This window comes from Amphibalanus amphitrite, unplaced genomic scaffold (genome assembly GCF_019059575.1).
Source record: "Amphibalanus amphitrite isolate SeventyFive unplaced genomic scaffold, NRLGWU_Aamphi_draft 000104F_arrow, whole genome shotgun sequence".
Taxonomy (NCBI): Eukaryota; Metazoa; Arthropoda; class Thecostraca; order Balanomorpha; family Balanidae; genus Amphibalanus; species Amphibalanus amphitrite.
In genome coordinates this window covers 373,852-445,784 of record NW_024881599.1, presented here as the reverse complement: position 1 = coordinate 445,784, position 71,933 = coordinate 373,852, and the positions used below count along the sequence as shown (strand labels likewise).

The 71,933-nt window shown below is 48.3% G+C and overlaps 2 protein-coding genes across 2 annotated transcripts; both read left to right on the top strand.

The window, feature by feature from the left end:
* Positions 1-8,167: 8,167 nt before the first annotated feature.
* Positions 8,168-27,259, top strand: LOC122380681 (fasciculation and elongation protein zeta-2-like). The gene is made up of 9 exons (XM_043364056.1): positions 8,168-8,868; positions 10,316-10,424; positions 10,638-10,796; positions 21,987-22,077; positions 22,475-22,608; positions 22,988-23,089; positions 23,739-23,814; positions 24,482-24,547; positions 26,104-27,259. Exons 1-9 carry the CDS (start codon positions 8,534-8,536, stop codon positions 26,118-26,120), a joined length of 1,089 nt encoding a protein of 362 aa, XP_043219991.1. The 5' UTR covers positions 8,168-8,533; the 3' UTR covers positions 26,121-27,259.
* A 25,493-nt stretch (positions 27,260-52,752) lies between these two features.
* On the top strand, positions 52,753-71,151 carry LOC122380680. Its single transcript, XM_043364054.1, has 4 exons — positions 52,753-52,891; positions 67,496-67,699; positions 70,328-70,412; positions 70,726-71,151. Exons 1-3 carry the CDS (start codon positions 52,865-52,867, stop codon positions 70,397-70,399), a joined length of 303 nt encoding a protein of 100 aa, XP_043219989.1. The 5' UTR covers positions 52,753-52,864; the 3' UTR covers positions 70,400-70,412; positions 70,726-71,151.
* Positions 71,152-71,933: the final 782 nt, after the last annotated feature.

Sequence of the window (71,933 nt, the reverse complement as noted above, 5' to 3'; positions counted from 1 at the left end):
TTCTGCTAAGCTCTACGACCTTCCGTTTCGAAACGCCAGGGGGGGGGTCGTAACAACCCCCCCCCCCCTGGTCGTTCGTGTTATGAGAAATGGCCTGGTCGTGCGAGGGTTAACCCGGCAGGCGGTGGGCCTCCCAGCCACCTTCCGCGCGGTGGGGGGTGGCATTTTTTTGCCCCCCCCCCTCGTATCTCCGAAACTACTGGACGGATCCGGAAAATTAAAACGGCGTTCGATAGCCCTGTCAAATTTGTCGACAGAAACCAAAATTCATTGACCTCGGGGTCACCGATGACGTCACAGGTCAGTCAGGTCAAAGATAAAATGTTTCACCGTTCACGGGGCTTCTAGGGAAAGCGCTTATAACACCGAGTAAAACGCATTTTGTCGAAAATCAGCGATAAGGCGTCAGTTGTCTAATACATATGTTGCTATTAGAGGTCACTGGTCATACCAGGTCAGGTCACAGGTCAGGTCACCAAAGGTCACCAAGGGTCACCATATGAACCCAACTTTACTAAGGTTGTGCGATGCATGTTTTATGGCCAGTTTTTCATTTCCAGCTCAATGGTATTGGTTATAGGACCATCAGGTACGATTTAGGTCACTTTCTGGTGGAGGTCAGGTCAAGGTCAGGTCAAAAAAGGTCAAATTTCAAAGTTGATATTTTGCATAAAATGGATATTGATTCGATGCAGCTCGTCACGGGGAGTCTAATGGTGGTCTTTGTTTTGCGCTACGAGGTCTAGAATTGCTAAAAATTGAATTGAAAATTTGACGTCATCAATTTTGAACAGTTTTTTCGCTATAACTTGGCCAAAAAAGAGGTATTGATCTCAAATTTGGTATGTAGATAGAAGGCGGTAGGGACTATCACATATATTCGTTTTTTTCGAAATTCAAAAACTTTTTGGAATTTTCGGCTATTATTTTCAAAAAATATATTTTTTGATTTTTGGGGGTCAAAATCCAAAACAAAAATCGAAAAAACCGAAATAGCAGTTTTGTAGCCCTCTGGATTCCACACCTTTTATGTCGGAACATTTTTCTGTATCTCTAAAGCTGTAGGCCTGACAGCTCTTCCCGCGAAACTTTTTTTTGGGTCGAAAATGGCAAAAATGACGTCACTCTGACGTCATTAGCGGCCAACCTATCATAGCCTTTGAAATAATTTTTGGTCACCATGTGCGCTAGCTACTCTCGGGAGGGTACTGAAAGTTTGGTGACGAATGACGATCGGCGCAGCGGTTCTCGAGATATATCGAAAAAACTAAAAGGGGGGGCAAAGAATGCCCCCCTCCCCACCGCCTGGAAGGTTAAGAGTAAATGTAGCGTTTTCAGCTTTCCTTCTCAAAACAGCTACAAAAAGACCACAGCTTACCTCGTAGGAGCTTTACAGAGAAAATTGAACATTCGAATCAAATCACTAAACTGAGACTAGTAGGCTGAGTTACAACCGGCGCAAATGATTTCTCGAAGCGACTGGGAACAACATAAGGCCAGAGAAGTAAATAAGCTATGGTCAAAAAAGGGACAAAAAAATGCAGAAAAAAGTTGAACTATTTAAGGTAGAAAAATCATGTTTTTAGTTAAAGGGCGACAATTAACTAGACAATGGAGTGTTCTGTTGTGATGTGAACGATGATACAAGGGCTAACGTCCATTTAAGTGTCAGCATGCAAGCTAACGCTGGATGCCGTAGTGTATGTGTTATTTCAGAGAATATCATCACAGTTCGACTTTATTCCTCCAGACTGGTCCTTTACAATATGATACTTTTTGAGCCAAGTGTATTATTAAGCACTAGAGGTTCATGCAGAACAACATATGTAACCAGAAGGTGATTTTCTGGTCCGACCTCGCGCCAGCACACTAACCAAGGGGCGCCTTGAGGGCCCCGGCCGATGTAAAAATTCCCAATGGAACGAGACCCGATAAGCCATTTTCCACGCCTGAAATTTAACAAATGAGTATCTAATGTGATTTGCCTAAAGCTATAACGTATGTTGGTGTCTTTCGATTTCATACAAAATATCAACTGGTTGCTCATTACCACTATCAACTGGCCAACATCACGGTCCACTGGTGCCAGAGCTTGTGACAACACTTCCAAGGAAATGTAAAAAAATGACCTACAGGGATCAGGCAAATCTGTTGACGCTGTACGGCTTGCAGCAGATGCAATGTGCATTACAACAATGCCTCGTTTGTTTAAATCGGTACATTACCGAAGATACAGCCTGCTAAACTTTGTCTCAATTTTTAGTGAACACATGGTATGCATTACAAAGTATGTAATGCATAGACCTGAAAATGTACGGTAGCTAACTTTTGGGTTTTTAGTCAGCCAATCCGTCCCCCCCCCCCAGTCAAAAATCCGTGGCGACGCCCCTGTGTGGAGAGTATAGGAGCTGTACCTATAGCGTCATTGGAAAAAAACAAACAACTTGAATTACGTAAACCAGGACAAATAACTGTATTCTCCACACCACACTGATAATGCTCTATAAATATATCATTACACAAATGGTTCTGTCCGGCCTGTAGCGGAGTGCAGATAAGTGAGATGCGCTGTTGTTACGCGTCCTATCGGTAAAACCGAGCCTGTGTCAAACATCCAGCAATCACGTCACTATTCACTATGCAATCAGTCATTGACACAGTCCCTAACCACATACCGTGTTGGCTTAACCCTATTCCGGGCGGGCCCCCAGGTTTTGGGTCATAAGAGTTTTTTTTTCGTTTTTCGCTTCAGGTTTTTCTTGTGCCATTGTCAAACGCCGCAAGACTGAAAGCTCATACTCGGTGACTTTTTCTAAACATTCATTGCGCACATTTTGACAAAAAAAAATGCCGGGTCCGGTCAGGTCAGGTCACCAGAGGCGGTTTGTTGACCCCATCTCAGAAAAGTTTGCAATCACGCCAGAGCTAGAGTTTTTGACTTATCAATTTCTTCTCTTCAGGTTTTAGTAAGGGTATCAGTATGTGCAATTTGTATATCTCAGAATTTTATATCTGTGACCTGAGGTCAGGCCAGACTCGTGACCTTTAGATTGCAAGCCTATGGGAAAATATTGATACGCCTCCTGCTTCGTGTAAACGAATCAAAACCACCCAATTATTTCAGTATTATGGGAGATTATCTCATCGGTGATTATTCCGATGCCGCTTATTGACAGGGGCACCGGGAAAGGTCATCTGAGGTCATGTGACGTCATAAATCGTTTTCTGTCAATAAATCACGACATGATGGTGCTAAAGACTTGTAAGCGGTACCAAACTGCTCGCCTGGTCAAGGCGCGTCGTTTGGTATGCAGCATGACCATAGCCCACAACCTCATTGGTGAATGACCTGACCTTGACCTCAGGTCAACTTTCAAGTTGACCTGTGAAGGTCACCGCATACTCGTACTTCTTTCGCATCGCCTCGACGAGAGCAACAAAAGTAACTAATTCCAAAACATTTTATCGTTGATGACCTCTGCTGACCTCAATATTGACCTGAACCGAAAATGTTTTACGTAAAAGTTGTAGATCTTTAACCCTATTCCTGGCGGGGGGAGCCTCAGGAGCCCCCCCCCCCCCTGAGGTTTTTTGGTTATTTCTCCCAAACGCGTTGAGCTAGGAAGCTCAAATTTTCTGACTTTTCCTAAAAGGCTTCTACGCAACATGTCTGAAAATTTTGAGTTGATCTGACCTGAGGTCAGGTCACCAGAGGCGGTTTGGTGACCCTACCTCAGAAAAGTTTGCAATCACGCCAGAGCTAGAGTTTTTGACCGATCAATTTCTTCTCTTCAGGCTTTAGTTAGGGTACCAGTATGTGCAATTTGTATATCTCGGAGTTTTGATATCGGTGACCTAAGGTCAGGTCAGTTTCGCGACCTCCCCATTATAAGTCAATGGGGGAAAAATCAACTCCCTGTTTTTACCACTAAAACGGGTCGGAATGGCCCCATATACCATACATGACTTCATATACGATCAACCTTCACTACCTTGAGGTCTGTTTTGCTGTTGGGCAGCTGTGAGGTCATGTGACGTCATCAAAGGTCACCAAAAGATTTTGGCCAATAACTCCGTACAGGAACAAGATACAGACACGTGGATGGTCTCATTGTGTTCAGCTCGTCAAGACGCATCGAATGATATACATGATGACCTCGAGGTCACGTGACCTGAGGTCAACCTTTGACCTTGACCTTTCGAGGTCAACATATATATCATTCGATGCGGATTGACGAGAGGATCACGATGATGCCCTTAGTTTGTTCCTATCTTGACTAATTCGAAAGTTATTCGAGAAAAACTCTCTCCATATCTAGCGTCGCCATTTTGACTTTTTCGACCCCTGTGACGTCATCTTTGACCTGACCTGAAAATGACCTTTGTAAAAATTGTAGATCTTGGCCGTGCGTATCCGATGCCGTTTACCGCTTGTCGCTATCTTGCTTCGTTCTCGAGATCTCAGGGGGGGGGCCGAATCGGCCCCCCCCGCCAGTTTCTTGTCCCGGCGGAGCCCGCCAGGAATAGGGTTAACCCGCGCCCTGCTGGGGGGGGGGGGTGTTTGAACACCCCCCCCTGTGGTTTTTCGCGAATATCTCAAAAACGGCGGCGCGGAGCGCCGCCGTTTTTGGTACACCTTATCATACATCAATTCTACACATGTTGTGAAAATTTCAGACCAAGGTCATTCAAGGTCAGGTCACCAGGTCACTCGAAGTGACCTCACCTCATAAAAAGTTTCAATGTCTGTCATAGCTACACCGAGTGACCGATCGCTTTGAAACTTTCAGCGATTGCTAAGAGCATTAGCATGTACAAAATGTATATCTCAGAATTTTGATATCGATGACCTAAGGTCAGGTCAATTTTGCGACCTCACCATTATAAGTCAATGGGAGAAAATTGAAATGCGCCTGTTTTGGACGAAAGACATTATAAACACTCCCAAACACTGAATTACAAGTGGTTTAGACACACTGAACATGAAAATGGTGTCTGTGACCCCTGGTAATGCCCTGAGGTCATCTTAGGTCACGAATGGTATCTAACAGTTTTTCGCAAATAACTTTTGATAGAGGCATGCTAGAGCGATGAAAACGCCTTAGATGTGTTCAGCTCGACGATACGGATCGACTGATATGCAACATGACCCTTTCCGGTCAGGTCATGACCTTGACCTGAGGTCAAATTTTCAAATTGACCTTTCAAGGTCAAATTATAGTTCGTTCGATGCGTCTTGACGAGAGGAACACGATGCCGGTAAAAGTAAGCTCGTACAATGCTTGGGTCAAAAGTTATTGCAGAAAAACTGTTTCCGAAAAAATCGGCTATTTTTGCAGTTTTTGCCCCCTGCAGGCAAAACCGTTGACGTTAGGTCAAATCTGAGAAAATTACTCAGAAAGGGCGTTAATAGGGCTATCGAATGCGCTTTTCCGCGGCGCTGTAGCTCTATTGGTTCCCGAGTTATGCGTTGGCTTCTTGGAAATTTTCGACATTCGACCTGGAAATCGGCGAAAATTTGCCTTCAATGACCTCTGGTGACCTGACCTTTGACCTGACCAAAAAATTGACCGAAGTGATTTCCTCATTATTTTTGACGCTCTTTCGAACGCCGCCTTCCGCGTATCGCTACGTGGCCCAGGAGCCGAGTTAGAAGGGGGGGTGTTCAAACACCCCCCCCCAGCAGGGCGTGGAAATCCAGGACCCCCAGCCGGGCGCGGGTTAAACGACCTATCAAACGCCGTTTGCCGTTTGTCACTCCGATGTGTTGTTTTTTAAGATCTGAAGGGGGGCCGAAAAGGCCCCCCGCCCAGAATCGAACCTTTGAGAGCCCACCCGGAATAGGGTTAAATACAGGCAGTACATAGGTATGTAGGTAATATTTAAAACCGCCAAGCATGCAACATAAATGCTTCTAGTGGCAAGGGGCGTAATGTCTTCTGAATGCTCCTATTGGTCATGGTAAGGGTCTCATAGGTAGACAAGAGTTGCAAAATTTCCCTACCGCACTACCGGCATGCCGGTAATTATTCACTACCGCAGGTTTTTCGTGGTATTTGGCATTTATTGCCGGTAGCATGCCGATATTTTTAGTTTTGCAAAAAAAAATCAGCAATGACTCAAACTCAAACTTAACGCCGTTCCCGTAGCTCAGTTGGTAGAGCGTTGGACTACGCGTGGTGAGAGGACGCGTTCCCGGTTATAACAGTCCGGGTTCGAAGCGCGACGGGCGCTTGACGTTTATGGGCCTCCTGACAGGCATGGTTGCGGTTGGTGGCAGGCCGTAGCCAGGCGAAGTCAGTGAGGGGACCGGCCGTGCGCGGCTACGTGCGCATGTTACCCTCGCCCGTATTGGTGCTTTTCCAGCCGCGAACGTATACCTAAGGGGGGGGGGGGGGGTCCAACAAGGGGGGTCCGTTGAACTTCCCCCTGGCCGTTGGGCCCCTGTTCGAGCTAGAGCTTCGCGGAAAGAACGAGCGTGTTGTCCGTCACGAGGGGAAGCCGATGATACTCAATTTTAAGGTCCGAGTTACAAGGGGGGTGTTCAAACACCCCCCCCCCCTCCAGCAGGGCGTGGAAATCCAGGACCCCCAGCCGGGCGCGGGTTAACCCGCGCGGGGCTGGGGGGGGTAAATTTTACCCCCCCTCGCGAATTTTTGCGATATCTCAAAAACGGCGGCGCGCAGCGCCGCCAAACTTTCAGTACCTTTTCTTACATCAATTTGACACGTTCCCTGAAAATTTGAGCGAAATCCGTCGGAAAATTTTTGAGAAATTGACGTTTTAGTGACGTCATGTTCGTCATTTTCGCCTCAAAAACGGCAAAAGTTCAAACGCCGCTAACATCTTCATTTTTAAAGGAATCAAGACGTAACAAAAAAGGTTATACGTAATTTTACTTTGTCTATCAAATGGCTATCTCGGTTTTTTGAAAATTTTGGATTTTGGCCTAAATTTTTCAAAAAAACTGACTTTTTTGGGAAAATCATTATAAAATCCAAAATTTTGAGTCTATCAAAAAAACCGGAATATATGTCAGAGAAGTGGTCTATGTGCATCTACATACCAAATTTTAGAAGAATCGGTTCAAAAATGTGGGAGTTATTCAAAATTTTATGACGTCACGACACAAAATTTTTTTGAAAAATGACTTTTTTGGAAGTTCTAGACCTCGTACGGAAACAAAAATAGCACCATTCGATTCGCCGTGAAAAACTGCATCAGATAGACACCTTTTTAGGCCTTAACAACCAACTTCAAAATTTGACCTCACTTGACCTAACCTTGACCTGACCTCGACCTGAAATTCATCCAGAGGTGGTCCATATCACTTATTGAGTGTGCCTATTGAATTCTATGAGTAAAATGACCCATAAAACATGTGTCGCACATGCCCTTTTCTATATTTTGTTTTTTGGTGACCTGACCTGACCTGACCTGACCTTGACCTTGACCTCTGAATGATACTGTATGCAACGAATATTGTCTTGGTAGCCTAAGAACACGTTTTGGGCGATCAGTCTCAGTCCATGACTCCATTCCTCGGCAACTACGGTGCAAGGCCGATACTGTAGAAACTTGCAATTTGTACCCTTGACCTGACCTGACCTTGACCTCAAACTTTAAATTAAGTACATGTTTTTAGTAGTTCGTGATGAGTGCTTTCGATTGGCGTTTGAATTTTCCAAATCGGACCATCAGTTCGGGAGATAACAGGGGGGGTAAAATTTACCCCCCCCCCAGCCCCGCGCGTTCGGCTGGAGACCCCAGCCCCGCGCGGGTTAAAACATGTTTTTCGCCACTAGCGCGTGCATTCCGCACCCCCTGATGCCGAGCATACCATATGTTAGTGGTCGAACACTGGGACATGTGAGGTCTGTCTGTGAGTTTGGCATCTGTGCCGCCCTTCGTTTGATTTGAAGCGTCGCTTAAAGGGTTTTGCCCTTTGTAAATTTGTCGGCACGTGGCACGCGCCATGTGACACCGGGTGACATGTGACATCCATCATCGCCTGCCTCAGGGCATTACCCGTCGAGCGGTACCACCAGCATCTCGATCCGATCATCCGTTTAGACGCAGTTCTAATTGTATTGGCTCGATGACCTTTCAGAGCACGGGTTTTTGGCAACGTAAAATGGCGCCATGTCGGCTTCACCTGAATGGAGGTGGTTGCGGGCTCAGTTTATTTATGCGTCCGTGGGGATCCACTCGGCCCTCCCATCGAAAGGCTTTATAGCTATTAGCTACGCTACACTAACACTACTGCCTAGTACCTACCTAGGTGCAGAGCAAAGGCAGCTACAAGCAGTTTTCATTTGGATTGCATGGCGGCCCAAGGCCCTCAGCAAAGTGCAAATGCAGGAGGGCCGGTATTGATTATCGAGCTGTGACGGCTGCCGGCGAGCAGCGCAGGCGCCGGACCCTGCGCACGCCGCACCTCGGTCGCCGAGCTCTCTGCCCTTCCCTGCGCTGCACTAGCGACATCTGCCGAGCGCCAACGCATTGCACAGAGGACACGGCTGGGCGTAAACAAATGAAGGCTGCGGCAAAAATGGCTGAGCTCCGTGCAGAGGCCCCTTTGGCTAAATCGGAAAACGACGAAGATTTTGGTGAATTTAGTGATTTTCAGAGCTCACAAGATGTAGAAAATTCCAATGTGAAACCGTCGAAACCCAGGGAAGTGCCGAACGACAATGCAGTGGAAGGATTTTCGGAGAACTTCAATGAGACATTTTCCGGTTCCCTTGAGGACCTTGTGAACAGTTTTGATGAGAAAATAACAAAGTGTTTCAGCAATTTTGAAGAAAATGTCGAAGAAATGGCACCAGTACAGGTTCGAAGTCAAGAGGAAATAATGAATGACTGCCAGTGAGTATATAAGTTTTTACCAATGTTTCAGTGTTTCAGCTTGCCGCAGATTTAGTGGTTGTCGTAAAGCAGGCTTCATGCTTGTTTTTTGCAAACAAGAAAAGGCACTGTCTAGAGATGCTTTCTATTCAAACCAAACGAAACCTAACCTAACCTTACCCATAACCTACAACCCAAAACACACAACCTTGAACCTACCGCCTAAAACCTACAACCTAACCTACAGCACGTCTCTCCTTGGTTGCAATTAAACAAGTGTGGCACCTGCTTTACTACTACCATTTTAGTTGAGTAATAATTAAATTGTATTTGTCCTAAAATCATTGTTTTTCTCAATTTGTGATTTATCTTTTTTTTTAGTGGCCGCAACTATTTCTGAGTAGCCATTTGACTTTCTCATTGATATTATAGCAGAACTCAGAAGCATCATAAAGCAAACAACTTTGCCTATTACTGATGTTTAAGCCATTGACCAAATAATGGGAGGACATTATCATTATCAAAATTCAGCTTGGTTACCTTGCAGGTTATTTATGCTGTTGATGAAAATGTGCAAGAAAAATGGCAATTAAATGGATGCTGCCTCAATAATTGTGGCACTGGCAGTTGCATTGTGTCTATTCTTCTAATCTCTTTCCTTGCAGAAATCAACATGAATCCTTTAATTATGTCTCTTTTTACACCTTGCTCAAAACTGAAAATGTACTTGATATGAAAAATGTAAATCAGCATCAGGTTTTCTGTGCATGTTCTCCTTTTGATGCCAGTCATTTGTTATTAGGTATTGCAGTCTAAACTGGGTCACTTTCATAGGAATTGCTCCCATAAAGCAAGACAGTGAACTAAGAGGAAGTTGGAAGAAAGCTGTGTAGCTTACCACAGTAACATTTATTGTATTAAACATCCTGTTTGCACACTACATGGGTGCTGAAATGATGGGCAGTGGTTTTATGCAAGAGGGCTTTTGAAGTTATTCACTTTTATTTACTCCAGGAGACCACAATTTCTTTTGGAAAATTGTTAGGCAATGTTTGAGGTAGCATAGACTCAGGATGAGCTTTGATGAGCTTAGAACAGTCACAGCTCACAGGTCATAGCACTAAACAATAAACATACCTACTTCAAGGCTTATGTGGTATCTTGACATCTGACTTCATGACATCTTTATCCAGGGTTTTATATGCACTGCTGTGAACTACAACCTGAAACAGAGACATTTGCCCTTACCTTTTGATATTACTCTGTAAGTTTGTAATTTTGTACCTGTGTTTCTGTTTTGCATTTGTATCACATAGGTACGTAAGTTTTGCTCCCATTTATGTTTCCGCTTGTTCTGTACTTCAAAGCATAAAGGAGTTATTTATTTTCACCCACAACAGCTACTTTGTCCTATTGCTGTCACTTGCCAGTAAGTCATAATCTGATACCTCTCTTTTATGTTTCCCAGGATGTGGTGGACAATCACAGGGAACTTCGGAAACATCTTGCCCATTGACTGGGCTAAGTCTCATGCAAGGAAGTTTCACATGCCAGCTCTGAATTTGAATGACAAACAGGTAAAGCTTAAATTTTGCTTCAGCTCTAGCATTGTAGCATTTATTGAGTAATGAGGATGCGTTTTTTATTTTTACAGCAACTCAAGTTGCCAGATATCAATTGCCAGATAAGCACATTTTTCTAAACATCTTAAGTCCTCACCACCAGACAATGGTACTGAGCTGTCCCACCAGCAGCCGCTGGACGCCGCTGACTGTGCCGTGTGCCGTCAGGCGGCGCCGGCCGACGACGGCGCGCTGTCAGAGGAGGACGAGGCTGTGGCCAGCGACCTGGACATCCACTCGCTGATCCTGGCCGGCGTGCAGGCAGAGCCGCCCGACCGGCTCAAGACCGCCGACGAAGTCATCAAAGAGATCGACGACATTATGGACGTGAGTAACACACCACGGCGATGTAATGGACGTGAGTAATACACGACGACGATAGTATAGACGTAGGTAACCCTCCACGACATAATGAAAGTGAGTAACCCACCTCGACTATGATAGTGTGTGCTTCAGTAACTTACCACGACGATAGTATGGACGTGAGTGCTGAGTAACCCACCGTGGCATTACGCACGTGAGTAACCCACTGTGACTATATTATGGACGTAACCATACTACGATAGTGTGGACGTGAGTAACCCTCCCCGACGGCATTGTGGACGTGTGTAACACACTACGACGATAGTGTGGACGTCAGTAGACAGTAACCCTCCACAACAGCGAGAGAAACGGATAGACTGCGATTTGAGTAGAGTTTGAGAAGACTGGGGTCGAGCTCGTTACCTGTTGGGGCTTATTGATTGTTTCTTAGCATCTGCAGACTGCAACTACCCGAATCCTTAATGCCAGTTATTGCTATCTCAATCTCAGACAGTGTTTATTTATTTGAATTTCTTATGGCCTGCATTGATTTGTTATGCCTATATATATTAGAATGATTGTCCATGTTTTATTCTTGAACGTGACTTTTTCTCATACAGTAACATGTCGTCACGACAATTATGGTCGTGCGACGTCATGAAAAGATGTGTCTCATAACATAGTTTTGCATTATTGACATTTGACGTACGATATTATTGGGTATTTATTTTTCGGTCTGACGCCTCCTTGCTCGTTCCACGACCGTCACCCGACTGGGTCCCATACTGTGGGTAGGCCAGTACCGCACCCACATCAGTGTCCAAAAATTATATTTTGGCTTGGGTGTCAGAGGGGAATATTCGTCACTACAAAGAGGAATGAGAGTGGAAAATTGCCAGTCAGAGAAGCACAAGAGCGGATGACAGAGCTGAACAATTTTATTTGCGAATTTTGGAGGATGTGGGAGCTGCTTTACCTATAAGATTATTAGGTAAAAGTATAGGTAGGTAAAAGTTACGTGCAGATGCTCTTTATTGGTAGAATAGGGAGTGAAAAAAAATCTGAAAAATTGGATGTGGGAGTGGAAAATTATTTTGATTTGGATGTCCCTTCCCACCCAAACTGGCAAATTTTGGGACACTGACCCACATTGGGCTTTGTTTCATGTTCGGTGGGCCGCCTCCTGTGCGGTGTGAACGGTTGGGTTCGAGGTAACCGTAGAGTCCCTTACTAGTGGGTAAGTGGCGCACCGTTTGCCAAAAGGCAGAGAAGTTTGCCCATGCGGCGGAACAGGCGTGGCCTCAATGGAAGTTTTCCTCAATGGAATCTAAGGCGCCCGGCAGACACGTTGCGGGCTCGTGAAGGGGCGTTGGGGAGGAAGTCGCTAGGCGTTGGCGACAGGGGGAGGTAGGGGAGGGGGAGGGCAACTGCGATCGAAGGCCGAAGTCCGACTGGCGAGCGAGTGGGAACGAGACACCTGAACACAATCTTACCGACTGTAAATAGAATATGACAGCACAGACTGAAGTGCAGGTACACTTCCTGTATATTTTTTTCTACACGTTATCAAATGCCCGATTCCGTAAATAGGAAAAGTACGGCACTTCATGAGATTAGAATCTGGGTGAGCCAGTGTAAAAGCGCACCTCATTGTAGCTGGCGATATTTTCTTTCGTTTTGTTTGTTTTTTTTCTGTTGAGATAGGATTCGGAGAAGTTGGTTCTGCGATCGTGACCTCGATGGCTCATATCAGTTGGGTAACGGACACATTGGGATCCGGGCGGCGAGCGAAGTCCTTCTCACCGTGGCTGGCAAGTATCGGCCCATAGTCGGCGCACTCTGCCTAGCCGTCTGTCCACGCACCGCGGCAGTGTCGGCGGTCCGGGGTCCGGGGTCCAGTGGCGTCAGTCGCCACAGTCGCCGGGCGTCGGTCCAGCGCCGCCCCCGCGGTCCCAGCCCGACTGGGATGACTCAGCGGCCGGCGCGCGTGGACGGACGGTCCCGCTGACCGGGCACCGTGCGAGTCGGGGTGGCGCCGGGAGGGCAGAGATGGAAGCTGGAACCATAGGCGCGGGAACCGGGCCCCACAACTTTGAGACGGAATTCCGCACTTTTTTTGCCCTTTAATTGTGAAAAAGCAAAGGGATGAAAAATAAGTGGCCTAAACCGATGAGAAAACTAGATTTGGGGGTACCCTAGGTTGATCTCTATTATGGTGTGCCCCCTCCCCCCCAGTCTGAAAGTAGTTCCCGCGCCCCTGGCTGGAACGGCAATGAAACAGGGGGTGGGGTGGCGTAAGGTGGTATGTGGTGTTTTGTGCATTCTGTGCGTGATAGTGCTTGCGCAATGTTCGGGCTCAGCAGTGTACAGTTATGCTGCTGAAGCGAACTCTGTTTCGCATGTTTGATTATTTTCTTAGAGAGGCTGGCTGGAGAGCAATGAGATGTCGTAGTTATGTAGTTTTGGAGCGAGCGTGTTTCATCCGTTGTTATTTGGACAGCTGCTGGGTGCTGATGCCCCCCCCCCTTTTCGCGACACTAATCACCATCTTAGTTTTAGTCGACGGTGCAAACTTCCCAAAAAGGTACAGGGTGGGCCGAAATAAAGTACCTTGAAATTTTTGTCTCGTGCTTTTCAAGCGCACGTGCTGCATTTGTGATTTTTCGCATGCCGACTGCAAACCATATGGCAAGATAGATTATCAGAAAACTTCACTTGAAAAATGTGGTCCGACACACAAAAATCGTTTTGCGTTGAGACTTGAGACTTATGTCTTGACGAACTCTCTTGATGAGACCAGGCGGCAGTATCTAAAGAAGTTCGGTCTGGACCATCGGAGGCTCGACCTTGCACCGGGGAACAAGTCTATCCAGAAGTGGGTAGCTAAGTTTCGAAATTTCGGAACGGTGGTAAAAACCAAGCCGCCCGGGAGAGGTCGCACGGTCAGATCTGAGGCCAACATTCAACGGGTATCCGCCTCTACCCTTCAGAGCCCAAAAAGATCCACTCGGCGTCGCTCTCAGGCACTGAATATCAGCAGGACAACTCTGCGGAGAATCATGAAAGAAGATCTTGGACTGTACCCGTACCGGCTTTCAATACATCAGAAGCTATCATCATGCGACAGGGAGCGTCGGGTCGCCATGGCCGAGTGGTTGGAACACAACCCACGTGTGTTCAGCAAGCTGTGGTTCAGTGACGAGGCTCACTTCTGGCTGAACGGATATGTCAACACCCACAATGCTGTGCACTGGGGCAAGGAACCACCAGATGAGGTCCTCTGCAGGCCTCTTCACTGCGAGAAGGTTACGGCGTGGTTGGCGATGCGGCACGGCGGGGGAACTAGGTATCGGTCCCTTCTTCTTTGAAAATGAAAACGAAGTGGCGACAACGATCAACTCTGCTCGCTATGTCAGCACAGCGCTGGAGCCGTTCTGGAGAGAACTCGGGGAGAGGCCACTCAGGCGTAACCAAGAGTGGTTCCAGCAGGATGGTACCACACCCCACACTGCTTGCGCATCGATGGATTGGGTTCGAAGTCACTTCCCGGATCGACACATCAGCCTGAAGTCGGCCGTTCCATGGGCCCCTCACTCTCCTGACCTGAGTCCCCTGGACTTTTTCATGTGGGGATATCTTAAGGACCGGGTATATGCGGGAAGACCGGCAACCACTCACGAGCTCAAGACCGCCATAGTCCAGGAGGTGGACCGTATCCCCGCTGACATGGTCGACAAGGCCATCATCCATCTCAAGGAAGTTCGTCTGCCGTTGGTGAAGCAGCGCCGCGGTGCCCACCTGGAGCACATCCTGTGAGGTGTGAGCGGCTGACAGATGCGGACAATAGTGCGCAGTGAGTTTTGCCATTTCATTGTAATTCGAAATATACCTGGTTTACCATTGTACCATTGTAAATATACATGTTATCGAAAGAAAACTGAAGGTACTTCATTTTGGCCCACCCTGTATTTACTATATGTTGGCCGATATGGAATTAAATATTATATAACGGGGGCGGCTGAGATAGCGCGTCCGACCGCTCTGGGCACTCGAGTGGTTCTCACTCCCACGGTGACCTTTCGTGGACAGCTGTGCGGTCACCTCCCTCGATAGCGCTCGGCGCGGTGGCCGCCCGGGTGTGTCCGAAGTGGTCTGCTGTCGGGTAGCTGAGTCAGGACGGGTGGCAATTCGATGCCACTTTCGTGCTGCCCGGATAGGCCCGTCTGGTTTCGGTGTCACTAGGCTGGCAGTAAGATGAAGTGAAGCACATCGCCCAAGCGTGACCGACCGAGGCACCTCGTCGTCCTGTCATGCTTTATTGCCCAAATTCAGTTGGGCAAACTACGGGGAGGTAATCAAGAACTTGATTAATCAAGTTCATGATTATTTTATGCCCATATTTGGTCATGTTTGCAGCCCGTCACGAAAACGGCCGAATCTCGATTCAGGGTCTACGGGGATGCACGAAAATTTTAAGACCGATAGAGAAGAAGTCACTCTACAAGTGTAATCTTTGAATGATTCAAGTTGAAAATCGTGAGGCGGTAGATTGCAACCAAAACGTAATCAACAACTTGATTACGAGGCGTCGTCCCGGGAGTCCGATGATCAACTTCTTGATTACGCAGCCAGCTGGCTAATCATGATCTTGATTTCGCATTCAGCTGGCTAATCACGATTTTGATCGCGCTGATCGTGCTACTGGCGAGCGTTGAACAATGCAGCTAATTAGGGGAAGCGGGGGGAGCACCGCCACCTTAAGCATTTCTGCTCACCGAGCTGATATGCGTAGTAAAAACGAAGCTCTTTTGCATTCATGTGAAAGTAGGAATGTTTTCCTACATGTTGGCATAGTTTCCAGCGCTCCATTATAAAATTTCGCTACTTTACAGACGTCGCAAACAAGTCCTGCATTTTTCGTCCTCCAAAAAAAATGTGCGGGTAGCACCGTCATTGATGGCGATGTTATCCACAGATCGGCCTTACGGTGACAGCCACCCTTGGAAGCGTTACTGCTGTCTGAAATAGTAACTCAAACTCATATAAGACACACAAGAGTTGGTTGTTAGTTTGTCACAGATCAGACTGTTTGTTGCGGACAATATGCATACAAAGCATGACAAATTCACGTTTATTTCGAAACATCCAGTGAAGTCAAACGTGAGATTAAAAAACAGACGACGTTTGCGGCCTAACTAAAGCTCTTCTCCGAGCTGAGTGAATCATCATTGCGGCTTTATCCATTTTGCCACCCCTTGGGGTAGCACCGCCGAGCATGGCGGTGTTACCCCACTCACAGTCATGGACCGACAACGCCCCGACAGCAAAACAAGCCGGGACGCGATTCTTCTGTAATTCCTTTCTCAACAAAGAGCACTTCATGCCCTCAAATTTAACGTAAAAATCAAGGCATTTTGACTTGAAATGACCACTTACTTGCTGCTCAAACATGCCAAATGATTACAACGATGGTTTGAAATTCACAAAATGGGCAATTGCGATCTCAAAATCAAATAAATCTTAGCGAAACCTACCTCACGCGGCGTCCCGTTTCCGTTCGGACACCGAAATGGCGGGTGTTTACATTTACAATTCAGAGTTTTGCCGATAGAGAGGATGGCGGTGTTTCCCACATGGCGGTGCTACCCCCGCTTCCCCTAAAAGATACAATGATAATGGTGTATATAATAGACAAAATCAATCAGTTTTGGTGGGATGGAATTTATGTTGCAGTTAACGTTTCTCATGAATGACTTGACCGAGCCTGTTCAAATTTTGTGTGTGGCTGGAAGCGGATTAGCTATAAGCTTTGGACGAATCGGGGATAGGATATATTTGCACACGCGCACCTTATTTCTGTATCTCCGGAACGGCGTCACCGATTGTTTTTCAATTTTGGTGGGTGGCTAGAGACTCAATAGCTGTAAGCTTTAGACGAGTTAGGGATGTGGCACACACATGTGAACGCACGAGCACACCTCTTCTCGCGCTTGCTCGCTCACATTGCCGAACACCGAGCTGAAAAAAGACCACCCCGAGCAAGAACACCGCTGTCCGCGATAAGCGGTCTGTCTGACCATAAGTCAGCTCAAATGATAATCTGCATACGACCGTCGACCACATATATTGGACGAATAGCGTCACAACCCAGAGCCCGTGTAACCAAGCACAGATCAAAGATATATTTCAAGAAATGTGTATTTATAGTCCTGCCGGTGGAAGGATCAAAGAAGGCAAACGCTTCCGACACCCCGCAGCGGCATGCTCTACGGGGATCTCACTCCACTTGCTTCACGGTCGCAATGGCCGCCGCTGATGGCGGCACATCGGCCTTCACCCCACCAAACACTTTGGTTCTCAGAAACCAATTCAGATTGACCATGTTTTTAGGAGTTTTGATGTTAAAAATCCAAAAGGTGGCCTGCCACAGCAGGAATGCTTGGTCTGGTGGCGCCGATACCACCTCCTGGGCCTCGACGAATACCGCGTCTTCCCCGCCCAGCTCTCCATTCACGATTATGGGATGGAAAGTTTTGCGGGCCTCCGTTGGCTTCCGTCGTCTCTTGGAGAATGCGCTGCAGGTTCTCCAGCTCATCCCCTGCAAAATGTTCATAACCAACTTATAGGTACACTTAACATTGCGTGGGAGAAAATGGAGGAGAAAGAATAGGAGAGAAGGAGGGAAAGAGTAAAGGAGAGAGAGAGAGAGAGAGAGAGAGAGGGGGGGAGGGAGGGAGGGAGGGAGGGGAGGGGAGGGGAGGGGAGGGGAGGGGAGAGACGAGAGGAGACAAGAGGAGAGGAGAGGAGAGGAGAGGAGAGGGGAGGGAGTGCGGAAGGAAGCAAGGAAAGATGGAAGGAAGAAATGATGGAGGAGAGGTAGGCGGATGTAACAAGGCGAACAAGACAAGACATGAACCTGATGAGTTGGCGCAGGGCACTGATAGGTACTACATTTCGGCACATGATGTGAAAATAATGTACAATGCCTCAGACTCAGCAGTCTGGAAAATGTAGGTACAAATTACACATGCATTAGTGAAGAAGTTTCTGCATTTAGATTAGAATGAATTGTTTTGAAAACATTAGACAATGCCTGTATCTTGAAAAAGGATTAGATTGGGCTGTGTCAGGACAAAACTGGGGATGAGTCACGTGAGCTCGCAAAGTTCCAAAGTTGTGCCAGGCAACTTCATGAGATCACACTGAAGGAGCTCCAGCGAATTATTTTCAGCATGCCCAGCTTGAGTGTGCAAAATGTACACTGGACTGGACCACTGTAGCAGGGGCGTCGCCGACGGGGGGGTCGGGGGGGTCGTGACCCCCCCACTCTTGAAAACTGGGGGTGTCGACCCCCCCACTTTTTGCGATGCTGAGTATGCTTTTTTAGCTTTTATGTCAGTGAAGCAGGCGTCAGCAACACCAACAAATACATTCAGAATCGCTTCAAGAGCTCCCTAAAGCCAATTAGCCAATTACCTGAAGTTCAATTAGCTATGGGCGGGGAACACCAGCACAACAATATTTTTAAGTAGCCACCATTCTAGTACCTTTTTATCCCTCAAAAGATTGGACGCGCCAAAACTGCCCCGAGCGTTCGTCTGATCGTTAAAAAAAAAATGGTCGCAGTCGATTCGTCGGATCAGTACCTAACTACAAAACTATACAAACTATAGCCTCAGCCCCATGGCTACCGTCACAACTAGCTGTACAGTGCACATGTAGGGGAAAGGGAGTCAGATGAAACCGTCTCGGGCTTTCGCAAAGAAGTCGCGCAAAAAGGAGCCGATTGCAACGAAACTTCCGGTGTGCTCGAGTTAATCACCTACTAAAAAATAAATCGATATCCCTGATTCAAATAAAGATGACCTTGGTTCACTTTTTCATAACATGCTTTTAATTTAGGTATAGGAAAGTTTTTGGAACTGATTTTGAACTTAGCGCCCATCTGAACATTTAAGAAGTAGTTGTGCTGCTTATACATATGTATCACATGTTAGGAAGCAATCGGTGGTGGTCATCCACTATTAGGTACTGGTCGATCTGACCTGACCTGATCTACCCCAAATGCATGGAGTCATCATCTTCGTTCAAAACTAAGATAACATTCGTAATCAGAACCTCGAAAAACCATCACAACTGACATTCGCAAAGTTCTAGCAGGTCCCGAGTTTCCCTACTTATTGGCGATGACCTGAGTCCTGAGATGACCCGAAACCTTGTAAATGGGTATCATCGGCTTTCTCTCGTCACGGGCAGCATGCTCTTTTTCCGCAAACCTCTAGATCGATCAGGGGTCGAAAGCATACCTCAGCGGTACTTTAGTATACGTTATACGTTAGCGACTGGGAACCCACCAATAGAAGGGCTACAGTGAAGCAGAAAACATATTCGATAGCTCTTTCAACGCTCTTTCGCTAGCTTCGCGTCAGATTTCATCTCAGGTCTATGTTTTGCCCATAGAAGGCAAACAGCTAGCTGGACAGATTCTGCCGAAACATTTGCTTTGCAATAACTTTAGATTCCGTGAATTTGTTTGGTATTTACATATGTTGTCTTGTCACCACCGTGTTTATTTCTTTGAGACGCGTCACATGAGTTAAAATTTGACCATTCAGAATTAACGTTAAAACGACCTCAGGTCAACGTTATGTCATGATCGAAAAAGGACCTCCTGCTGCATATGAATGGATCCGTGTTGTTGAGCTGAACAGTGAACACCTTCCAGGTGCTGTCATCGCTCTACCGCGTCTTCGTCAAAAGTTGTAGAAAAAATGCTGGTGGCCATCGATGGACATTTCCACTAATGACCTTTCGAGACATCACTCGCCATTAAAGTTGCACCCTGTCCCTGGCAATGATGAGCTGATTTGTCATGGCTCCAAAGATATTTTGCGTTTCTGACGAACTTTTTCAAAGCAGGAGGCATTCGTGCTTTTTCTAATTTCTCATTATTTTCTAATGATGAGGTCACGTATTTGACCTGCCTCCAGATCATAGATGCAAATCCTCAGAACAATGAATTGCTGATACGTATAACCCCATACATTAGGTATACAGTGTACCAAATTTCGAAGTTATGGGAGAAAAGCTACAAGAATGGCGAGAGGAGAAAGTTTGATAGAGGTATACCGTATAACTGAACTTGACATGGCGACCTGACCTTAAGTGACCAGTGATAATTTTTACGCAAGTGATATAGGTAGGTATACCTACCTAATAGGTTTTACCAAATTTCGCGGCGCTGCGCGCCGATTTGCTACACGCGCGCACACACACATACGCACGCACAAAACTGGGAAGTGTGGCAAAAAAAAAAAACACCCCTACCCATCGGGTGAAGACTAGAAACCCGACCCCCCCACTCAAAAATCCGTGGCGACGCCCCTGCACTGTAGTGTCTGAACGTGATGCACAAAACTGAATGTGACACACCAGCGACAAAACAAAACACTACAACCATCTATTGCAAAAACAATTCATACATACCTGCAGCTGTGTGTCCCTGCATCCTGGCCTGCTGTCTTGCATGAGCGATGCACATAACACAAATGTAGCTGTACTTAGTCCGCTTAATTCCAAAGAAGTTCATCATATCATTTTTTGATTGAGCGTTCCTCAACGTAGGACCATAGGTACCATTATCACGAGCTTCCTGAACAATACTGTGGTGACGGCGACGCCCACTGCTACAGCGAGGAGGTGGTGCTTTGATCAGATGAGCTGTGGAAAAACAGACACATTTGCAGTCACCACTTCTATTATTGTTCTATGAATCCATGACAAAGCCACTTAGAATGCAAGTATGAATAACCTAGCATAAGCCCAAATTTAACTTTTCATTAAAAACTAAAAGATATATCCTATTGGTCCCTGCTTGCACAGACAATTGACTGAATAAATGATATGGCCACACTGCAAACTTTTGCACAACCTGCCAGGCCATAACATTTCTAGCTACTGTGGGCAGTTAAATGTGCCTCTCTTATCAACAATTGCCTCAAACAACAAAATAGGCCTATTATTTACTTTAAGATAAACTAGAATCCTGTAAATAGCAATACATTTCGTAAATAATTAAAATATTATACCGCGGAAAGCATGGGCCATGATAGCCTACAAAATCATCATAAATTCTATCGCGATATTTCAACATTTATACCGACGCACATGAACGTTGAGGCTATTCAAATTTACAAACATGATCTAAATTATTTAAAAAATGCTAATTTTACCTGTAAGTACCAAATTACCAATAATTCGGCGCTAATTTCCGGCCTCACCCACACACCGGCAACACGACAAATGGCGGCGTGCTAACAGGCGACGGTGCCTTTTGGAAGAAATGTTTATTACGACCAATTTAAGACGTGTGTAAAATGAATGTTCAATTATTTATTGTTAAATTAGAAACGTAAAAAATGTGGATAAAAGAATAATATCCGCCTAAAAAGGGCTTTAAAAAATATCACTTTTCTGAAAAAGTTAGGCTAGCAGTTTATCTTTCGCCATATGAGCTAAAGTCCATATCCCACTGCTACCGGTCCATATCATTTCGGGAGAATAGAATATTGCGTTTCACCTGGTAAAAAATCGTGTCGAAATGGACATTATAACAATCGAAACGAAACACTTGAATAGTTCGGTGCACGAAAAGTAATCAAAATCTTGATTACAACTCCTTATATGGTCATGCCACGCCCCATTTTCATGACGTCATAATCATGAACTTGATTAATCAAGTTCTTGATTTCCTCCCCGTAGTTTGCCCAACTGAATTGAATTACCATGAGCGTTTTCACCGTTATTGGACAGCACTGCAGGCCGTCAAATCAAGTCTCCGTTTCACTTGCCTGCTAAACTCGTCACGTCCTACAGAGCAATACTGCGGACAACGTACGTCGTCGTTGTTAACCACATGCAGGTGCAGGTGAATGGGCAAGCGCTGGCTGCACAAGTGTCATTTACTCCGTACACAAAGTTTTACCTCAGTTAGTCAGACATACGATCACGGGCCAGTGAGGCTGCCAGAGATAGACCACACAGGCTGCAGGGCCCCGTCTGTGGGCTGCGAGTCTCCGTCTGTGGGCTGCGAGGTGCGAGTCTACATCTGTGTGCTCTGTGTCTATATCTCCTGGCTGTGTGTATCACAGACGTGGACGTGGACCGGGGGTGTCACGCGGTTGTCCTTACTGAGCTGTATGACTCCGTCCACAGGAGGCCGAGTCAGACGAGTCCCCGGAGCTGGAGTCACCCGACTCGGCCATCGGCGAGTCACGGGAACGTCCACCGCTCGCCTCCAGAGAGAGTGAGTCACACCCACACACCCCAACCCGCCCATTGACTTCGACTTGTGTGGGGTCGCATCTATGCTAGCTTTAATGAACTGCAATATAAACTCGAACATAGACCACTTCGTAGAACATGCACATTGTACACTGTGCAATTACATATGCATTTTACCCGTCGAAGTATTGTATGTTTATCCGAAAAAGGGAATTTCTACTCAGTTACTCCATGAAGCTTTTCGTTTTGCAGTGATAAGCTGAGTGTTTACGTTCTACGCGCCCTTGAGCAATTATATGCATGCTACGTTGATATTTAGAATAAAGGATGTCTCAGACAAGGTATGCAAGATCGATATGTGATCCGCCTTCAGTCCATGGCTAAGACGCTTTGTCACTCCCGTCCGGCGATGTCCACAGAACTGGAGGCCATGTCCTCGGCGGAGCTGAACGAACTGTACCTGGACCTGGAGCTGATGATCAAGGACTACTCCGAGGTTCTCATCAACGAGCTCGCCTTCAGGGACGAACTCGAGTACGAGAAGGAGCTCAAGGTTAGTCTGTCGCCACGGCCGACAGCCGTGGAAGTGATAGGAAGGTCAGAGCGTGATAGAGTGAGAGTAAGAGAAGACAGAGTGGTGAGAGAGTTGGACCTGCTGTTCAATGCGTGCCACTAGCGTGGAGTGGGGCAAGCCTGTTGCTGCGAGAGACGCTTTGCAAGGGTGTTCTCCCGCCTGGCAGGCGGGATATTTGTTTGATCTAGAAGGCCGTCTCCATGGTTGGATATTGTGTCTGGAGGGAATTATAACTCACAGAGATGTGTCCCTAGTTCTGCAATCTTTTTCGGGAGTGTATCAGTTTTGAAATATGGTCAGTGAGCCAGCAGACATTCCATGAGACTGTGTTATGACTCGAGCTGTGGTTATATTTCAGAACCAGTTCATTTCACTGCTGCTCACCATTCAGAACAAACGGAGACAGTATAATGTAGAGAAGAAGAAAAAGAACAAGAACGGCCAGACTCTGGACGCGAAGGTACGTTAAACTGTCTCCAGTGGGTCCCGGTGGACTTAATGTCTCTGCCTCCGCACAAGATAAAATCTCCGTTCTATTACCCGTTGTTGAAAGACCTCTAGTAGGAGGGTTTGTGAAACCAATAAGTCGTTGCTAATGTAAAGTGATCAGAGTTTCCTTTGTCTTATCTCGGTCACAGTACCTGGTAGCGACTGCGGTGGGTGTTGTGGAATGATACCCGGTGCTAGCTGCTCAGTGTCTGTGGCGTCGCGTCAGCTCACCGCCGTTTTACAGCCGCGGGCGGACACGCTCTGAATTGGTAATTGGACCTCGGCTCCAGGCCGTTGACTGTTCCAGGAGTTCGCCGGCCTCATTTCAGGCCCGGCAACGAGGGCGCTGGCGAGCGTCGAGTCGGTTTATGCCGTACTCGCATAATATGTTGTGTCGGTCACCGAAGAAACGTTTTATGTTTCGTGTCAGGATCAACTGTTAGCGTAATCGAACACAGCCTGTGAACATTAGCGCACAAAAGCCCGGTGACTTATGGAGCCCCTCCGCTGTTCTACCCCAACACTCGACTGAAACTTCATCACAATGAAGTTGTAGGAATTCCCGTGCACACGTGTTCCGTATGTGCGGCGCTGATCGAACTGTGTGTCTCTGATTGCAGTACCTGACGACGGTGATACCCTACACGGTGGGCACCCGCTGCCCCAACAACGCTACCCTCCAGATCCTCATCAAAAGTAAGCACAGACGACATGGGCGGAATGTTAGCGAGAAAATTAGGGATGGGGGGCCCGATCTCATGGGTTTTAGTATGGAGTCACAAAGTAACCAAGATTTCATACTGAGGTGTTTTTGCACTGCTCACTGCAGACAGTAATATGATTCACCTCACTAGGATTCTAGTATAATGCCAGCGATGAAGCACGGCTATGGACGATCACATCAGTTAATTCTTCTTGTTTAGAATCTCATGCTGACCTTGACCTTAAACTTGGTTACTGCTTGTATAGCTTTGTAATCTGACCGAAAGGTTCTTCCAAAGTTCATAATTTCCTTAGCTAGACCTGTGACGAGTCAGACACTGGGCCGGTGCTCCATCTCGCAACTTCGGCCCCATATTTCGTCTGTGTTTTATGACTACCTTCTGTGCCACGAGGGCTCCATAGCCCCCACTGGCGGTAGTCTGTTTATCATTCCCAGTCTGCTTCGCATTGCCACGCCGTTTGATATTGCCTCTTACCTCTGAACATGCGTCGTAGATGTAGGCAAGCGCTAAATTCCAATAGTTTTCGTCTCCACCCTCCCCATTCCATTGGATCTAGTCGGTATCTGATCCTGTGACGCCATGTTCCAAGTCTCACTCCCGTGTTCGCAGGTGTATGACCCCGCCCCGGTGCGTTTCAGTTTTGCGCGCCATTGACGAGGACAGTCCGACGGTACCCACCCTGCTGACCGACTACATTCTGAAGGGTAGGTGCCTCCTGGCCGGCCTGGTGCGCCGCGTGCGGGCCGCCCTGGCCTCGGCCCGGCCAGCGGACGGCCGCGCCGCGACGGAGACCCAACCTCGTCCCACTCCCGAGTAACGGGAAATGACTGACCTCCATCCTGTCCTGGAGATGGTCCCTTACGGCAGCGTGACATGGATCTTATAAGTTGAACTTAGTCACCGGACGGAGGGCTCTAAATTGAATTTTTAATTTGTGATGTTGGTAGAAGGCAATCACGTCAGCTCCTTTGGCACGGTGGGTGATTTTGACCGGGTCGGGTCGGTAGGCCCTGCATTAATCAATGCGCCCGAACCTAATAGCACGCCCTAATCTTCATCAGTCCATCGAGCTGCGGCCTCTCCGCTCCTGACATTTGGCTGGCTCTTTGGGGCATACTAACTGGGAATAAATGTATTCGGGGTAGAGTCGCGGTCCTGTCCGACTAACGCCCTAAGGCCTCGCTCGCGACTGCTGTCCAATCCTTCACATCGACCCAGGGAGCAAACAGACCCTGTTTGACCGTGTCTGCGCGATCCTCGCTGTGCCGATCGGATTATCTGTCTGGGTGGCGAACTCTTCCACGAGATATCAGTGCCCGTGCCGATGTACCGCCACTCGGCAGGGAGATGGAGGGATTCCTTTGTGCATCTTGTCCAAAGTTTTTACTACCCATCGATCCACTAATCCAGTCGACCTACTAGTGGTACCCGCTGTTCCTTTGTCCGCGTCGGTCGCCCGGCTGCGTGGCTTGGAGAGCGCGAAATGCGCGTAAGGGCTATATTTGGTGTGCTATTTTCCAGCCTTGCGATGAACTTGAACACATATCCATTTCTTGATGATAGTCATAAAAGAATATGAACTTATGTTTGCAGTCTCACCCCAGAAGCAAACTATTATTGTTCAGTAGATCATCAATACTTAATTATATGCAAGCTTTTCTTTAATTTCTTAAGTTTAATTATAATTAAAGCATGTTTATTGTTTGGGCATCGGTTCATCAGATGTCTTAACGCCTTGCCTCTCTGTCAGCCTGATCTCCAATGATAACGATATACATATCAATTTGAACGTAAAACTTGATGTGCTTGTTTGGTGCCATTGCCTGCATGTCCCATATTTCCAGCTGTCTGTGTGCGTAATTGATGCTAAATGGGTTATGGACGTGACAGCAAGTGAGGTTCTCTTGCCCTGCTGCTGTTCGCAGCAACTTGACCCAAATATCTCCCTATGAACAGGTGGAGGCTAAGCTATGTTCAAATAAGAACCGTTTTACTCGTACCGAGCCTCTGACTGAGCCAGTGAGACAGACTATCGAATGGGGTGCGTATACATCGTCTTACCACGGACAGTTTTTAAGGGACTCAGTTTGGAGCGTTTTCTCGCTGAGATGGCTCAGTCCGAGGCTCGGCTGCGGTAAGACCCGCTCCACATGTACCGAACGGCGCCAGTGGCGAGCCGTGCCATCGCTGCCTGCCCGGTGCGAGCCATGACGGCGCTGTGACGGCCGCTCCACCCCTGCCCTCTCTGTGCCGCCGACAGTGCTCTGTCCGACGTAGAGCGCGCGCCGCCGCCTCCACCGCCGCCGCCAGCACCGCCCACCGGCCGAGACGGGCTGTCCTCGCGCCGTCTATATTTTTGTGTGCGGGCGTGCCGGCGGCGGGCCGATTCTGGGCGCCCGCCGTCGACCCGGACCTGTGCAATATTGAGCCGGTGCCGCGACCGCCGGCCGGCCGGCCGTGGCTGCTGATCTGACCGCGTGGCGGCGCCACCGGAGCGACTGTCCAAATACACAGGTCACACACCGGCCCCGAGCGGGCGATGCATGCCGCTTCGTGGCTGAAGAGCACTGTCCGAGGCTAATCTCTGATGATATTCTCTTTGTAGTTATTTATTGGTTGTAGGATAGGTCAATTATCCCTAGGCGCCCACGCCTGGAGCTTGCACGAGTCACTAAGTAGACTCTGGGAGCGAGTGAGTCGATTGTGTTGGCGTCGTGAGTACCGGTCTGAGGTGAGGTCGGACGGTACGCGGCTGCGACTGTGCGCTTGGTTGGTTGGTTCCGTTTCTGTGATGACTGTGTTGCTGCCGGTGCGTGATACCAAAGAGATTCGCTGCGCGGCGGGACAGTCGGCCGGTGTCGGCCTGTGGAGCTCGCGGAGGTGTCCGCGGTACCGCGACCGCCCGCCTGCTCGGTGCTCTGCTGAGATTGTCTGACCGGCCCGGCCCGCTGGAAGGAGAGATTATGTGAACGCGTCTGAGTTATGTCTGTTGTACTCGCGTCGGTCTGTCGCCGCGGTCTGTGCGTTTGTGTTTAGATCTGGGTCGGGACGGACCGAGTCCTCCCGTGCTGCCTCTCTTGTCCCCCACCGGCCAGCCTGTCGGTCCTCCGCCACCCGCCGCGGCCGTCGCTCCTACACTGAGCAGCGGCGGTGTCTGAAGCTAGCCGAACCCGCGCACACCGCGGGCCTCGTGCGGCGTTTCTGGTGTCTACAGCCAGTCCGTGCCGGAGTGAGATGTAGACGGCCATTGAGTAACGTCTCCGCCGCTGCTGTCTGTCTCAGCGCCAAGAGGGGGCGCTGTGCCCTCGCCGTGGTGGCCGGCCGCGGGGAGGGTGGAAGCGTCGCACCCCACCCGCTATCCGGACCACTGACTGTCGCTGTCACTCCGCTGACAAATACACTCCCCGCTTCTGAAACTTTGTGTGTAACGTGTGTCTTCAGGTGAAGGGAGCTGTGGTCAGGATTAGTTTCGGCTTTGTGAAAGTTCGTGTTTTGTGATTAGGTTTGTCTGGATCGCCTGTAGACCGTTCAACGGCCCCTGTGGTTTCTAACGTTAGTCAGCGGCGGGAACACTCCAAGGTTCCCTGTCTCCGGAATCTCCTCAGAAGTCTCGCTCTAGCATGACAAAGTAACGGGGATTCAGCAGATTTCCCCTCTCAGGAAAACTGGACGAAACGATGGGTACTCGGGCATAATACATGTCAAACTGGTGAGCAGACCACAAATGAACTGTTAATCGGCCACAGTCGGTTGGCGCCATCCTTGTGGGGCCTCTGATGCCGGTAAATTGTAGTGCGCAGAACATTGTAATTACATAACCTCTGTTGGACCCTGCACACTCGACTTGCGCGTGTCAGCTAAACGACTTACAGATGGATCACGTCTGTCTGAGCTGGGCACCAGCCAGCGTGATAGCTAATTCTGATTGAACTATACTACGTTTTGACGATGTACTTCGTCCAGATATGAAACAACACTCCATACTGAGATGTCCCCAGACTCGCGAACCACTCATTTTTCCTTTCAAAGTGAACGATAGAAAAAGATCACGGGCACAGTCGTTAGTTTTTCGTTGCGTTTTGTTGATCGGCCGTGGCGTGGAGCATGCTATCACCCACGGGTGTGCCACCTAATGATCCCAGCTGCCATGTTGTGGTGTAGGTATTCTGTGATAGCCACAGGAAGTTCGACGCCTGGAGACAGTGTTGCGTCGTCGGCGGAGGATGCGACTCCAGTCCACACCCGGGGGACGTTGGGGCACGCCGGAGAGACGCCGGCAAAACCATCACTGTCGGCACAGACGGCCCTTGGGTGACAGTTGTCCGGTCACAACAGTGGGTGGTGAAGGCGGCACTTCGTAGCGTCGCAGAAGCCCCGGGACGGTTTGGAAGTCAGCGGTGTCGGGGAGAGAGGGAGTTTCAGTGACAAGGGCGACGTCTTCACCGACCGCTGTTGTCTGCAACAGAGGGGAGCGATTCTCCGGAGGTCGTGCATAAACCTTGTCTGAATCTGAAGAAGGCTCTTATGGCAGCCAAGTCTCCAGCATCCGCTGAGAAATCTCCAGAGTGTGAGACCGAGTCTCCCCTGGGACTGGCAGAACGCGGAGAAGCTGGCCCGGGCAGCTGCGCGCGCGACACCGCATCCAAAAGGAATAGTTCGAAGACGGGCGGGGCCAGCAGGGAAAGATGCGTCAGGATGTACTTGGTCGGTGCTTATGTGCTACCGCTGACAGTGTTTATCATCCTAATGATCGCAGGTGAGTGGACCGTGGATGAAGCATTAACCCTCGCATGTGTGCGGCGTTTTCCAGCTTCTAATGTGTAGGGGGGGGGGGGGTCGGTTGGACACCCCCTTGCCGTTTGGCCCCTGATTGAGCTAGAGCTTCGCGGAAAAAACGAGCGTGTTGCCCGTGACGAGAGGAAGCCGAAGATACCCAATTTTAAGGTCCTAGGTCATTGGTTGACCTTCCAGGTCAGGTCAATGACCCAAAGTCGGGAAAATCGGGACCTATTAGAAAGTCGTAAAGTGTGGCTGCTAAGGGGTTTTTCGGGGTGCTGATCACGAATATCGTGTTAGTTTTGATCACAGATGATGTCTTTAACCCGCGCCCCAGTGGCGGTCTCAGCCAACTTCGCCCTAGTGAGGGGGGGCATATGTTACCACCCACCTCTAACTCAAAAACTAAGAGGGATAGAAAGACGCGGTAAAAAGCAGTCGATAGCTCTCAATGCGTACGTTTGAAAGTATTTCGGCCATTTTTCATCTTAGAGCAATATTGGGGTCACCAGAGGTCATCAAAGGTCAAAATTTGCCAATGGTCATTATATTTTTCAGAAAACATGCGGTTATCTCAGGAACTATGGTAGCTAGAAAAACGCATGGAACAGCAATCGATAGCTTTTAAACTCTTCTTTTGATAAGGTCATTATCAAAATTGACCTCAGGTCAACGGTTTAGCCTCCAGAGGGCAAAAACTCCAAAAATAGCTGTTTTTACGAAAAGTGTTTTTCGACAATAACTTTCGACTACAAAAAGCCACGACATTTCTATTGCCAGAATCGTGTTCCTCTCGCCGAGACGCGTCGAATGAACTATAATTTGACCTTGAAAGGTCAACTTGAAAATTTGACCTCAGGTCAAGGTCATGACCTGACCGGAAAAGGTCATGTTGCATATCAGTCGATGTGTCTCGGCAAGACAAACACAATGAGACCATCCCCAGCGTTCTATCTCTTTCCAATCTTGAGTTATTGGCAAAAAACTGTTTGTAGCCTCAAATGACCTCGGATGACCTTTCTAGAGGCTATCAGCAAAAATGACACCTTTGTCATCACGGGTGGTCCAAATCATTGTGATTCTGAAATATTTGGACTGTTCCTATGCGTACAAACGGATCTAGAGGCATTTTCATTTTTCTCCATTGACTTGTAATGGAAAGGTCACGCCACTGACCTGACCTTAGGTCACGGATATAAAAAATCCGAGATATACAAATTGTAGGCGCCCATAACATCATCCAATCCACCAAGTTTAAAACCTTTCTGACAAACACTGCTGGCTGGACATGATTGCAAACTTTTTTTAGGCTTGGTCAGTTAACTTGACCTGGTGACCTGACCTGACATGACCTGGGGTCAAAAATTTCACACATTGTCCAAAATTGATGTACCAAAAGCTACCCCAAGCGGCGCGGCGCTACGCGCCGCGGTTTTTTATTTACACGCAAAAAACGCGACAGGGTGGTAACATATGCCCCCCCCCACTGGGGCGAAGGTTAAGCATTTAGACCAAGTCGGGTCAGGTCAGGTCAGGTCAACCAGTAGGCGTCGTGACGGGTATTCGTAGTACGTGTCAACCGCCTCTGACAGCTTCGTAACATGTTACGAAAGCACCAAAACTACTTCGATAATGTTCAAATGGTTGCTAAATTCGAATTCAGCTCCAAAAACTAGCCTAGAAACATGTAAAACTCGAAAAAGTGAACCGAGGTCACCCGAGGTCACCAAAGGTCAATGACCTGACCTGACCTTCAGGTGACCTTGACACCCACCCTAATGCATGGGAGCAACATCAAATCACTTGTTTGAACGTTTGAAACCACGAAAAGCTTGCAAACGCGCGGCTAATGCGAGCCGACCTACGCCGAATCGCGATTCCGGCCAAACATGGTCTCGGAAAAGAGGTCACAGGTCAAAGGTCATTTGGGTCAGGGTCATGAAATTTTCAGGGTAGGTGTAAAATTGATCAATGCGAGGGTACTGAAAGTTTCGTCGCGATCGGCCGCTTTTTACGCGAGTTATTCGCGAAAAACCATGGGGGGGGGGTCCATCCGACCCCCCCCCCCCTCCCTACACATGCGAGGGTTAATTAACCTAAGGCACGGCTACGTACTATGCTTTTCAGACCCCATGAGACCCTAATTTTCGGCGATAATTTATTTACTATTTGTCCAATTTGCTTCAAATTTTCACAATGCACATTTCAGCTCAAGCGCCAATTTTCGTCAATATGGTCTCTTAATAAAATATCAAATTTTAAGGTACTTGTCGTTGCCTCGTAATGTTAAAATCGACTCCGTAAATCCGTCAGTGGAGTAGAGGCTATCCGTGCGTAGGTGTGACGTCACAACCACGTGACCATTAAGCTCCGCCCTCCCGGCGGACGGGGTAGTGACCTTGGCCGGTCAGTCGGCTGCGTGGAGCGGGCGGGGCAGTAGCTGTCGCACCGGGGCGGCTCGCATGGACCGTAGCTGCAGTGCAGTTGTCGTTGCAGCCGTAACTTCATCGAATGAGCTAAATAGCGCGCATAAGTAACGCACCAGCTGAAGCCCTCGACTAATTGTATCTATCACAAATGTTTTCTCTGTTCAGTCACAAAAAATATATATTTCCACACAAGATTCGGGGCTTGTGAAAAAAAACGCGTATAAAAGACGCTGTTGATTTTAAATGATTGCGTAAGATTATGTATCGCGTCAGACTACGTCAAAATTGCAAAACAGAATCACCATTAACATGATGCAATTTATGCGTTTGATATATGAAATTTGTTTAGGAATGTATGCCGGCGTGATCGATTTATATCATCCCGGTGCAACTGAGCATTGAACACCTTCAGGACTAATCCATTTGATCATCGACTTAGGTTGAGGAGGTCGCCAGACTAACTTTGCCCCCAGAGCTTGTGTGTTGAAATGCAAACATGAAAAGTAAAAGCCTAGAGATAGTTTCCTCACCATTGAGGACATACCTACAGTTACTGAAGTTTTACAAAAAAAAAGATACGAGTTTATTGATTATCGTTCTCGTGTAGTGCCCAACGTCCGCCTGCCACATTGCTATTTCTTTTTGTGCACGTCTTAACAATATATGTAACACACACATGACACCGCGATAAAGGCCATTTCTTCCATACGACACATTACGCTTCTGCCCCACCCGGCGCCCCGCACCGCTTCACGAATCACGAATACGGTCGTTTCGCTGGAGCGATGCCCCTGGCAATCGGCCGTGCCCGAGACTGTTCATCCTACTTTGTTGCTTTCTGCGCCTTCCTCAGAAACATTTATTGGCACTGCCAAATATATCAATATTTTTGGGTCAAGCAGAGGCTTACACATGATCTTATAGGTAATCGGGTAGTGACCTGACCCAACCTGACGATGAGATAGGTGCAACTTCGGCTTAAATAAATGTTCAGAGTCCAAGAGTCTATCCATCTTTCCTTTTACGGCCGGTTCCGTTCCAATAGATCCTACCTTGATTCTGATCATTCTGAATATTCTGAGCTGGTTCGACGTTTAAATACCAAAATAAGGTGAAGAGGATACCAAATGCCCTCAAAGTTCAAACGGATAATTTTGTTTGGCTTTCGTCCCGAAACAACTTTGCCAGCTTCACTTGTCCTCAGTATGTGGTCCCGCTCCGACCTCTCCGACACCGACACCGACTGAAGCGGCATAGACCCATCGCGGTCACGGCCAGTGGGCGGAGTTTAGTTGGGCCCGGCGCAACGTGATTGGCCAGCGCTCCTATCCAATCCGGTGCGGTAGCGAGCGAGCCTCTATCCGGGTGCAAAAACTGATTAACATTACGAGCCAACGACAAGTGCTCTAAATTTTGATATTTTGTTAAGAGACCATATTGACAAAAAATGGCGCTTGAGCTGAAATATCGTCTGCCAAAATTTCAAGCTAATTGGACAAATATTGAAGAAATTATCGCCGAAAAGCAGGGTCTCATGGGGTCTGAAATGCAGTAGGTACCTAGGCCTAGTACCTACACACCACACAGCCCTCGTCTCACTGCGTGGCTATTTTTCATTCTTTTCCGACAAACTGAGAATAACCCAAAGGCTATGGTATCAGTCGATGAGAAATCACGACACAGACGAGCAATGCTAAATGCTTCACTCTATCAAGAAATAGTATGCAGTGCTCTAGCGAGGAACATCTTGATATATGTAGTTAGGATTTTAAATGACCTCTTCCTCGATAATTAATTGGAAATTCAATAAAAGTAAATATTATATTGTTTGGCAAATTTTCGAACAACAGTTCATTCTCAAGCCACATGAAACAATTGTTTCATGTGGCTTGAGAATGAGCTGTTGTTCGAAAATTTGCCAAACAATATACCTAATATTTACTTTTATTGAATTTCCAATTAATTATCGAGGAAGAGGTCATTTAAAATCCTAGCTTCACTCTATCGATTGTGTCTATCTTGAAGCGAATCATCCATCCAGTGTGGCAGCAGATATAAATAGTTTGTTATGGGTCAAATACAAAGTTTTGTCATATTGTCATCAAGGTGGATGGAAACTCAAGGTGATGCTGGTCCAAACCTTTGGTGTGTAGCTAGTAGCTAAGCTACCTACTAAATTCGCGCCTGTTGGTGGTTTGATTTATGTTTGTCCGATAACATAGCCTTAGAGTTAACATTGCCTATCGGTTATGCTGAAAAAGATACCTACCACGCAGTAAGACGGGCCCTGCACCTAATACATAGTCAATACTTCTGTATATCTCGGTAGTCGGTACGTAGGGGAAGGTGGGGTAAGACGGCCCAGCGGGGCAAGACGGACCACCAGCCCTCCCGGCTGAACCGCTGCTGGTATCTACTGCTTTATGCACTCACTATGTTTGTTTTCCTTCGTAACAATGACCACCTTGAGCTCATGCTGCTAGGATGCATAGCTTTTGAGTTATTGAGAAAAATGTTGTTTTTCGTCAAACCGATCTAATATAAGAGGTCTACGGGTGATTCAATTACGGCGCCTTTCTTGCATGATTAGTTTCTATTTTGCACTGAACTGTGAAGAACAAAGTTATAAGCTTAGTTATAATCACACTTAAGGAAAGGCAAGGCTTTGCAATGTTGGGCTCTTTGACATATACGTCATGATGATGACAGAATTTAGATTTGGGGCAAGACGGACCACTGTGGTCCATCTTACCCTGTGGTGGTCCATTGTACCCTGCATATGGAAAGTTCTTTTCCAAAACATTGACACTCTAATTTTTCAGGAATAAGTCTCATTCATTATTTATCTCATTATTCATCTCGCTCATTTTGTAATCAGAGGTCAAAAAAACTTCCTACTCGCTTACATTGTAGGCGACAGAAGCGGACAGGCACCAGAGACATTTGGTGACAAAGTCACGAAAATGGTGAACGCACTGCATCGCATTTGTTGACGGCGTTTTCGCACACTGCTAGCGAACAGACTAACCAGCCAATCCGCGGCGAGAATAATCCTGAGCGAACCAATCGGATGCTGGTGACACGAGGGGACAACGCTGAGCTGACGCCCCAGCCGCCAGGAAGCCTTCACTGTGGATTTTGTAGGCCCCAGGAGCCAACGCATCAAAGATTTTGAGCGGGCCTTTCCGGCGCACGTCATACCGTGATCATGAACACGTAGCAAAACAGGAGTGGACTCTCGCGAGTAGCGCTCAGGATGTAACGGAAGTTGGCACAGATTCAGCACAGGTTCAGCACAGCACAGATTCGGTAGGGGGAAAAAAATCCCCGGTAGAGGGAAACCTTTATGACCCGTTTTCCCCTAGAAATGACGTCACAAGGAGGTAAAAATGTGTATCAATCGAAAGCTCTCGTTTACCCAGACACAGTCCTGCAGGAAAATTTCACTTTTTCCCCATAGGAAAGTTTGTACGGGAAAATCAAAATTTTGGGTCAATGGGGGGTCCCCCCCGATTTCGTTCAAAATCGGCACACAGGTGCCCCACCACCAGCCGAGAAACTTTCCCCAAAACGGTCCCCGTTGCATTGACGTTTAAGGCCCGTAAAGCCCCCTAGACTCGTAAAATATCCGTAAAATCGCCTTTGTACGGACAAAAAAGTGGTGCTATGGTAAAAATGGGTATCAATCGAAAGCTCTCGTTTACCCAGACACAGTCCTGCAGGAAAATTTCACTTTTTCCCCATAGGAAAGTTTGTACGGGAAAATCAAAATTTTGTGTCAATGGGGGGGGTCCCCCCCGATTTCGTTCAAAATCGGCACACAGGTGCCCCACCACCAGCCGAGAAACTTTCCCCAAAACGGTCCCCGTTGCATTGACGTTTAAGGCCCGTAAAGCCCCCTAGACTCGTAAAATATCCGTAAAATCGCCTTTGTACGGACAAAAAAGTGGTGCTATGGTAAAAATGGGTATCAATCGAAAGCTCTCGTTTACCCAGACACAGTCCTGCAGGAAAATTTCACTTTTTCCCCATAGGAAAGTTTGTACGGGAAAATCAAAATTTTGGGTCAATGGGGGGTCCCCCCCGATTTCGTTCAAAATCGGCACACAGGTGCCCCACCACCAGCCGAGAAACTTTCCCCAAAACGGTCCCCGTTGCATTGACGTTTAAGGCCCGTAAAGCCCCCTAGACTCGTAAAATATCCGTAAAATCGCCTTTGTACGGACAAAAAAGTGGTGCTATGGTAAAATGGGTATCAATCGAAAGCTCTCGTTTACCCAGACACAGTCCTGCAGGAAAATTTCACTTTTTCCCCATAGGAAAGTTTGTACGGGAAAATCAAAATTTTGGGTCAATGGGGGTCCCCCCCGATTTCGTTCAAAATCGGCACACAGGTGCCCCACCACCAGCCGAGAAACTTTCCCCAAAACGGTCCCCGTTGCATTGACGTTTAAGGCCCGTAAAGCCCCCTAGACTCGTAAAATATCCGTAAAATCGCCTTTGTACGGACAAAAAAGTGGTGCTATGGTAAAAATGGGTATCAATCGAAAGCTCTCGTTTACCCAGACACAGTCCTGCAGGAAAATTTCACTTTTTCCCCATAGGAAAGTTTGTACGGGAAAATCAAAATTTTGGGTCAATGGGGGGTCCCCCCCGATTTCGTTCAAAATCGGCACACAGGTGCCCCACCACCAGCCGAGAAACTTTCCCCAAAACGGTCCCCGTTGCATTGACGTTTAAGGCCCGTAAAGCCCCCTAGACTCGTAAAATATCCGTAAAATCGCCTTTGTACGGACAAAAAAGTGGTGCTATGGTAAAAATGGGTATCAATCGAAAGCTCTCGTTTACCCAGACACAGTCCTGCAGGAAAATTTCACTTTTTCCCCATAGGAAAGTTTGTACGGGAAAATCAAAATTTTGGGTCAATGGGGGGTCCCCCCGATTTCGTTCAAAATCGGCACACAGGTGCCCCACCACCAGCCGAGAAACTTTCCCCAAAACGGTCCCCGTTGCATTGACGTTTAAGGCCCGTAAAGCCCCCTAGACTCGTAAAATATCCGTAAAATCGCCTTTGTACGGACAAAAAAGTGGTGCTATGGTAAAAATGGGTATCAATCGAAAGCTCTCGTTTACCCAGACACAGTCCTGCAGGAAAATTTCACTTTTCCCCCATAGGAAAGTTTGTACGGGAAAATCAAAATTTTGGGTCAATGGGGGGTCCCCCCGATTTCGTTCAAAATCGGCACACAGGTGCCCCACCACCAGCCGAGAAACTTTCCCCAAAACGGTCCCCGTTGCATTGACGTTTAAGGCCCGTAAAGCCCCCTAGACTCGTAAAATATCCGTAAAATCGCCTTTGTACGGACAAAAAAGTGGTGCTATGGTAAAAATGGGTATCAATCGAAAGCTCTCGTTTACCCAGACACAGTCCTGCAGGAAAATTTCACTTTTTCCCCATAGGAAAGTTTGTACGGGAAAATCAAAATTTTGGGTCAATGGGGGGTCCCCCCCGATTTCGTTCAAAATCGGCACACAGGTGCCCCACCACCAGCCGAGAAACTTTCCCCAAAACGGTCCCCGTTGCATTGACGTTTAAGGCCCGTAAAGCCCCCTAGACTCGTAAAATATCCGTAAAATCGCCTTTGTACGGACAAAAAAGTGGTGCTATGGTAAAAATGGGTATCAATCGAAAGCTCTCGTTTACCCAGATACAGTCCTGCAGGAAAATTTCACTTTTTCCTCATAGGAAAGTTTGTACGGGAAAATCAAAATTTTGGGTCAATGGGGGGTCCCCCCGATTTCGTTCAAAATCGGCACACAGGTGCCCCACCACCAGCCGAGAAACTTTCCCCAAAACGGTCCCCGTTGCATTGACGTTTAAGGCCCGTAAAGCCCCCTAGACTCGTAAAATATCCGTAAAATCGCCTTTGTACGGACAAAAAAGTGGTGCTATGGTAAAAATGGGTATCAATCGAAAGCTCTCGTTTACCCAGATACAGTCCTGCAGGAAAATTTCACTTTTTCCCCATAGGAAAGTTTGTACGGGAAAATCAAAATTTTGAGTCAATGGGGGGTCCCCCCCCCCGATTTCGTTCAAAATCGGCACACAGGTGCCCCACCACCAGCCGAGAAACTTTCCCCAAAACGGTCCCCGTTGCATTGACGTTTAAGGCCCGTAAAGCCCCCTAGACTCGTAAAATATCCGTAAAATCACCTTTGTACGGACAAAAAAGTGGTGCTATGGTAAAAATGGGTATCAATCGAAAGCTCTCGTTTACCCAGACACAGTCCTGCAGGAAAATTTCACTTTTTCCCCATAGGAAAGTTTGTACGGGAAAATCAAAATTTGGGTCAATGGGGGGTCCCCCCCGATTTCGTTCAAAATCGGCACACAGGTGCCCCACCATCAGCCGAGAAACTTTCCCCAAAAACGGTCCCCGTTGCATTGACGTTTAAGGCCCGTAAAGCCCCCTAGACTCGTAAAATATCCGTAAAATCGCCTTTGTACGGACAAAAAAGTGGTGCTATGGTAAAAATGGGTATCAATCGAAAGCTCTCGTTTACCCAGACACAGTCCTGCAGGAAAATTTCACTTTTTCCCCATAGGAAAGTTTGTACGGGAAAATCAAAATTTTGGGTCAATGGGGGGTCCCCCCCGATTTCGTTCAAAATCGGCACACAGGTGCCCCACCACCAGCCGAGAAACTTTCCCCAAAACGGTCCCCGTTGCATTGACGTTTAAGGCCCGTAAAGCCCCCTAGACTCGTAAAATATCCGTAAAATCGCCTTTGTACGGACAAAAAAGTGGTGCTATGGTAAAAATGTGTATCAATCGAAAGCTCTCGTTTACCCAGATACAGTCCTGCAGGAAAATTTCACTTTTTCCCCATAGGAAAGTTTGTACGGGAAAATCAAAATTTTGGGTCAATAGGGGGTCCCCCCGATTTCGTTCAAAATCGGCACACAGGTGCCCCACCACCAGCCGAGAAACTTTCCCCAAAACGGTCCCCGTTGCATTGACGTTTAAGGCCCGTAAAGCCCCCTAGACTCGTAAAATATCCGTAAAATCGCCTTTGTACGGACAAAAAAGTGGTGCTATGGTAAAAATGGGTATCAATCGAAAGCTCTCGTTTACCCAGACACAGTCCTGCAGGAAAATTTCACTTTTTCCCCATAGGAAAGTTTGTACGGGAAAATCAAAATTTTGGGTCAATGGGGGGTCCCCCCGATTTCGTTCAAAATCGGCACACAGGTGCCCCACCACCAGCCGAGAAACTTTCCCCAAAACGGTCCCCGTTGCATTGACGTTTAAGGCCCGTAAAGCCCCCTAGACTCGTAAAATATCCGTAAAATCGCCTTTGTACGGACAAAAAAGTGGTGCTATGGTAAAAATGGGTATCAATCCAAAGCTCTCGTTTACCCAGATACAGTCCTGCAGGAAAATTTCACTTTTTCCCCATAGGAAAGTTTGTACGGGAAAATCAAAATTTTGGGTCAATGGGGGGTCCCCCCCGATTTCGTTCAAAATCGGCACACAGGTGCCCCACCACCAGCCGAGAAACTTTCCCCAAAACGGTCCCCGTTGCATTGACGTTTAAGGCCCGTAAAACTCCCTAGACTCGTAAAATATCCGTAAAATCGCCTTTGTACGGACAAAAAAGTGGTGCTATGGTAAAAATGGGTATCAATCGAAAGCTCTCGTTTACCCAGACACAGTCCTGCAGGAAAATTTCACTTTTTCCCCATAGGAAAGTTTGTACGGGAAAATCAAAATTTTGGGTCAATGGGGGTCCCCCCCGATTTCGTTCAAAATCGGCACACAGGTGCCCCACCACCAGCCAAGAAACTTTCCCCAAAACGGTCCCCGTTGCATTGACGTTTAAGGCCCGTAAAGCCCCCTAGACTCGTAAAATATCCGTAAAATCGCCTTTGTACGGACAAAAAAGTGGTGCTATGGTAACAATGGGTATCAATCGAAAGCTCTCGTTAACCCAGACACAGTCCTGCAGGAAAATTTCACTTTTTCCCCATAGGAAAGTTTGTACGGGAAAATCAAAATTTTGGGTCAATGGGGGGTCCCCCCGATTTCGTTCAAAATCGGCACACAGGTGCCCCACCACCAGCCAAGAAACTTTCCCCAAAACGGTCCCGTTGCATTGACGTTAAAGGCCCGTAAATCCCCCTAGACTCGTAAAATATCCGTAAAATCGCCTTTGTACGGACAAAAAAGTGGTGCTATGGTAACAATGGGTATCAATCGAAAGCTCTCGTTAACCCAGACACAGTCCTGCAGGAAAATTTCACTTTTTCCCCATAGGAAAGTTTGTACGGGAAAATCAAAATTTTGGGTCAATGGGTAATGGGGAAAAAGTGAAATTTTCCTGCAGGACTGTGTCTGGGTAAACGAGAGCTTTCGATCGATACCCATTTTTACCAAAGCACCACTTTTTTGTCCGTACAAAGGCGAATTTACGGATATTTTACGAGTGTAGGGGGCTTTACGGGCCTTAAGCGTCAATGCCACGGGACCGTTTTGGGGAAAGTTTCTCGGCTGGTGGTGGGGCACCTGTGTGCCGATTTTGAACGAAATCGGGGGGACCCCCCATTGACCCAAAATTTTGATTTTCCCGTACAAACTTTCCTATGGGGAAAATGTGAAATTTTCCTGCAGGACTGTGTCTGGGTAAACGAGAGCTTTCGATTGATACCCATTTTTACCATAGCACCACTTTTTGTCCGTACAAAGGCGATTTTACGGATATTTTACGAGTCTAGGGGGCTTTACGGGCCTTAAACGTCAATGCAACGGGGACCGTTTTGGGGAAAGTTTCTCGGCTGGTGGTGGGGCACCTGTGTGCCGATTTTGAACGAAATCGGGGGGGACCCCCCATTGACCCAAAATTTTGATTTTCCCGTACAAACTTTCCTATGGGGAAAAAGTGAAATTTTCCTGCAGGACTGTGTCTGGGTAAACGAGAGCTTTCGATTGATACCCATTTTTACCATAGCACTACTTTTTTGTCCGTACAAAGGCGATTTTACGGATATTTTACGAGTCTAGGGGGCTTTACGGGCCTTAAACGTCAATGCAACGGGGACCGTTTTGGGGAAAGTTTCTCGGCTGGTGGTGGGGCACCTGTGTGCCGATTTTGAACGAAATCGAGGGGGACCCCCTATTGACCCAAAATTTTGATTTTCCCGTACAAACTTTCCTATGGGGAAAAAGTGAAATTTTCCTGCAGGACTGTGTCTGGGTAAACGAGAGCTTTCGATTGATACCCATTTTTACCATGGCACCACTTTTTTGTCCGTACAAAGGCGATTTTACGGATATTTTACGAGTCTAGGGGGCTTTACGGGCCTTAAACGTCAATGCAACGGGGACCGTTTTGGGGAAAGTTTCTCGGCTGGTGGTGGGGCACCTGTGTGCCGATTTTGAACGAAATCGGGGGGGACCCCCCATTGACCCAAAATTTTGATTTTCCCGTACAAACTTTCCGATGGGGAAAAAGTGAAATTTTCCTGCAGGACTGTGTCTGGGTAAACGAGAGCTTTCGATTGATACCCATTTTTACCATAGCACCACTTTTTTGTCCGTACAAAGGCGATTTTACGGATATTTTACGAGTCTAGGGGGCTTTACGGGCCTTAAACGTCAATGCAACGGGGACCGTTTTGGGGAAAGTTTCTCGGCTGGTGGTGGGGCACCTGTGTGCCGATTTTGAACGAAATCGGGGGGGGGGGGACCCCCCATTGACCCAAAATTTTGATTTTCCCGTACAAACTTTCCTATGGGGAAAAAGTGAAATTTTCCTGCAGGACTGTGTCTGGGTAAACGAGAGCTTTCGATTGATACCCATTTTTACCATAGCACCACTTTCTTGTCCGTACAAAGGCGATTTTACGGATATTTTACGAGTCTAGGGGGCTTTACGGGCCTTAAACGTCAATGCAACGGGGACCGTTTTGGGGAAAGTTTCTCGGCTGGTGGTGGGGCACCTGTGTGCCGATTTTGAACGAAATCGGGGGGGGACCCCCCATTGACCCAAAATTTTGATTTTCCCGTACAAACTTTCCTATGGGGAAAAAGTGAAATTTTCCTGCAGGACTGTGTCTGGGTAAACGAGAGCTTTCGATTGATACCCATTTTTACCTCCTTGTGACGTCATTTCTAGGGGAAAACGGGTCATAAAGGTTTCCCTCTACCGGGGCCTTTTTTCCCCCTACCGAATCTGTGCTGTGCTGAACCTGTGCTGAATCTGTGCCAAGTTCCGTTACATACCTGGCGTGGCGCCTGCCTTCAGCCTTGTCAGTCCACGACCCCCGATACTAGATCCGCCGTTCATCGTGACCGTTTACCGCCTATTTGGCGCTGCTATCACCGCATCGATCAGATGTGCTCCCTAGTCGGGAGGAGGCGGTACACAGGCCACGGCCACATCGGCAGTCGGCACCAGGCGTGATCCAGGGTACGGTATCAGAGCCGATAACCTGTCCAACTCCGTGCCGTCGCAATGCAAAATTATATGTTAATTCGGGTTAAAATGTGCTGCCCAGGTGAAAAAGGTACCTGCCTGCAACGCTAGGTTCTTAGTTATAACATTCTGAAAGGTAATCCGAAGGAAGGTTACTATAGGATTACCTCTTGGGATTGCCTACATTATACCTACAAGGCTACATAATAAAATATAGACATACCTCTTGATATAGACATGGGTAGGTATACTAGCCACTAGGTACCCAAGCAAATTACCTTCGCAATTAACTCTTCTATCAGTCGAAACGAAACCCAAGTAAAACGTAAGAAAAATGCAGAATAAGGATAACTATAATCTACAGTACCTACCTACAGTGTATTTACCTCTCGATAAGAACGATGGCCCGCACGTCGTTAACTAATTGTTACACCCGCACGTCTTCAACTCAGCCGTTGAAAGGGAAGCGATGACTGAAGACATACCGTTACTCTGTTGACCGCAGAAGGTATCCGGTTGGTGAAGACCCGTTTGAGAGCTGTTATCACCTTCTATACCTATGTGTATGCGAAGCACATAATACACAACCCCAAAGTCTTACGTCAGCGCATAACGGGAGCGGCAAGACAAAAACTTGTTTGCAGTGACTCGCTTCGTCTTGCCCGGGCTGTAACGTATTTCCCTACGCGACACTGGCCATTTGACTTTTGCGTGTGCCACTCGCAGTAATTGCATGATAGCGAGATCGTTTGACGCCAGCCCTCCATGGAGCTCATCTCTTTCATTCATGTCGTGACAGAAACACTTAGCCGTGAGACGGCGGTAAAGGTGTGTGTGTGTGGCCTTTGGTCAACGGTGTCGCTTGCCGCAAGGCCCACTGGTCCCCAGTCAGGTGGCAGCCAGGGTCAGGCGTGGCTAGAGGCGACAGTGAGGGTGGTGACACTGACCCCCTCCCGCTCCAGTGAGGGTGGTGACCCCCCTCAGGTGACTACGCGGGTCTCTACAGCAGCGCCATGGGCTGGTGACGGGTGTGGCCGGGTATAATGACCTCCCCCACCCAGCGCTACTGTCGGTGCTACTCCCGGCAGTGGGACCGGCGGCGTTCGGCGCCGCGCCGTTCCGGTACCCTGCCATGAACAGCCGGACACGCGGTATAGGACGCGAAGGGTGCGGCGCGGAGCCGACTTCCTGGGCGGCGCCGCCAGGGTCGACCGCAGCGCGAGCTGGCGCGGTGGCTGCGTCATGGCCCATTAGCCGGCTAAGTCGGGCTGGGCCGCCTGCCTGTCTCCGGCCGGGCCCCAGACAGGGTCAGCTCACAGTCACACCCCTCGGCGCTGATTGAAGTGTCCGAGAGGGACACAATGCGGAGGTGCATTGCAACGCTCGGAACGTGAAGCTCACCCGCGGCGTCTGTGTTTGAGACCGTTCTGTGGTGTAAAAGGAACTGAGCGATACAGAACAGGTCAAGGATGACGATGATGGAGTTTTGTTTGACGAATGCGCTGAGATTAGACGAATGACGTATGATATGGGTTATCTAGAGCAGAGCTGTATCTTATTGTTGATCTAAAATGGTATATGAGAAACATGCTGAGCCCCAAAAGTTGCTGAGTTCAGTTACTTTCTAGGGCATAGTTGAGCAATGAGCATCCAAGTGCCAATCTTAGGTATGCGACGAGCCGGACTCGTCCTTGCATGATATAACAACATGATTAGATAAAGCGTGCTGATCACGGTCCGGTAAACCTTCTAAAAGCAAATGCCAACCCAGTTTGTCACTGTGATAACTTTATACTGACAAGAAAAACAGAGATCGTTGTTGTCTCCATGTGCTCTCTGGTGAAACACTCCTTAGTTTTTCATGAGTTTGGTCCGGGTAGATACTTAAAATGGATGCATTTCCAAGGCCAAGGCTAAGCAGAGATTGTTAAGTCTTGTCCTGACCTACATACATACTCTATCACCCGACCGGGCCATTCCATGCACATGCACAATGCAAACGTAGAGTAGAGTGATGAGCACATCACGCATTGCATCTACAAAGCCCATAGACCCGGGAACAGGGGGAAGGGCAGCGGGGGCGCTTGCCCCCCCAACTTGAGACCGAGGGGGCGGCGCCCCCTCAATATTGAGGCAGCGTAAAAGGATCTTTCCTCCCTTTTCCGGACTTCTTTCCTTCTTGTTTCCTTTATACATCTAAACATCAGCACACGGCGTTTTCCTAGCCATCTGAATGGTTTCTGCTGCATACAGCAGTATCGATTTGACAACATCTGCTATTGTCATCCCGCTTTGGTTTGGGCCTGGCCTTGGCCATAAGTTTGGCAGGCCAGATTTTACATGTACATACTTGATCATTTTGAGTCAACTTACAACGGTGGTAAAATCGTTGCTATAGGTATAACACATATATGATTTCAAGCTTTTACGACTAGACATCTTAATTCAAGGTAGGTACGTTTTTCGGCTACTAGTCGTTTATTGTTTTAGTTTCGGATTTTCGACCTTCGCATCGAGGTCGCATCGAGGTTTCTTGACAACGACCTCGATGCGAAGGTCGAAAATTCGAAACGAAAACAATAAACGACTAAGTAGTAGCCGAAAAACGTACCTACCTTGAGGTATAACACAGTTTAACCGCTCCGGGTGTGAGGGAGGGGTGTAGGGCAATGAGTGCACCGACGTGGCGCCCTCGGAAGGCCGGCATGGGATCAAAGCTCAGCGACACTAAGGGCCTGTGTGCTGCCTTCGGTTATCGGTAGCATCCACAGAATCACCGGCGTAGGGCCCTCAGAGCCGCCGGTAAGGGGCCTTTAGAGGCCCTGGTGTGGGGCCGCCATGCAGGTGCCGGTGTGGGCGCTCAGAGGTGCTAGTGTGATTCTCTCAGAAGCGCCGGTGAGGGTCCTTACAGGCGTTGCTGTGGGCCCTCATAGACGCTGGTGTGGAGCCGTTAAACACGGGTGTATGGTCTTTAGAGCCATAAGCGTAGGAACCATGGGTGCAAGGGTGCAGCTGCACCCACAATATTTCTCCAGTGGGTGCAGACAATGTATTCTGCACCCACAATAATCTGAACCAAAAACCCCTTTTCTCATCAACACTACTTTCCATGCAGCACGGCAAATTCAGGATATGTTGCCCACTATCCATCTTTCGAAGCATTTGCTTTTGTGATGGTCTTCAAAACTTACATTTGTGCTGAAGAAAAAAAAAGGAAATGGAGCATGTGCTTGAACACATACCGAGCCGATGACCCACTGTCAAAATTTTTAGCCCGATATCTTCGAAAATGGCTAAGTCGGCCGCTTTTACTTTTTGCGGTTATCAATATTGACAATTTTAACCCTCGCATGTGTGCGGCGTTTTCCAGCTTCTAATGTGTAGGGGGAGGGGGGGGGGCTGATCGAGCTAGAAGTTCGCGGAAAAAACGAGGGTGTTGCCCGCGACGAGAGAAAGCCGATGATACCCAATTTTAAGGTCCTATGTCATTGGTTGACCTTCCAGGTCAGGTCAATGACCCAAAAGTCGGGAGAATCGGGACCTGCTAGAACTGCGTAAAGTGAAGCTGTATCGTTTTTTTCGGGGTGCTGATCACGAATTTCTTGTTAGTTTTGATCACAGATGATTTCTTCATGCATTTAGGCCAGATCAGGTCAGGTCAGGTCAACCATTAGGCGTCTTACCGGCTATCCATAGTAGGTGTCAACTACCACTGCCGGCGTCGTAGCATGTTACGAAGGCACTAAACTACTTCGTTAACGTTCAAATGGATGCTAAATTCGAAATCAGCCCGAAAAAAACTACCCTAGAAACATGTAATACTCGAAAAAGTGAACCGAGGTCATCAAAGGTCAGTGACCTGACCTGACCTTCAGGTGACCTTCACACCCACCGTGATGCATGGGAGGAACATCATTTCACATGTTTGGACGTCTACAATCACAAAAAGACTGGAAACGCGCGGATAATGTGAGCTGACATAGGCCAAATCGCGATTCCGGCCGAACATGGTCTCGAGAATCAGGTCACAAGTCAAAGGTCTTTTGGGTCAGGGTCATGAAATTTTCAGAGTAGGTGTAAAACTAATAAAATCGAGGTTGCTTAAATTTTCGTCGCGATCGGCCGCTTTTTGCGCGAGTTATTTGCGAAAAACCATGGGGGCTCATCCTAGCCACCCACACATGCGAGGGAATTAATGCTTCCAAATGCACTTATCGGTCGGTACCTTTTCGACATGGTATACACTAGAGGTGGTAAAAGATGAAAATTTTGGGAACTAGACTCGAACCAGACCCGCGGCTGGACATTTCTGGAACCAGTCGGAACCAGTCTTAGTTGGAAACGGAACCAGTTGGACCCGTTTCCCAAAAGTCAATTAATACAAACTACTTGTAGGAATCATAGTTGCATCATGCAAAACAGCCTATTTCCCACTGGGAATACTCATGAGCTACTGTGTGCAAAGAAACATTCACTTCATATTTTGTAATAATGTGTAGTGTGCAAGATGTATAGTTTATGGTAGGACCCGGTTGGGCCCGTCAGAAAATTTCCAGGAACCGGTCTGGACCCGGGCCCAGACTGGTTCTTTGGACCGGGTCCTCGGGTCCACATTTTGCCACCACACCCCTTCAAAGCTCGTAGCGAGCCTTCGCTCGGGTGTCGCTCCCTACCTCCCCCCCCCCCCCCCGCTTCACCGGCCATGGCTGGATTTCTGCACCCATGCACCCACAATGTTCCAGCCGTTCCTACGCCCATGTTTAGAGCTGCTGACGCGAACCCTCTACAAGCCGGCAGGGGGTTCTCAGTGACCGGCAAGGGGCCCTTAGGCCGGCAGAAGAAGTATTGTGGGGTCCTTAGAGACCGGCATGGTACTGTCAGACGCCGGTGGGGCCCTCAGGGCTTAGAATCAACGGTGTGGGGCCCTCAAAAGTCACCAGTGGGTGGTGGTGGATGCGCAGGTGTTGACTGTTGGGTCCTCAGAGCCGCCGATATAGGGCTTTAATAGGCACTGGTGTAGACTGTAGACACTCCGAGTTGGGGTCTGGGGGTGTGAAACGCTCAGACACCGGTGTGGGCCCTCATAGGCGCCGATGAGGGCCGCCACAGTTGCCGTTATGGGGCCCTCAGAAAAATAAGTGTGTGACCATCACAGGCGGGAAATGCCCCTAGAACTGGCCCCTCATAGGCCGGTAAGAACTCTTAGATGCCAGAAACGGGCCTCTGGAGACCACTGAGGGGCCCTTAACCCTCGCCGGACCTATTGGTTTTCTACATACGCGCCGGCCGAGGGGGGGGGGCGGGTACGACCCCCCCTCGCCGTTTCGCCCCTGGTGGAGCTAGCGCGTCGCGGAAAAAACGAGCGTGTGCGCCGTTACGAGACGCAGAGATTGGTACCCGATTTTAAGGTCCTAGGTCAACCGGTGACCTCTGAGGTCAGGTCAAGTGCCCCAGGGTACGGTTCAGTTTTTGGTGAATAACTTCGCAAAAAACGGCCGCAGAGCCGCGATTTTGGCAGCATCGTGTTCGCCTCGCTCAGGCGCGTCGAATGATATACTTTTTGTTCGGGTCAGGTCAACTTAGAGTGTTGACCTCAGGTCAAGGTCAGGTCAGCACCCCCAGGTCACGAAGTTGGTCGAAAGAGGTCATGTCGCATATCATTCGATTCGGCAGGCCTTCCTGAGTCCATTGGTGACTTTCCCGACTCGCTAGCTCAATTAGATCAAGAGTTATTGACGAAAAACTAATATGACCTTGATGACGTCATAAATGACGTCACGCAAGGTCAACATTGCAAAAGTGACGCATCTAACCTTGCAAGGAGTGCATCAAATCACGATTCTGTGTGCTTGAGATAGTTGGAGATCGTTCCCGGCGCCAGAATAGCAGTTTTCATTTTCCCCCATTGACTTATAATGGTGAGGTCACGAAAATGACCTGACCTCATATGACCTTTAGGAAAAATCCGAGATATACAAGTTGTGAGACTCATAATGGATACTAGATCCTGCAAGTTTCATTTCCCTGTGACATCTCCTCTGGCAGTGAGGGCGTTGCGAAGTTGCGACATCTGAAGACCGTGCAGAGGTTCACTTATGACGTCATAGGTCAGTGACCTGACCTGACCCAAAAATGCGGTTGGTGTCAAAAGATGCGGCTTGGATCAAAGGTCAGGTATGCCAAGTTTCAGCTCTCTATCGCCAGCGTGTTCGGAGCTATCGCGAAAAAACCCTATGGGGGGGGGGGGCGGCACCCGCCCCCCCTCGGCCGGCGAGGGTTAAAATATACAAGAGGCCCTCAGAAGCCAGCGTGGGGCCCTTGTGGAGATCTTAGTGTGGTTATTTAGGGCCCATTAGGTGCTCTAACGAGCCCCATGGGCCCTTCCGAGTTGAAACATGGCTTTCGTTAACCCTCAGCGGTCAAATGGCGCCGCAGGGCCTCTCGGACCCGAGGGTCCCTTTGAACCCGATGGGGGGGGGGGGGGTACGTGTCCTCTTAGACCCCTAGCTACGCCACTGCTTCATATGCATCATGTCAGGATTTTAGGCTCGCCCCCCCCCCCCAACTTGAAAATCGTTCCCGGGCCCCTGACAAAGCCGTAACAGCCGCCCCTCTCACATACTTCACCTGGCATGGAAATCAGGCATGTGCATGGATCCGAGCGATGGATCTATGATCTCAGTGGATCTCAAAGCAAACTGCAGGTTAGGATCTATGATCTCATCGGATCCTGCGTGAAAATGTTATCTGGGGTCTATGATCTCGTACGATCTGACGATAAACCAAGAACATGGATCTATGATTTGAGTGGATCCCACCATGCACAACATTTAAAACCATGTTTTTAAGGGTTTCTATACCAATAAGTGCTACAAAACTGGATTATGACGTGCAATCACATAAAATCACTAAAACAGAACGTTTGTGAGTTGCATTAAGTGTTTTTTGGGGGGGGGATTTCTATGTTGGCAAAAAATAAGTGAGGATCTATGATCTCAATGGATCTCAAGCAAAACATTAAACTCGGATCTGTGATCCCTACGGATCTATCTATAAATTAGAAAGCTGGATCTATGATCCAATCGGATCCGAGATCAGGATCCGTGGTCTCGGGGCCATGCACATTGCACATGTCTGATGGATATGAACTGCTTCTTTTGACCCCAAGACCAATTCCGCCGGTAGCAAAAAGAAAACACCGAAGCGGATTAGTTTAGATTAGTTTTTGGACTTTGGAGGACATTTTTTGGGATAAGTATACCCCCCCCCCCCCCAGCGTCCAAGACCGCCTTTCTGGATCCGCCAGTGCAAGTCACATGCAGAAACATTCATCAGATTGATCATATTCAATATAGCGAATGTAGCCGAAAGCGAAAAGATAATGCTTTGGCCTTTGGGTTTCAAATTTCAATACAATATAGTAGTGTAGTTAGGTACATACATGTAGACATTCTGTTAGTTGTTAGTTCCATATTTGACCCTCCACCATAGCGAAGGACAGAGTACATTTATAACCAGCAGTGCGTATCACGGTACGGATTTTCCAATGTCTCGGCCATTGTGAAATCGTTTGACTGTTCCACATGAACACACACCTAATCGAGCGGCGACCGCGTCAGCAGTTCAGTCACAGCGGTTCTGACCACTTTGTCACCGGCATTAGCACCATGGTTAGAGCTATAGGGTGCAGTGGTCAATGGTTGTGGAAAATTGGATCGAACGGGCCTCTCAAGTGCCGATATACCTACGCACCGATTCGCAGTAATCAACTATTTCGAGTCCACGCAGTCAACATTGCACCTTCAGCTCAACGTGAAAAGCAACAATGGCATTGAGATGCAACGCATACTCTTTGCGAACTGTTTTATCACATTTATATTTTGGTTTTCTTTCCTTTTACTAATTCTATTTCCGTAGATATAAACTCAGTGATAATTCAGGCCCTTTCCGTGCCATTTCCGACAAGGTGTTAGACGGACGGATGGGCTATCCCGGAGCACACGGAAGCCATCTGGCACAGTCTCTAAGTGAAAACAGGCTCCGTGATGACTGATCAATAACAGAAAGCTTGTTTTCAATTGTTAAAATACTTATAGCTATATCACCTCAATCATAGTGACAGATGCACTTATCATGAGATCGGTTGGGCCAAACAACATGCACCTAATTTACACTTTCACACTTTCAGATTCGATGGGTTGAAAAACGCTTCAATCCATCAAAAAAATCGTACAAAAAAAAACAGATACCTAATCAACGGACGAAAACTGATATCAACGTCTTAGCCTAGCACAGGCACCAGCGGATCCAAGGGGGGACATTTGGGGCAAATGCCCCCTCGCAGCGCCCGAAACCGATCCAAGTTTGTCGTTTTTCCAGAACAGAAAGAAAGCTAAACAACTTTTATAAGAAGAATTGGTTTTAAACTTTATAGCAGAAACGCATGCGGGAAGCCGTGTATGGTCGGACAGGATGACGAGGTATTAAAAGCCGGTATTTCCAGCATCAACATGCCAAGTATCAGCATCAGCATCAAAATATGAGCCTGCATATGTGCAAACAAACTAGACCTTAGAGCTAGTTAGCAGACTCGGTAACCTCAGTCCCTGCCCCGCCGTGAGGCCGGTCCGCCACGAGCATCACGCCGTGACGTGCCGCAGTCACGTCAAAAGTGACGCGCGTCACACCACCACACGAATCGCCGCACGAACGGACGGGGATATGTCCGCGCCACCGGAGACGGGCCAGAGGTCAGCGCATGACTGCCGCCAACACGTATGATTGAAGGAGGGGGAGTTTCAGGGTCTGTTCCTCGCCCTCCGCGCCATGACCTTCGAGGAACGACAGCAGAAGGTCGCGGAAGGCAGCCGTGCAAATCAAAATAACCAATAACTTATGCTGTGTCTATGACCTAACTGATTAATGAGTCGTTTCGACTGAAATGGCAGGCTGGCCGGTTCCTGCTCGCAGGCTTTGCACGTCAGCCATGGCCCTTTTTATATTCCTTCGGTATCTTTGCAATTTCCAGAGTGATGTTTTTTTTTAAATAATTGAGGCGACGCGTTCCCCTCGTGGCCTCGCAGGAGATCGCCCATCCGATGGTGGAGGACGAGAAACTGTCTAGGAGGAAGTCCAGGTTCACTATAAGCTGACGGCAATGGGAGAAACGGATCGTAAAAACCAGAACCGTCAACGGAACTATGCATATGTGAGAAAACCCACGTATTGCCGACCACATTTTCACATGGAGTGACACTACATGCTTTACGGTCTGACGACTGACAGCGTAGACGCAGCATGAGTGGTAGGTCCGCAGTCTGCACTTAGCAAGCTTACGCAAAGACCGCAAGCTACAAATCAAGTTGCGGGTAGCATAGACATTGGTCCGCTCAATTAGGCCGCAGTTTTGATTACATACATAACTGAAATAATAGCGTTAAAGCGAGTGACAACTCACTGCACGCCAGTGTTGGGATTTTCCATCATTGCTAGCCGACCTCGGCTCAAAGTGAGCCGTCTGTTCTGCTCATGGCGTCGCGTCGGTTCGAAGGGTGTCACCGCATCACGCGGTCCCATGGGTGACACCGACCGGCTAGTCGCACTCCCGTGTCACCAGTGACACTGACTGGCGAGTCACACCGGGCCATTAGCGACGTGCCGCGAATCGGGGACGGTTTCGCTCACTTCTGGCCAGATCACGCTGAGCTAGCAGACGAGTTTCGACACTGCAGGCGCGGGCACTGGCCTCAGTATATCCGGGAGCCAGTTATACGCCGCCATCAGCACAGGAACCGCTATAAGGCGGCACCCGTCCGCGGGAGAAATAAGTGGGCGGCAGGCTGCAGGGTCAGCTTTGGTGCTCGAGGGGTGGGGGAGGGAAGGGGAATGGGGCGAGAAGGTGTGTAATGGAGTCATGATTCAGGCGCCCGGTTAGGCGCCTCGGGCATTCCCTTCACTGACACGGCGCGGGCTGAATAGTACTGATCCAGTCCAGGTGCGTCACCGGAAAATTGAGCCAAAGCGCTAATGCACCGCGGTCCCGGAAAACTCGCCAAGTTAATTGGATTCAATTACTGCCACGTGATGTGTGGACTCTAGTCGTTAAGCTGACGGCTTCCATGCATTCGTTGACAGGTATGTTTTAGTACTAGCATTTAAGAAGGTTTATAGGCATATAGATATTTGCGCATTTATATATTAAATGGAATCTCAGACACGCTTGCCAGTACCTAAGCATTTGATAGGTAGCATGCCAAGCCAAGTTAAAGGTAAATAACTGATGTGTGATCATACAAATGGGTAACCCGTCACTAGAAAGTACCTAATTAGGCAGAACAAAATTCATAAACATCCACGTGTGGTGGGAATTAAAACAGCGCTTGTTAATTTCATCGCCTTATCACCTATTCAGGAAAAGACGATAGACTTTACTTCGCATTTGTATAAACATTGCCAAACGTAGATATCACACTGCACACGTCACTATGTAAGCGGCAGGCTTCAGTGCTTTCTTGACGGACGGTTATAATGTGAGAGGTGTTGCAAATTCACATGACATATAACTAATCTAATAAATAGACAGAACTATGATGTTTAACTGACCGTAACGGTGAAAGTCACCGGTGAAATTAATCCAACCCGCAGCTCGTGAAGCTCCAGCCCTGCACATCCCGCCACCAAATGCTGCGCCCAAATCACGTGTCACTTCACACCGTTCATCAGGGGCGCTATCGGCTAATTGCTCAGACTCATTACCCCAGAACCTCAGTTCAAAGAACCACCGGCGGAAATGATATCGACTCAGTGATCGGCGAGAGCGCAACGCACGTCATCTAAGGCGGACCGCGCCCTGACCGGGTGCCGAGTCACCTGCAGTGAACGCTGCCTATTCCCCGGCTCACGGTATACGCCCGCAGGCGGAGGGGGACTTTCCCTTCTTCCGGGACCGTGCGCGCCGCCGGGCTCAGTCGTCATTGGGCGCACGGTGCGTTGTCCGCCCTCTGCGGCCGTCGCATATCACGACACAGCCGAGGCCCGGGGCGTGACCGCGGGCACTACGGGCCACCTGCGCTCGTGGTAGGTCACCACGAGGACGGCGGGGGCCGGCTCACGGCACGGGCCGGGGCACGAGCCGAGGGGTCCGGTACAGGGCGTGGTCCCGCCGGGGTCGCCGCCGGTGTCCGGCCGCGCCGCCGAGAGGGAGGGGTCGGACTGCCGGCCGCGACGCGACGACGGCGGCGCGCCGGCTCGGACAGCGGCGCAGAAGGCAGTGGGAAGCGACGGGCGGCGGGCGCGGAACTGAGCACTGCTGGTGACACATCGACCGACACGCGCCGCAGCCATGAGTGCGTGGAGCCAGACTGTGCTGGTGAGTAGGGACATCCGGTCTGGGGTTACCAGGGGACCGGTCCGGCCGTCCGCCGGGCGACTGTCGTTCTGTCATGTCGGTTCGTGTGTGTCCCGATCGGAATGCCCGCGCCGTGTGCACCGGTCACGCGATGGTGTCCACTCGTACTCAGTAGTGATGTAATCGCGTATTCACTGAGCGCGTCATGCTACGGCAGTTACAACCCTAAGCACTCTTCTATTTTCGACCCCGTGTTGACAGAGTTCGCAAACATATTTTTCCGTGACGTTGAACTCGTTCACGTCTCAGCAAGACAGACATGATGCTCAGAAGTTATGCTGGCAGGACTCTGGTTTAGGGGCTGATGACTTAAATGATAGGTATCGTAGCCACTAATGAGGGTTCTAAGGGGAGAGCTCACCTTGGGGATCGTCTTAGCCGGTAAAGCGAACCGAACAGCGAACTGGCAGCTGAGGTACACTCGGGGGCAGATTGATGTTCTACAACTCTTTAACCACCGGGTTCCTATGGCTCAGCATTGGAAGCAGCCGCCTGGTACCGGTAGACCGTGCCGCTTCACTTACTTGTCAAGCAGCACAGCCTACCCACCCGTATGACACCGGTCTGGGTCGGTGGCTGGAAGGTGATTTGGGCCGCCTGTGACGTCAGCGCAGCGGTGAGGGCCGAGCCCGGAGGCATGGCTCGGGTCGGCCCGGCGCGGCGGCTGGCGAGGGCTGGGGAGTGAGGTGGGGTGGGAGCACGGACATCGCGCGGCTGAGCGAGTGTAGTTAACTTTCGCGTCTCAAGGCGCCAATTATTCTACCTAACAATTGTGCTAAAGCAGTTGTTAAAATGTCCTATCCCCAAGACAGCGCCTATCATCATACTTGCCATGCACATTGCACATTACGACACACTTAAGCGTGGCAATGGGACAGCCGATAGAACTTATGTCACTCGTGCATCGAGGTGCGGAGCTATATTTTGTATAACATATTAGCATTAACCCTCGCATGTGTGCGGCGTTTGCCAGCTTCTAATGTGTAGGGGGGGGGGTCGGTTGGACCCCCCCCCTTGCCGTTTGGCCCCTGATCGAGCTAGAGCTTCGCGGAAAAAACGAGCGTGTTGCCCGTGACGAGAGGAAGCCGATGATACCCAATTTTAAGGTCCTAGGTCATTGGTTGACCTTCCAGGTCAGGTCAATGACCCAAAGTCGGGAAAATCGGGACCTGTTAGAAAGTCGTTAAGTGTGGCTGCTAAGGGGTTTTTCGGGGTGCTGATCACGAATATCGTGTTAGTTTTGATCACAGATGATGTCTTGAAGCATTTAGACCAGGTCGGGTCAGGTCAGGTCAGGTCAACCAGTAGGCGTCGTGACGGGTATTCGTAGTACGTGTCAACCGCCTCTGACAGCTTCGTAACATGCTACGAAGTCACCAAAACTACTTCGTAAATGTTCAAATGGTTGCTAAATTCGAATTCAGCTCCAAAAACTAGCCTAGAAACATGTAAAACTCGAAAAAGTGACCAGAGGTCACCCGAGGTCACCAAAGGTCAATGACCTGACCTGACCTTCATGTGACCTTGACACACACGGGAGTAACATCAAATCACATGTTTGAACGTTTGAAACCACGAAAAGCTTGCAAACACGCGGCTAGTGCGAGCCGACATACGCGAAATCGCGATTCCGGCCAAACATGGTCTCGGAAAAGAGGTCACAGGTCAAAGGTCATTTGGGTCAGGGTCATGAAATTTTCAGGGTAGGTGTCAAATTGATCAATGCGAGGGTACTGAAAGTTTCGTCGCGATCGGCCGCTTTTTACGCGAGTTATTCGCGACAAACCATGGGGGGTCCATCCGACCCCCCCCCCCTACACATGCGAGGGTTAAGGCCTTGATTGAGCAAATTGGTGTCTATTGTTTCGCACGGTAATCGTCCAGAGACGTGGGAACTGGGGGTTATGAGTAGTGCCGCAGCCAACGCCCCAATTTAAAGCGAATATTACTGTTGCTCTAATATGTGGTCGCAGCCCCCAATAGCAAACCGTTCCAACTAGGAGCCAAAAAGTCGGCCATTCAGGGGGGTTCGAACCGGGCTTCTCCCACCGGCCAATTCACGACACAAGCGTTCATCCACTGAGCTACTGAGAATGGTCCCCATCTGCTCAAAACAAAATGACATTCACCCGCTGACCGCCAATGACAGTATTGTGACATTTGATCGCGTTTGACCGCGGCGGGTGGTCGCTGGTTTCGGCAGCTCAGTGGATACACGCTAACGTAGTAGGGTGAAGGGTTGGAGAAACCCGGTTCGAACCGTCCCAGGTGCGCGACTTATTTGTTCCTAGATGGAACGGTTTGCTATTGGTGGCTGCGACCACACATTAGAGGAACAGTAAGAGTTGCTTAAAGTTGGGACGCCGCGCTATCCAAAAACCCCAGTTCCCACGTCTCTGGACGATTGCTGTGCGAAATAATAGACACCAATGAGCTCAATCAAGGCCTTACTTAATCATACTTATCTGTTAAAAACAATGTAGCTCCGCAACTCGATGCGCGTGTGATATAAATTCTATCGGCTGTCCCAATGCCACGTTTAAGTGTGCCGTAATGTGCATGGCAAGTATGATGATAGGCGCTGTCTTGGGGATAGGACATTTTAACAACTGCTTTAGCACAATTGTTAGGTAGAATAATTGGCGCCTTGAGACGCGAAAGTTAACTACACTCGCTCAGCCCCGCGATGGTCCGTGCTCCCACCCCACCTCACTCCCCAGCCCTCGCCAGCCGCCGTGCCGCGCCGACCCGAGCCATGCCTCCGGGCTCGGCCCTCACCGCTGCGCTGACGTCACAGGCGGCCCACATTGCCTTCCAGCCACCGACCCAGACCGGTGGCATACGGTGTGGGTAGGCTGTGCCGCTTGACAAGTAAGTGAAGCGGCACAGTCTACCGGTACCAGGCGGCTGCTGCCAATGGCAATGCTGATCCATAGGAACCCGGTGGATAAAGAGTTGTAGAACATCAATCTGCCCCCGAGTGTACCCATTCTCATTTGTATGTCTTGGATTAACGCGTCTCATTGATTTAATCATTGTTTTTAGTTATAAATTCTAATCGTCCCTGCCAGGCAGTACCCAGTAGCCACATGTATTAACTGCATGTTGTTACTTAGCTACATAATTGTAATGAACATTAGCTGTGTTTAAAAAGCATAAATCGTTTTCATGGCAAGGAGCGAGAGCGACACAGGCAAGTATAAAGCTGAATCTTCAGCTCGGTTATGATGTCCAAGCTCTTCTAAGGAAACTTGACTGATCAAACATTGCTATGAGCCCGAATGCTAAGAAAACTAAAAGGAACGTTGCATGAGTTTCCTCCTGTCATGGACGCATGTTTACCTGTTTGTCGCAGGGAGCAAACACGTCAAATGTTCGAACAATCGTCAAAGAAGCTACCTTATCCTCGAGACGTCACATGAGTCGTGACACTAACGTAACAGCCAGCCGCATCCACCGAACTTGAACTTTTCCTTTCTTACGCTCACTGGTTCTATACGGCGCAGACAGGCAAAAGTGGATACACGGTTGATATATCAATTATCACGCAAGTTAGCAAAACCAACGATTTCAACGTTGTTATTTTAATTACATAAAAAGTTAAAAAATCAAATGCTTTTGCCTCATATCAAAATTGCACCTCTACAGACTACATCAATAGTGATGTCATCCCCCACCCGATACCAGAGTCCTGCAAAATCAAATATGGAGTTGGTGAGTGCAAAATTTAATACATCGCTATTGATTTACAAATACCGGAACATAACACAAAGTGACGATACACACAACGTTCTGTAGTTTTGTATCGTTGTTAGCAAATGCGTATGCTAAGAAAATGTTTTTTTTTCAATTTATTGAAGATTGGCACATGCCCCAATATGACTGATAATAGTCAAGCTCGGCGCACGATAGGTAGGTACGTATTTCAGTGGTTATATCTGAAGAGGAAGCTTTATGGCTCAGGAACATTTCTAGCATGAATCAGCCATTTTGCTGATTTAAAGACAAAATTTTACATAATCATAAACCGCGCGAAACGCGTTCTGCACCATCGAACCGTCATAAGACACGATGACGGGCAGAGCGGGCGGCGTTTTGTTATTGTTCAGTGAAATGTGTCGCCCAGTACCGCCACACAGCAGGTAGCGAATATTGGGCTTCCAATGTCATTTCCGCTTGCTCTGGTCGAATGGTCGTCTGGGTATTTCATGGGCGAAGGTCAGGGACTAACATGCTGTGGTTAACTTATGGATATAGTGTTGAAAAATTGCGCCCCTTTTGAATTGTCGAGAAAAGGTAGTACAAGTATAAGACCTGAGGTGTTCATTAGTGTTTTTAACGTTTGTGTTTTGCACACGTTTCCGGAAAATGTACATTTCAACGCTGCTGTAACCAGCAGCCAAATACCGATGTTACAAAGTTATGATGATTAGGGAAGCAATAGAAGCGATGTCATCAGTTGTTGATGGCAGGAGCTAGATCGGTCAATATTCATGCCCACTAAAATGAAGGAGCTGTTAAATGTCGTGGCATGGTGACTAGTATGAATGAATATCAAAGCTGTTTATTCAAGAACCCGACATTAAGTAGAGTAGCTGATTCTTCTGAAAAGTCACGCGTGTCCGCATGAGAGAGTATGGTGCACATGAGGGGGTCAGGAAGCTGCAGGGATAAAGAGAACTATTTATATTAACGACTTCGAGAGGACAGGATACCTTTAGGTACAGTCCACAGCAGAAGTAATGTGGGGTTTCAGTCATGGGTATGTTCTGCTTCTGAAGCTTAGGAACGATTAGCCAGACTACAATGAAACTTCGAATGTAGCTTATATGTATCGTCACCCTTGCAGCTGCAATTTTAGCTATTGACATCTTCTTTTCGATCACTCCGCATTAAGCAATCGCCAGTCAAAGCCAATCGTTGAGATTGGTAAAACCCTACATTACTTTAGCCGTGGGCTGTACCAAGCAGCTAATTGAAGACCGAGCGACGAAGAAGGAGAGTTTTTCTGGAACACGCGGAGAGGATTTCCGATTTCCCACAAGTGGGACGTCAAGAATTATCTATCTTTTTAAGTAGAGGCTTATACCTACATACATACTTCATCATAACCATAATAAACACATTTCATTTAAAGTTAAGCATATTCATTAATATATAGGAATAAATTAAGTATAGCTGTTTTAAAACCACAAAACAACATCATACCGATGTTCATCACAAACAACGATAAAAATGTTCGTAGTGAATGCTAGTGGTTATTGGCGTTTGATAAGTTGAACGCATGCTTTTTGGCTGAAACCCTAGCAACTTTGCATTTGCATCTCAGTGGGATACTGACATCAAATTCCGCTGACATCAAATTCTTATTTTTTATCTTAGAGGAATGCGAGATAGAAATATATCTGCACTGCAGGCAGACCCAATGGCAAGTAAAGCTCTACTAAACAGATATCTAAAAATTTGCCGTCCGCCTTTATGCAGTCTGGATCAGTCTGCGTGCAACTTTCACTGTTCCCGGACCTCAATTATAATCTCCGGAGACGTCAATTCTCCTCATGTCAGTAGAATGGCAAAAGAGATGCATGTGGCGATACTTTCAGACGTTTTTTTTTTTAGCTAGGCTATCATCGGCGGCTTTGGGATTATGGGGTACCATGTACTTATGTGCTTATCTTAGCACACCTTCCTTTATAAACTGAGAAGGTTCTGTTACCGACCGAGGGACATGGTTCAGTTATCCATTCAACGCCGCCGATATTTCACATATTCATCAATTCCCATCAAACTCATTTTCTTGCATTCCTGGTGGATGGTTCCCAAATCTTTCTTTTCGTTTTAAAGGTATAACCGAAAGAGTCTCGCAAATTGCAATAGCATTATGCAACTTTATCTCGATATCTATCACTGACCAATGTCACACTCTACCTTCACTGTTGATTGTTACGATTATTGGCGTACATTTAACTTAAAGCTCTGATCATGACACATTATGTTCCTTGTCAAACACTTGCAACATCTCATTTCTCTCACGGTAGTTAGTTTCCGCGTGGTCACTCTTCGTAGTAAAACTGTTCCGGAGGATCCCGGATAATACTCTGGTGTTACTCTCGAAAGTAAAACAGCAGAAATAGCATGTGCCTCCATGCGCGAGGAACTAAAGAAATTTGTGCTGAAATAGAGTGTTTTTGATGTAAAAAAAAAGAGGTGAAATAAAAAACGAGAGAAATGTGAAAAACAGTTTGTGAATATAAAGTTAAGTTTAATTAAGCTATTAAGAAACAAGAACACAACGCGAGAACACTATCATAAACATCTGGAGCCGTATTGACCCGGATTCGCCGGTGATTAAGAAATCTTTGAACGCCTTGTGCAAATTTAAAGAGTAAAGTAATGTGAAGTAACGTAGGTAACTGGTGTCTTGAATTGGCTTTGAGTAATTTAAGTATCTGTTAAGCATTAATTAAGTGTACTCTTTGACAAGATGGCAGGGAAGAAGAAAAGGAGAGCTGACAATACAGAAGCTGCCGATCAAGATAACTCGGAAAGTTCAGATAAATCAGATTCAACGATGCCTCTGAAAAGGGACATTAGCAAGACTATGCGTGAATTTCACCGAACACAAAGACGACTCACTTCACTTGTAGAGAGCGGTGAGATCACAACTGGAAACTCAACCGATGCCATCGAATTACTAGAGGATTTGATCGAGCATATGCATGGACTGACGGAATCACTTTGTGAAGAAGTAAGTGATCAAGGCGAAAAGGAAGAACTTTGGCAGGAACTGGAGCAGGTTGAGAAAGAATCGCGAGAAACCATTCGGTTGACCAATAAAGCCATTCGCGAGAAGATTAACCCGCAGCCTGCAAACGCACCAAGTTCAACTGATGCGAGCACGTCCGGAACCCAAGCAAACAAAGGAGTGAGAAGAACGCAGATGGACTGGACCACCCATGGTCTAAGAAGTCCTCAACTGCCGGTGTTCTCTGGAGAGGACTATGAAAATTGGAAGATAACATTCGACGCATTTGTGGGAGACGAGGACATCCCGGAAAAATTCAAGATGATACAGCTCAAAGCCTGTCTCGGCGGTGACCCGCTGAAGCTCGTCAGCCGATACAATCCCACGGCAGCCGGGTATACAAAGGCCAGAAGCGAGCTGGAGCGCAAATACGGCGGAACGGGAAGACGGATCAGACGTCAACTTGAAGAGATCCGAGCGATGAAGCCGGTACGAGCCGGAAACTGCAAAGATTTGGATGATCTTGCTGACTGCGTCCAGAACCTAGTGACCAATTTGGAAGACAGTGGATGTGTGGCGGATCTGACCGAAACGTCAGCATACTACATTTTGGTCAAGGAGAAGCTGCCGGCATCATATTTGAAAACCTACAAGCGGTGGCAACAGGATGGGAACAGGACGGACAGTTTAATTCTGTTCGCTGACTGGCTGGCAGATGAAGCTGTATGTGAGCGGGAGGCGCAGGAGATAAGCTTGGCCGGTCAGCAGAGACCTGAAGGCAGAGGCAAGGCGGAGACCGTACCGAAGAAGCCGAGAAGAGTTTTCAGCACGGAAGCCGTCGGACAGCCTGAACGAAGAGCAACGTGTCTGTACTGCAACGAGCCGCACAGTCTGGATAACTGCCCGCACTTCACCCGGTGGACTGTCAGCAGTCGCTACCACTACTGCAAAACTAACAGGATATGTTTCCGCTGCCTGTCTGGCCATCATCTGGGGCGTAACTGCCGGCAGTTCAATGGCTGCTCGGTGAATTCATGTGAAGGCACGCACCACACACTGCTGCACGCTACAGCCAAGCCCGCGACTACTGGCCGTGAGGGAGCCATGGGAGGCCGGTCGGTACCTCACGAAGCTGAAGTAGCTGGTGCAGAATACGTCCCATCCACCCAGACACAGAGAAGTTCCAAGCAGTCGTTTCGCACAAAGAAGTCATCTGGAGACGCTCAATCGAACCCCGATCGAGTGGCGTTTCAGACGGTGCCAGTGAAGCTCTCTGCGAATGGGAGATCAGTCATTGTGAGTGCACTTCTGGACCCGTGTTCTGATGCCAATTACCTGACGGAGGCCGCTGCGAATGAGCTACAGCTGCAGGGAGAAGATGAAGATGTGGACCTGGAGACGGTGAACGGAAGCTCACAAGTGAGGATGAAGAAAACTCAGGTTCAACTCAGCTCAGTGGATGAAGGCTACAAGGCCAAGCTCAGCGCATTTGTCATCAAATATCTGTCCAGCGCATCAACAAAAATCGACTGGAACCTGATGAAAGATCGCTGGGATCATATGAAGAAGATCCCGTTCCCGACCGTATCCAGGAAAGGCGGCATTGATATGCTTATCGGCCTGACGGGCGACACCATGTCCCTGTTTCTACCTGAGGAAACCATCCAGGGGCCTCCCGGTGATCCAGTGGCGGTGAAAACCCCACTGGGCTGGACCGCCTTCGGGCCGGTCAGTGGAGCCGAAATGGAAAGCATCAAGACCCTGAGAACCCATATCCGAAGCAAGCTGAAGGTGGAAAATCAGGAAGAGATTAAGGCCATGCGAGAGATGACAGAGCTAGAAGTGATCGGTGTAAGGGAGCAGAAAGAAAAGATTCTGTCAGTTGAAGACAAAGAAGCGATGAAGAAAGTTGAGAAGATGAAACATGAAGGAGGGCGATATGAAGTGAATGTCCCCTGGCGAAATGATGAGCCCAATCTGTCCGGAAATTTCGGATATGCGCTCAGCAGGCTGAGAAAAACGGAGGAAAATATGAAGAAACGTAAAGATGAAGCCATGGAGAAAAAGTACGGTGAGATCTTCGAAGATTACGTGAAGAAAGGCTACTTTCTGAAGATAGCCGCCGGTGATGAAAACTGGACAGCCGCCACCTGTGAAGGGTGGTTCTTGCCTCACTTTCCAGTGATAAGACAAGACAGGGCAACAACAAAGATCAGACTGGTCTTCGACGCTGCGGCAAAGTACCAGGGAAGGAGCTTGAACGACGAGCTGTACCCAGGTCCTTCAATCTGCAGAGATCTGATCGAGATTCTACTGGGATTCCGGCGTCATCCCATCGCTCTGACGGGTGATGTCGAGGAGATGTTTCTCCAAGTGAAGCTGGCGACCGCAGACAAGAAGTATCACCGCGTCCTATGGCGCGACGGTGAAGCAGAGAGGGCGCCAGATATATACGAAGCCCAGCGATGGATATTTGGAAACGCGGCTGCACCTTTCGCTGCTCAGTATGTCATGAAGGAAAATGCTCAGATACACGCTGCCGAGTTCCCTCTCGCCGCTCAAGCCGTGGAAAGATCATTCTACATGGATGATGCGCTCTGCTCCTTCAAAACTGAAGAGGAAGCCAAAGAAGCAAGAGAGCAGCTCACTGATGTGATGAAGCAGGCAGGCATGCACATACGGAAATGGCGAAGCAGCAGCTCGGATGTAACAGCAAGTATCCCGGAAAAGGAGCGCGCTAAGGAGCCGGAATTCAAGATCGAAGATGGCCCAAATCAGACAAGCAAGACGCTGGGTCTTCTGTGGAATGCTGATGAAGATACTCTTGGAATCTGCGCTACCACTTCCTCAGACGCCGCGCCTGAAAACCGGCCAACAAAAAGACTCTGTCTCAAGAAAATAGCTGCGGTTTTCGACCCGCTGTGTCTGATCTGCCCGCTCACCATCACCGCCAAGATCATCTTTCAAGAGACTTGGGCTCGCGGTCTGGATTGGGACGATCCACTGCCGCCCGACATGGAAGCTGAATGGCTGACCTGGCTTGAAGATATTCAGGAGGTGAGCTCATTGACTGTCCCAAGGTGCGTTCATTCATTTTCCAGTGAAAACGCACAACAACTGCATGTTTTCTCAGACGCATCGGAGCAGGCGTACGCCGCTGTGATTTACGTCGTCACTGACTGTGAAGAAGGGATCGTGTCAAGAATAGCTCTGGCTCGAGCTAGGGTCACACCAAGGTCAAGAAAGGTCACCATACCTCGACTCGAGCTTATGGCTGCGCTACTTGGCCTGCGGCTCGTGAAGAAGGTCTGCGCTGCGTTTGAGATTCAGCTGACGGACGTGGTGTTCTGGTCGGACTCGCTCAACGTTATCTGCTGGATAAAAAATGACGTCAAGCGCTTCCAACCGTTTGTCGCCCACCGCGTCTCAGAGATCCGGGAGTTCACGAGTCCTGATCAGTGGAGACACATTCCTGGAACGGAAAATCCAGCAGATCTCCCCAGTAGAGGTGTCAAGCTGGAAGACCTGAAGCACATCAGCCTCTGGTGGGAAGGACCTCCATTCCTTCTGGAGTCACCTGAGAACTGGCCAAAACAGAGAGACATCTCTGAACAGGCATGCGACCCCAGTGAGTTCCGCAAAGAAAAAGTAACTACTCACTCAGCGCGGGCGAAGGAGATGGACACAGACTTCCGGCTACAGCCAGCACGCTACTCGAAGTGGATGAAGCTCATCAGAGTGACAGCATGGGTGCTCCGCTTCGTGAAAAGGCTGAAACAAAGAAGAACCAAGGCTGAATCTGAGAACTCGGATAGCTCCTGTGGTTCTCTCTCGAGTGAAGAACTGACTCAAGCCGAGTATTTCTGGTTCCTGAAAGCTCAGGAGTGCTTCGAGGACGAGCGACGTCATCTGCAAGCACAAGAGGAAGACAATGACGTAGTGCACTCAAGGCACGTGTGCAAAGACAGCAAGATCCGTCGCTTGTGTCCAGTGCTGGATAGCAACGGATTAGTGAGAGTTGGCGGCCGTCTACAGCAGAGTGGACTGTCCTTCGACGCCAAACATCCGGTGCTGCTACCGAAGCATCATGAAGTGACGAAGTTGTTCGTGCGATACGTTCATGAAGATGGTGATCACGAGCTGGGAATCGAACACACCGTCTCTGAGCTTCGTCAGAGGGTGTGGATAATCGGCGCCAGAGAGCAAGTGAAAAAATGCATTTGGTCATGCCCAGAATGTGTGAAGAGGCGCCGACTACCCAGAAGCCAGCTCATGGCTCCAAAACGCACCAGTGAAGTAAAGGGGCCCTATCGGGCTTTCTTGAGATGTGCAGTGGATTTTGCTGGGCCGTTTGAAACCAAGCAGGGCCGATGCAAGTCAAGAACCAAGCGCTACTTGTGCCTCTTTCTGTGTCAGCAGACCAGAGCGGTGCATCTCGAGGTCGCCTTTGGCCTTGACACAGACAGCTTTCTCAGAGCTTTCATGCGATTTGTAGCTCGCAGAGGTGTACCTGCTGAAATGACCTCAGACAATGGGAAGAACTTCGTCGGAGTGAGCCGTGAACTACAGAAGCTGGCGAGCAGCCTGGACCAGGGCGACATCACAACGAGGACCGCGCACTTGCGTGTCAAGTGGAACTTTACGCCTCCAGGAGCTCCTCACTTCAACGGAGGCTGTGAAGCAATGGTGAAGAGCGCAAAACGTGCGCTTCGGAAGACGCTGGAATCGGCTCATCTCAGCGATGAAGAGCTACAGACAGCGTTCTGCCGCGCTGAAGCTCTGCTTAACTCGAGACCTTTGACGAGTGTCTCATCTGATCCGATTGACCAGCCGCCCATCTCTCCGGCGTCGCTCATGTTGGGCCAAACCAGGCTCGACTTCATGCCTGATGATGATGGAGATGCAGAAACGACAAGAAGACGCTGGCGCCGCCTGCTGCAACTGAGCTCGGAGTTCTGGCGACGCTGGATTCGTGAGTACCTCCCAACTCTGCAAGGCAGGCAAAAATGGACTGAGCAATCTGAAAACCTGCGTGAAGGTGAACTGGTGCTGTTGGTGGATCCGAATGCACCCAGAGGACTGTGGCCGCTAGCCAGGGTCACGAAGACGTTCCCAGGACCAGATGGGCTCGTCCGTGTTGTAGAAGTTAAGACGGCAAAAGGTGTATATAAGAGGCCAGTCACGAAGACTGTTCGACTGGAGCTGGATGTCTGAAGAGGACGACTGTAGACGCCATCGGTGGGTGACTGTCATGATCCAGGGATGCAGCTGATGTGGTCTGAAGTGATTCTGAATGACCGGAGGTTCATTCAGAGTGGGGGGTGATGTTCCGGAGGATCCCGGATAATACTCTGGTGTTACTCTCGAAAGTAAAACAGCAGAAATAGCATGTGCCTCCATGCGCGAGGAACTAAAGAAATTTGTGCTGAAATAGAGTGTTTTTGATGTAAAAAAAAGAGGTGAAATAAAAAACGAGAGAAATGTGAAAAACAGTTTGTGAATATAAAGTTAAGTTTAATTAAGCTATTAAGAAACAAGAACACAACGCGAGAACACTATCATAAACAAAAACCACTACCTGTATCTTAAAATGCTACTATTGGTATTAAATCGCATGTACTCAGCCGATATAAAGACTCCATTCATGATAACCCGTGCGTACAGTGCACTCGCTTCTAAGGTGATACCCATTGCCGCCGGAGAACCATGTGCCAAAATAGCAGTGTTACTCGGCCGCTGCCAGCGAAGAAACCCGCTTTCACACGAAACCAGCGCCTTCACGGTAGGCTGGCGTCCACAAGTGGCTGGGACAGCCCGTAGTAGGTATGACTTGCAGCCCGCGATGAACAGGCCATCGACATGGTTCACCTCGCGCAGTTGTTGGATCTTGTCCATGAGTGATTTTCCCCTTCGCTGCAGCGAAGCGTGCCCAATGCGCAAGTGCAATGACCAGTGGAAGGTAAACAGGATGTGCCAGGTATCGGAGGTGTTGCATAGCTTCAGTTGCAGATTGCATCTAGTTGAATAGTATTATGCAAATGGGTATGCCCGTGAGGGGATAAGTGATCGATGAGAGGAGGAAAGTCGCACTCAACAACTCGGCTTTCACGTGCAGAGGTGAAATGCAGCTGTGTAATATAGAGCTGCATTCCTTTCAACCACGGCCCATCCGTGGACTGTTTTGGAAAACCGATAGGGCTCTGTTCTGGATCAAGCCGTGACTGTGAGGAATAAGGCTCTGCAGGCCCGACTCGCCATTCATATTCAGATGACAACCGCGCCTGCTGGCGCCAGCTCTCCGTGATCAAAGCACCCCCTCTTTGGACCAGTACTGGTAGTCTGGTGATCTAGATCTCCGGCGGGTCTCGGGGCACCCTGACCTTTCCAACCTGACCCATAGCGGCACCCCTCGGGTCAAGGTAGACAGCAGGCGACAGACGGACGGACGCCCCATACGGGCCCGACCACGGCCCGGGTGGACTAGGGGATGGGGTACCGTAGACCGGAGTAGGGAGGGCCGGGGGCGACTCAAGCTAATTGGTGTGAAGTTGATGAGACGGGGCAGGACGTCGGGCTGACATAATGACATAACTAATAGTGAGTCAGAGCTATCATTACGATGACGTCATAATGATCTGTTTGACTCTCTACATTATCAAAACGGAGATTGGAGAAGAGCCGTCATTTGTCTTAAGACGAGCGAGCAAGTGGATAAAAATGCCCATTCTTGCAAGGAATGTTTGATGAAAATTAACGTCTGATAGCTGGATAAATCATTAAAATGACCAACACTGGCTCCTTAGCTGGAAACCTACAAAAAAAGCTATGAACCTAATTAAATCAAAGCTGCACCAAATGCCAACCAAGTGTTTAACAGATGGCCAAATGTTTAACAGGCCAAACGTTTAATAGATAATGGAAACGGCTATCGTTCATTAGCTGGAAGTAAACATTTCCAGCCTGCGTCACTTCACAGCCTGCAGCGGCGCCAGCAGCTGTCCAGCTGCAATGACCGCTGGTGACACGCCCCAGTGGCCACTATACCGGGGGGCCGGGTCAGGGGTCGTGTCCGTCCGTGCCGCGCCACTGGAGACGGTTACGGCGCACCGGCTACAGTCGTGGCGCGGCGCGGCATGTTCGCCACGATCTGAACTGTCCTTCATGGGCCACGCCTCAGTCCAGTCACGGTGGCAGCGAGGGACAGCGCCGCTGTTGCTACAGAGGGGTATAAAAGGTCGATTAATTTCGTACTGAAAAGGCCTTCATAGAGAGAAAAATCAAAACTCTTTCACGATGACAGCGTTCGTTCGAGTGTTTGGACATTAGCTGACTGGACAACATTCACTCAGAGCATGGCATCTAGAGAGGCATTTAGTTTGTCAACTCAGCATGCTTGATACTCGTAATATAGGTAAGCCGGCTTCAAATACGAAATACCCGAGGTTCTCGCATGTATGTAGGTGACGGTTTAGATATAACACGATAGATGAGTGGAAGGAAAGGCACGGGAGAGGCCCGTCCCTGGACTTGCGGTGGACGCTAACCGCCGCGCCGGTGGGCTGGCGCAATTGGAAAGGTCGATTAAAAAAGTATGGCGCCGGTAGTCGAACCACAGACCTGGTATTGCCGCCACCGCTAGTCCGTAGGTATGTTATCTGATTGAGTCAGGTGCAGCTGCTGGCCCGCTGAGAGACTGATAATGAGCACTGGCACGACCTGCACTTCAAAGCACAAATAGGTCTCATTGGCACCCCTGCAGAGAAAGACATCGCGCCCACACATCAAACCAACACCTGACTAAAACATTTTTCCCTTCTCAGCTGGTCATTCTGGCGGTGCTGGTGCTGGGGGCTGTCGGACGGCCCCAGTACCAGAGCGGGTACGGCACCGGGCCCCTCTCCGAGGCCAAACTGTGGCGTCGCGTGGTCGACACGGACAAGGAAGATTACCGAGCCGCGCGCGCCGCCGCCGCCATCGCGCTGCGCCTCTTCAGGAACGCCGGAACGCAGACCAACATCATCAAGGTGGGAAGGAGGGGAGGTGAAGAGTGTTGTGTGAGGGGGTGTGGGGGGGGGGCGGAAGAGAGGGAGCAAGGTGAGAAAGAAATGTGAGTAGGCACTGGGGAGTGATCAGTGATGAGATGAGGCCACTGAAGACATGAGTGTCTGTCGTCTGACGTCTGTTTTGAAAACATAGTATGACTAATGACTATCCTGTGAGGACACACATCTGGTGGGTGCCGATGTTCTGAATCTGGTAATTGATCTAAAGTAAATATTACGTGTTATAAATAAACCAACACACATGGGGCATTCCACGATAGATCGTACCAGGCCCGTCACCCTCATCTCTCAGATTTTAATGAAAATCGGTCCTAGGGGTAATCATAGGCCCCAAAGACGCCTGGCAAAATATCAGACTTCTCAGATCAAAACTTTTTGAGTTATATTGCAATACATTTTTTTTAACTTCGGTTTGTAACGGTGAGTTTGATGGCCTATAACTCAAGAACGGGTCATGCAACCAACAAACGGGAAACAACACTAAGCTTGCGATGAACCAAAAATTGATATTACTTTTTAAAAATTCTAAAGAAAAATTTTGATTGTTGAACAAAAACCTTAATCTTTTTTCATTTGCCTCTAATGACTTTTGGGACCAAAATTTTTCACATTTTTTATTTTTTCAAAATAAACTTCATGTCATTGCAAATCGACATGCAAAAAAAATAGAAAGGTGTTCTTTCTATAAGTTCCTCATTTTCCCGCAAACAAAATGGGTTTCGGAGGGGTTGATACGACCCCAGCACGCCGTTTTGCTTCTAATAGAGGTAGAGCCTCGCGGAAAAAAACGAACGTGTGTGCCGTTACAAGTCGCAGCGATTGGTACCCAATTTTAAGGTCTCAGGTTAACCGGTAGCGTCTGAGGTCAGGTCAAGTGACTGAAGTTACGGGTTCGGTTTTTAGTAAATAACTTCGCAAAAAATGGCCGCAGAGCCGCGATTTTGGCATCATTGTGTTCGCCTAGCTCAGGTGCGTCGAATGGTATACTTTTTGTTAGGGTGAGGTCAACTTAAGTAGTTGACCTCGGGTCAAGGTCAGGTCAGAGCCCCTCAGGTCACGAAGCTGGGCAGAGGGTATCATATGGCATATCATTCGATTCGGAAGGTCTTCCCGAGTCCATTGGTGGCTTTCCCGACTCTCTAGCTCAATTTGATCGGGAGTTATTGACGAAAAACTCGTACGACCCTAGTGACGTCATAAATGACGTCACGCAAGGTTAACAATGCAAAAGTGAAGCATTGGACTTTGCAAGGAGTGCATGAAATCACGATGCCATGTACGTGAGATAGTTTTAGATCATTATCGGCGCCAAAATAACAGATTTTATATTTCCCCATTGACTTATAACAGTGATGTCACGTGACTCATGTGATCTTCAAAAATTCCCAGATATATAAGTTGTGAGACCTCTGAAGGACACCATGTATGCGTCCTGTAACTTTTATCTCGGACAGCTATGGTCATTGGCGTCCAAAACAATGTCAGAACCAAACAGCCTTTTTCACTCTCGCGCTCATAGGAAAGAGGGTTGGATGAACCCTCTTTTCATTTTTTCAGATGACTAAGATTTCAATTGAAATTTCAGCAACCCGTGATGTCACTAGGCAGCTTTACCACGCCATTTGTAAGCTCCCCTCCCAAAATCACTATTCGAAACCGTTATCGTGACGTAAAATAAATACATTTATAGAAAGAACACCTTCCTATTTTTTTGCACACTTCTCAACAATGAGCTAAATATTTTTTAAAGAAATAAAAATTCAAAAAAATTTGGTCCTTAAGTCCAAAAAATACAAATGAAAGAAAACTCGATATTTCATATCTCAAAAATAGCGTATTTTTCGAAATTTCAAAAATACATATTAATCTCTGTTTCATTGCAAGTTCAATGTTATCTAACATTTGGCATTTGAATAATCCGTCTTAGAGTTACAGCCCGCCAAACTTAGCGCTGCAAGGCAAGATCCAAAAAATGTTATACGCCATAACTCAAAAAATACTTATCTGATAAGTCTGAAATTGTTACAGGTAGATTCAGAGCCCCTGATTACCCCTGAGACCAATTTTCGTCAAATTCCGAGAGATGAGGGTGTCAAATTGGAAAAAAAGTGGTACGATCTATCGTGGAATGCCCCACATACATCACACACGAATGCATAAAGTAAGAAAACATCCAACGATTTCTTTTAGGATAAAAAAGTTTCAACACAAAGCAAAGAACAAATAAAAAAACGAACAAAATGACTCACCACTTTCAGGACTGACCTTCAAGTCACAATTTACCTGTAATTGTGTAACATACATTATTAATCTCGTACTTCCACCTCTTGCGGTATTGACAATGGACCGCAGCCCACAACCACTGCCGTTGTCTTACGGGCAATCGGCTCATCGGACCTTGAGCGCCATAAAAAGTCGTCTGTAGTAGCTACCGCTCCGGACCGTTGTTCGTGACGCCAGTGGGATAACTGTCTCATGCTATAGAAGTCGAAGCACCATCACAACTAAGACAATCAGGGTGCTGGTGAATCACAGGAGATCAGTGATGTGAGGTGAGGTTCGCTCACCAGACGTTATTCCCTGTTGCAGGACGTTGAGCCGATCTACAAGTACAAGAGGCCCAAGTTTGCCACCAGCTACAGGCCGCCGGCCGGACACTGATGACTGAGAAGCGGTAGGGCGACAATTTAGCAACTACTCAAGCTTATGTCGATGTAATGGGCCAAGACATCTTTCAAAATGTGTTTTAAGCGTATTTACATTTTACACCTAGCTATGTACTTGCTTTGCATGTATGATAGCCGGAATACAGCTTTTTTCTTCATCATATATCCTTGCCAAGAACTTGGACCTGCGCCGAGTTAAGGATATGTTAACATTTTCCAGTTCAGTTATGCTTGAAACGCGACATCAAGAGAAATTGCTCATCATCGGCACTCATAGAGGCTTTCCTTCGCTGTCGCCTGACACCTTACTTTCTATTGCAGCGAATTTTCTATAAACGAAAGGGGAGGGAGGGGGAGGCAGCTGACAAGATACCACTACACACCACGACGCAATCATGGAGGGAGCATCAAGGAGTTCCACTGGACAGTGGACAGACCAGAGTCAGACCAGGAGCTCTGCTGGACCGCGGAGGCAGCTCCATGCCGTGACCCGCCAGCGCCCGGCCGAGGAGGCGTCACGTCGCATCATGTTTCATGGTCACCTTTGTGTCACAAGGGAGTCGACCTTGGCAGTGCTACCCTTCCCACTAATACGGTTGTGTATCGAGTGATGAAACGATTCCAAATACTAGCTGTGCCAAGAGGTGATGGACTTAAAATTAGTCCGAAGTGTTAAGCATACCTTTATGTTGTTTCAACTGGAGATGTGAAAGCACCAAAGAAAGCAAAATGAAAAGGAAGCAAAGCTGTATAGAAACAAAGTGATACCTACTCATTATTGAAGTGAGTAGATAGGTATGTCTTTTAAACACCGCGATACTACCTTGCGTTTGTTTCTTTCTTTTGCCTGTGTTTAAGACTAAAGCTCTTTGATAGTCATTTCTTTCTCTTTTTGTTAAGGACTTATTCTAGAAATTGACGCGAGTAAAAATGACCCAGTAAACATGCCGACGTCGGCCCGATGTCGGCCGACGTCGGGGTGACGTCGGCAACTCGGCATCGGCATGCCGACGTCGGCCCGACGTCGGTCCAACCTCGGCACGACGTCGGCTGGATGTCGGATATGCCCGCATGTACCGACGTCCAGCCGAAGTCCAGCCGACGTCGGGCCGACGTCGGACCGAGATCAATTGCTGAGGTCCAGCCGACGTCGGGCCGACGTTGGGGCGACGTCGGACCGACATCGGCCGCTGTTTTGACCGTTAAAATAACATAAAATACATGTTTCATGTTTCATTAAGAGCTTCTGTATTCAAAATATCCTCAGGAAACTCAAATCCTCCTCCACGACGCAACCCCCTGATCCGGACTGGACGGGAAACTTTATCCCATTTGGGATTGCCCGTAAGCCGAGCTCGCCCGTAGCCGGGTGCGGTGAGTGCTTGGGGGCTGCTCGGCCTATCCTTTGCTCAGGCTCAGCCCCGGCAACTCACCAGGGCCGGGCCCAGTTCATATAGAAAGGCCAGTCGGCAAGTGTCACTTTGCCAAAGTGCCACTTATCAAAGGGACACTTTGGGAAACGTTGGTGC

Bases quoted from the DNA above. Each gene is read 5' to 3' on its own strand.
- LOC122380681 (XM_043364056.1), top strand. From the start codon at position 8,534: ATGAAGGCTGCGGCAAAAATGGCTGAGCTCCGTGCAGAGGCCCCTTTG. The intron at 22,609-22,987 runs GTTAGTCTGTCG...GTTATATTTCAG, and splicing joins AGTACGAGAAGGAGCTCAAG to AACCAGTTCATTTCACTGCT. The intron at 23,090-23,738 runs GTACGTTAAACT...CTCTGATTGCAG, and splicing joins GCCAGACTCTGGACGCGAAG to TACCTGACGACGGTGATACC.
- LOC122380680 (XM_043364054.1), top strand. From the start codon at position 52,865: ATGAGTGCGTGGAGCCAGACTGTGCTG. The intron at 52,892-67,495 runs GTGAGTAGGGAC...TTCCCTTCTCAG, and splicing joins CGTGGAGCCAGACTGTGCTG to CTGGTCATTCTGGCGGTGCT. The intron at 67,700-70,327 runs GTGGGAAGGAGG...TCCCTGTTGCAG, and splicing joins CGCAGACCAACATCATCAAG to GACGTTGAGCCGATCTACAA.